This window comes from Mirounga leonina, unplaced genomic scaffold (genome assembly GCF_011800145.1).
Source record: "Mirounga leonina isolate KUSES-001 unplaced genomic scaffold, KU_Mleo_1.0 Mir_101664, whole genome shotgun sequence".
In the NCBI taxonomy this organism is placed as follows: Eukaryota; Metazoa; Chordata; class Mammalia; order Carnivora; family Phocidae; genus Mirounga; species Mirounga leonina.
The window spans coordinates 20,335,373-20,407,088 of NW_023270175.1; the positions used below are offsets into that span (position 1 = coordinate 20,335,373).

A 71,716-nucleotide genomic window follows, 5' to 3' on the forward strand; every position below is an offset into this window, starting at 1 on the left:
ATCAGTCAATCATTAAGTATGTACTAAGCAGCCAGTTTGCCCAGCCTGTACTAAGCACTATAAGAAATACCAAAGAAGTATATGACATGATCCCAGCCTCTAAGGAACTTGAAATATTCAAAGACAGAAAAGACCAGCTCATGTGAAGTCATTAAATATAAATAAAAAACAGTACAGAGTCCAGTTCTCAACTATGCACAGCAGAGTCTCCAACCTTTTAAGGAGAGTTTGCCTCAGAAGTTTGTACCTTCTCAAATACTGTTAATAGGAAAGTAAATTGGCAAATTTTTTTCAGCAGGACTATTCAGTAGTATCTCTTAATGTTTATACATTTCATAGCCATTGACCCAACAGATCTACTTCTATCAAGAAATAGTAACACAAAAGTTCCAAGATATATGTTCCAAGATGTTTACTATAGCATTGCTTATAATTGCAAAAGTTAGCAAACAAAAAATTCTTTATTGCATAGGAGTACTATGCAACTATTAAAAATAAGGAGATATAGCATATATACAGAAAGAGCAGACCATTGCCTTTCTATATGTGTATATATTTCAATAAAAATTTTACATTAAAATTTAAGTTTTGGGGCACCTGTGTGCTCAGTCAGTTGAGCCTCTAACTCTTGATTTCAGCCCATGTCATGATCTCAGGGCTGTGGGATCAAGCCCCATGTAGGAGTCCATGCTGAGCGTGGAGTCTGCTTGAGATTCTCTCTCTCTCTGCCCCTCCCCCATCTCAAAAAAAATTAAGTATCTATGTGCTGATATGCAAGTATGCCCAATATGTTAAGTTTAAAAACCCAGTATCTAAATGTTTATAAAATCCAACTATCCAATCTATCAAGCAAAAAACCTTATTTTGTGTATGTGTATATGTATATGATTTTGTATATGCATATTTTAGAAGTCTGGAAGGATATTTACCAAACAGTGTCACCTCTGGGGAGTGAGGGTGGTGAACAAACTTTTAAGTTTTATTTTATACACAATTCTTTAATGTCTGAATTAATTACAAGAAACATTAATTTTAGAACTTAAAAAATTAAAATTTAAAAAAGTATTGTAAGGCTCTATATTTGTTCAATATGGCAGAATGACCACATGCATTAATTTGCTCTCCCTCCTAAGACACTATTAGAATTATAGTAGAGGGATTTATTTTTTTTTTAAGATTTTATTTATTTATTTGTGAGAGAGAGAATGAGAGAGAGCACATGAGAGGGGGGAGGGTCAGAGGGAGAAGCAGACTCCCTGCCGAGCAGTGAGCCCGATGTGGGACTCGATCCCGGGACTCGATCCCGGGACTCCAGGATCACGACCTGAGCCGAAGGCAGTCGCTTAACCAACTGAGCCACCCAGGCGCCCTATAGTAGAGGGATTTAAAAGGTATAAGCCCACAACAAAGAAAAGGGACATCAGATGACAGACAATATATGTCATCTGGAAGATAAAAAATGGAGGGACAGGTGTTGACAGAATACACAGAACTAAAGCCGATTTTTGGAGCCGACCAGTCCAGAAAAAAGCCATACAGAACATAGGAGAACTCCAGGAAAAAGGGAAATCAGCAAAAGAGATGATATGGTTAAGAGCTAGGAAAACTGGGGCACCTGGCTGGCTCAGTCAGTAGAGGGTGCAACGCTTGATCTCAGGGTCATCAGTTCGAGCCCCACGTTGGGTGTAGAGATTACTTAAAAAAATAAAAATTAAAAAAAAGAGCTAGGAAAATTAAGGATACAGTAAAGGCACAGAATGCAAGAAATAAACCAAAAAGGTACAATAAAGAAATCCCAGGGTGGGGCGCCTGGGTGGCTCAGTTGGTGAAGCATCTGCCTTCAGCTCAGGTTGTGATCCCAGGGTCCTGGGATCAAGCCCCACATCCGGCTCCCTGCTCAGCTGGGAGCCTGTTTCTCTCTCTGCCCCTCCCCCACCCAGCTCATGCTCTGTCTCTCTCTTTCTCTCTCTCTGTCTGAAATAAATAAATAAAATCTTTAAAAAAAAAAAAAAGAAATCCCAGGAAAAACAAAAGCTATACAAGAAATCTATGGATCAAACTTGAAGAAATGGTTTGAATTAACATAGGAAGTAGGCCTAAGGAAGAATAGAATTTATTTTGAGCAATGAACAAAATGAAAAAGAAACTGGAAAATAGCAGAGATATGATAAAGAAGGCGTATGTTTAGTCTACCCACAGCATAAATACATATATACATACATACACACACTCATACATAAATGAATGAATGGCAATCAGAAATTCAAGGAAAATACAAAACTGTTTAAAAATGCTATTTTCCAATAATTAAGGCAATCAGGACATGGAATGATATAGAGCAACCAATGGAGGTTGTAACATTGGAACTACGAAGAAGAAAATGTAATCAAGGCCCATCCCTTGGCTTTATACAGATATATATTTATATAGTCATAATAATGTAAATACTATCCTTATTGGTTTTCAACTTTTGAAATCCAAACTAGAGACAAATCGCCTAAAACTTAATTATGATTACAAAGTATAAAGTAAATGTTAACAAACTTAATGTAAAAGCATAGCATACAGAAATTAGAAAGTAGACAAAATTAGAGGAGGCGGAAAATTGTGTAGAGGCACTAATATTCCAATTTTAGAAAGTGCAGAATCGAGAGATACTATCTGTAGATGATGGAACCAAAAAAAAAAAAAAAGAGATTTATGTGTCTTATAGAAAGGCACAAAACCAAGAAGACATACAAACAAAAAGATACATCACATTAGAATGGTTGTCTCTGGAGAGGTGTACTAAGTAGAGGAACTACAGAGAGTGGTAAGAGTGATGTATTTGGAGGAAGAGAGTGGTGGTGCTGCTGTGTGAGTGAGTTAAATCCCACCTATTAGAGCAGCAAGTCACTAGATGATGCTTAGAGCTGGTAAACCAACGACCGGCAGTATACACATACCATTTAGAGAAAAGGGATAATTGCAATACTCCCCTTACTGGTCTCCCTACATCCACCCTTGCTCCCTTTTGGTCTATTATTAACACAGCAGCTAGAGAGATTCTGGTGGGTTGTTTTTGGTTTGTTTTTTTTTTAAGATTTATTTATTTATTTTAGAGAGAGAGAGCATTGGGGGGCGGGGGCAGAGGGAGAGAGAGAGTCTCAAGCAGACTCTGTGCTGTGTGTGGAGCTCAATGTGGGGCTGGATCCCATGACCCTGAGATCAAACCTGAGCGGAAACCAAGAGTCAGATGTTTAACTGACTGAGCCATCCAGGCGCCCCTAGAGAGATTCTTTTAAACGTTAACTCAGATCCTGCATAATAGAAAAAATATATATATTGGTCTCTGCCCCCCCCCCCCCCGCCCCCAGGTCATGGCACAGAACTAAAACCCTTGTAAATTCCTAAGTGGTAAGAGCACTATGAGCATCTTTTGTTCTAATATTTGGTCTTTGACCCTGGTTCCTGACACAGGGCTCCTGAAACCCTTATAATTTCCTGGGTGATAGAAGCATCCTTTGTTCTAATGAGGTGACTCTAGGTGGGCTCTTGGATGGTTCCTGGATGGGGGCTGGTCACCAGAAAGAAAGATCAAGCCATGATTAGAAGCCTGGAATTTTCAGCCCCACCTCCATCAAGAGAAGGGAGAAGAGCTGGAAATGGAGTTAATGATTGATCTTGCCTACGCAATGAAGCCTCCATAAAAATCCCAAAAGTATGGGATTAGGAGAGCTTCCTGGTTGGTGAACACATCCATATCCCGGGAGGGTGACATACCCAAACTCCAGGGACAGGAGCTCCTACTCTTGGGACCCTCCCAGCCCTTGCCCTATGTAGATACATCATCTCCTTCTGGCTGTCCATCGGTATCCTTTAGCATGTCTTTAATAACCTGGTAAACTTAAGTAAGTGTTTCCCTGAGTTCTGTGAGCTGCTGTAGCAAACTAACCAAACCCCAGGAGGGGACCATGGGAACCTCAGATTTATAAGTAGTCAGAAGCACAGGTGACAACCTGGACTTGCCAATGGTATCTGCAGGGGGCTGGGGGGAACAGTCTGGTGGGACTGGGCCCTTAACCTGTGGGATCTGACACTATCTCCAGGTAAACAGTGTCAGAATGGAATTAAATTATAGGACACCCAGCTGCTATCACAGAGAATCCCTTGTTGTAGGGGGAAAAAACTCACACATCTGGTGTCAGAAGTGTTGAAATGTGACAGTAGTGTGAGAATAAAGGAGACACACAGGAGGGAAGAACGAGACTTTTCTAACACACCATCTCACTCAGAACAAAAGCCAAAGTCATTACAAGGGCTTACTAGACCTTACACAATCATCTGCCTCACCATCTCCCAAACCCTGCATCTCCTGCTACTCCCCCTTGTTCATTCTGCACCAGCCCCAGTGGCCTCCTTGCTGTTACTTCAACAAACTGGACATGTTCTACACAGGATTTTTGCACTGGCTATACTCTCCACCTAGAATGATCTTTCCCCAGATATCTGCATGTCTTACTCTATCACCTCCTTCAGGTCCTTACTCAAATGTCCCCTTCTCAGAGAGGTTTTCCCTGGCTACACTGCAGCACCCCCCCCAAATCTCCCTATCTCCTTTCTCTGCTTTATTTTTCTCCCATAGCACTTAGTGTCTTTTAACATACTGTATATTTTAACTATGTATTTATAGTGTATTGTTGCTTTCCCCCACTAGAATGTAAACTTAAGAAGAGCAGGGACTTTTGTGTTTTGTTCACCACTTTATCCCCAGTGCTGAGGACAGTGACTGGCACATAGTAGGTGCTTATTAAGGGCTAAATTGCAGGGGCACCTGGTGGCTCAGTCAGTTAAGCGTGTCCTTCAGCTCAGGTCATGATCCCAGCATCCTGGGATCGAGCCCCGTGTCGGGGTTCCTTGTTCAGTGGGGAGCCTCCTTCTCCCTCTCCCTCTGCCCTTCCCCCCACTCATACACTCTCTCTTGCAAATAAATAAATAAAAATTTCTTTTAAAAAGGACTAAATTACATCCCCCCCCCCCAATTCATATATTGAAGTCCCAATACCCAGTATCTCAGAATGTAACTGTATTTGGAGATAAGTTATTTTTTTAAAAAGATTTTATTTATTTATTAGAGAGAGAGTGCACACAGCAGGGGAGAGGGAGAAGCAGGCTCCCCGCGGAGCAGAGAGCCAGATGTGGGGCTCTACCCCAAGACCCCAGGATCACTACAATGAGATAAAGGCAGACACTTAACCCACTGAGCCACCCAGGCACCCCTGGAGATAAGTTCTATAAAGAGGTGATTGAGGGCGCCTAGGTGGCTCAGTTAAGCGTCTGCTTTCAGCTGGGGTCATGATCCCAGAGTCCTGAAATCGAGTCCCATATCCGGCTCCCTGCTCAGCGGGGAGTCTGCTTCTCCCTCTCCCCTCACTCCACTCTCGTGTTCTCTCTCTCTCTCTCTCTCTCTCAAATAAATAAATAAATAAAATCTTTTTTTAAAAAAAGAGGTGATTGAGTTGAAATGAGGCCTTTGGGATGGGGCTCTAATCCAGGATTTCTAATCCAGAAATGAGGCCATTGGGATGGGGCTGGTATAACAAGAGGAAGAGACACCAGGGGTAGGAATACACAGAGGGACAATCCCATAAAGAGGCAGCAAGAGGGTGGCCATCTGCAAGTCAAGGAGAAAAGCCTGGAACAGATCCTTCCCAGATGGCCCTCAGAGGAAACCAAGCCTGCCAGAATCTTCCTCTTGGACCTCCAGCCTCCAGAACTGTGAAAGAATAAATTTCTGCTGTTTAAGCCTCCCAAGCTGTGCTATTTTGTTATGGCAGCCCTAGCAAACAGGGTGTTCAATGAATATGTGCTTTGAATGAATGGATAAACAGGTAGATGGATATGGCAGGAACATAAGAAAAACTCAAACCAGAAACAGTATAAAAGTGGTAGACCTCAGGGATGGGAATATGGGTGAGGAGGAGTGGGGCAGGAGACAGTTGCTTTTTATTATAAGTCCTTCGGCACTATTTAATTTTTATCTACACAAATGTATTATTTTGGCAAATGTTAATTTTTAAAAAGGGGTGTTACAGAACAAAAGAATATAGGTTTGTGAGACTTTATATTACTGGTTCTCCATCCGGGGCAATTTTGCCCTAAATATCTAGACATTTTTTCGTTCTCCAATTTGGAGAGAGTGCTACAGGCATCGGGGGGGTGGTTAAGGCTGGGGATACCGCTACATATCTTACACTGTGCAGTACAGCACCCCACAAAATGTCAGTAGTGGCAAGATTGAGAAATCCTTTTACATAATTGTGTGGATGATAGTGCCATAACAAATTATTAAGGAAAGTTATGGCTGTTTAGGTAATAGAATTAACCTCCGAGAAGAACTTAATATAGGAAAACTACCATACTATGCTACAACCGATTCTTTGGTGCCTTTGTTAGAGAAAAATTCTGGACTGAACGATAGTTCTGATGGCAGTGCTAGGAACATGGGAGACACAGTATATATGGAAGGACTGACTGACTTCTGTCCATAGATTTTTTTTAAAGATTTTATTTATTTATTTGACAGAGAGAGACACAGCGAAAGAGGGAACACAGCAGGGGGAGTGGGAGAGGGAGAAGCAGGCTTCCCACTGAGCAGGGAGCCCGATGCGGGGCTCGATCCCAGGACCCTGGGATCATGACCTGAGCCGAAGGCAAACGCTTAACGACTGAACGACCCAGGCGCCCTGTCCATAGATGTTTATACAAACCTTCAATATACGCAAATGCAAATGGCCATTCATCCCACATCACCTCACTCTCACCTCACAGCCTCTTCCTGCCAGTCTAATTCACCCACTCTGCTCTCTGCAAATCAACACTCAATACTCCCTTCTTTCTTTTATCCCAAACCCCAATTCCAAGATTTCTCCCAGACCACAGCTCATGCTGGAATGCCTTTTCTGCACCTTTCAGCCAAGATTTCTTTCTCCTTTTACCTCTCTCATGAAATCTCCATTCCCTGGAAAAGAGGGAGTAATTTCTCACTGGTTCCATCTTGCTTAAAAACAGAACTCCTTCCTTGCTCAACAACCTATCAAAAGCACCTACTTTTTCACACACACCACTAAGTAAATATCTAATGTATGGATCTGTTAGGTGTTTTGATTGCTGTGTATTCATGATAAATGTATCTGTGCCAGTATTATGTCCAGTTAGAGGTGGTATAGACAAATGTCTTGTGATCGGCTTTGAGAATGTGGTTTCCCAGGAGGGGTGTGAGAAGAATCAAGGGCAGTCACTCTTCCATGCTGTTGCTCAGAACATTAGTTCTGACCTCAATGAGCAACATTTTCATGCTGCCAGGTACTGAAAGCCTGCTAGGGAAGGGGGAAGATCCTGTTCCAGAATCAACGCACTTTGGAATATCTATAGAAGGAAACACAAGAGACTGGTAACAGTGGTTTCCACCTCAGAGGTAGAAACTGGAGAACTTAGACATAAAGGTGGGAGAGAGACCTAATTTTCAGTGTATACCCTTTTATAACTTTGGAATTTTGCTCCATGTGCATACATTAGCTATACAAGAATATTAATTAATTTTTGTGTCAGTATACTGTACAAAACTACAGTATTTGTATCTCAAGCCAAACTTCTACCCAGCTACAAATGGATGTAAAAATATCATGTTTTTTTAATATTCTAAACTGAGGTATTAAATATATATCCTGGCAATCTATTAGACTCTGAATCCCACACTGAGAAAAAGACTAAAAAGAAATTGTCTGCAATGATATGTTCCTTATTGACATGATTGTCTTTATATCACGTGGAAATAGGCAGAAGAAAATTGACCTAACTATAGTGTTCATATACCTCCCTAAAGCAACACTTTTAAAAATAATTGGAGGGCTGAAAAAATGCAATGACAAAATTTTATTTACATTTTAATATAATATATAATTGATTGACCAGGAGCTTTAAGCACTCTGTTCTAGATGGCAAGAGAAGACCATTTTATCCGGGAATAAATAGTTCTCTCTGCCTTGTTTTAGTTTGGATGTAATAATGATGAATACCAAATCCCCTGGGATGAAAAAATGCTTTATTGAGAACTCCATTTCCTCAAATTTTTCTCTTTCCCCAGTGACTGTAATATCAAATGTCACAAGTTTAAAACAAAGCAAAAGCATGGAAATGTCCCTTGCTCAGACTGAGCCTCTTATATGAAGATATACTCCTTTTTTATCTGACCTGTAAGGCCCTTCCGAATTTGAGGATGTCTACCAGACCTCTGGCCATCCAAGGTAAAGGATCATCATTCTGGTATATCTTCCCCTGGCCACTCCAGGAAATTGACTTTAGTTCCCACTGATGAACTTCACCCTACTGACATCTCCCATCACATTTTGCTTCTAATCTCTGAATTAATTTGCACAGCAGGTGAGCTGGAGACTAATTTTCAAAAGGTGCCATGAATATGTTTTTCAAATGTACTCCTTAACCACTCTTCTAAATGAAGAAGGAATCGGGCAGGCGAAGCTGAATCAGCTAAACCAGGCAATCTACCTACCTGGAGATTCTTGGTATACCTCTCTGTGTGTTTCTGTTCTGGGTTGAATAGACATCCCATTGGTTATTATATTTATCTGTGGAAATTTAATCTCTGTTATTCTAAAATAAAAAAGTCATCTCTTCACCCTTACAAAGTCTGTTTCTGATAACAGCTTTATTGGTTGTGCATGCACACTGATATATTTGTCTGCTAAGGCTGCCATAACGAAATACATAGACTGAGTAGCTTAAACACAGAAATTGATTTTCTCACAGTTCTGGAGGCTAGAAGTCCCAGATCAAGGTGCCAGCCAGTTCAGTTCCTGGTGAGGGCTCTCTTCTACCCTTATGACCTCACTTAACCTTTATTATCTCCTTATAGGCTCTATCTCCAATTCAGTCACATTAGGGGTTAAAGCTTCAACATATGAATGGAGTGGGGGGAATTCAGCCCATAACAACTGAATTCACAGTAACGGACTGTTTTATATTTTAGTAAATTAGCAGGTTATCAAAGATATAAGATATATATCAAAGATATTGGGGGAGGAGGAAGAAGGGTGTTAGGAAGGAATGGAAAAAATCAGCTGGTGGGGGGCGCCTGGGTGGCTCAGTTGGTTGAGCGACTGCCTTCGGCTCAGGTCATGATCCTGGAGTCCCTGGATCGAGTCCCGCATCGGGCTCCTTGCTCGGCGGGGAGTCTGCTTCTCCCTCTGACCCTCCCCCCTCTCATGCTCTCTCTCTCTATCTCATTCTCTCTCAAATAAATAAATAAAAAAAATCTTAAAAAAAAAATCAGCTGGTGGGATAGGAAAGGAGGAACAGGAGAACTCCATATGGACAATCTCTAACCAGGAGAGTGTTAAGTTTTTAGTAAAGTCTTGCACGAAAGCAAACGAATTCCACAGAATTTTTTGAATCCCCACTCTTCCTAATATCCACTAAGGCAAAGCTCTGCCAGGCAGGCTGGAATATGAACATTGGCCTAACCTGTCCCATCCTGATTTCAAGCTCACGGGAGAATGGCAACTATGTCCCTTTAACTCATTCTCTACAGTATTGCTTGGCAAAGAAGCATTTAAATGCTTTTGGTGGTGATGATTATGAAGAAAAATGGAATATAAATGGCTACTGACAAGTTTCATTGTAACAACTTTTATAACCCCATTATTAAAGAGATGAATATCTTCATATTCCTAAATAAGAGGTAATCACATGTCTAAAGGCTCTTCGCCCCTCACTTATTTTGTTAAAATGCTATTCTCATTTATTCTCAATCTTTTCCTCCGGATGTGCATTAGTTACTATGGAAACATTGGGATACCACCGTTTGAGCATATCAACATTCCCAAATTCTATTAGAATATGAAGCCAATTTACTGTGGTATTGGGGGAGAGAGTTCTTACCTCAGAGTTATAAATGAAATGTATGGCACTGCCACACAACACAAGCCCCACTTAGCACCACAAAATGGGTAAGGCTCATCTTACCTGCCCACTCTAATCCTGACTGGAGTTATCAATGAAATTGTCTTAGTCTGTCCATGCTGCTATAACAAAATACCATAACAGGGGGAGGGGGACGGGGGGAGCCTTATAAACAACAAACATTTGTTTTTCACAGTTCAAGTTCAAACTCACAGCCCCAGCATATTTGATGTCTGGTGAGAAACTGCTTCCTAGACAGTCAATGTCTTCTCACTGTGTCCTCACATGGTGGGAGGGGCAAGGGAGCTCTCTGGGGTCTCTTATAAAAGCACTAATCTTATTCATTAGGGCTCTATCTTCATGACCTAAGAACCTCCCAAAGGCCCCACCTGCTAATATCATCATCTTGGGCGTTAAGTTTCAACATATGAATCTGTGGGGGACAAAAGCACTCAATCTATAGCAGAGGTCTACTAAGTAAAGATATCTATCCATAACAACATCAGCACGGGTTCTTTTCTCTTTTTGCTGTAATTATCATTTATTCATAAACAGTTTATTTGTGTCATTTCCACTTTAACCCAAGAGTTTTTAGGCTAGTCATTTTAAATTTCAAAGTGACCAGATATTTTCACCCCCTGTGGTTTTCTTGTTAATTTCCCATTTTTAATTTTATTGTGGTAAGAACTTTCGCCCATGTGTGGGTACCTACTATACATCTTGACCACAATGTCCTGCATACAACTAAAACTGAATGTATCATCTCTCTTGAACTAGATGCTCCTCCGTATTCTTTACCTCGGTTGTAATACCACATCTACCCAATCACTCAAGCTAGAAAATCTGCAAATCAGCTTTCCCTCCTCCCTCCCCTTATTCATTAAATTGGATCAATCACCAAGCCTTACAAATTTTACCTCCTAACAACTCCTCAAATTTCTCCCCTCCTCTATATTTCTTGACATCATCTACTAAATAATGCTATGAGAGATAAGGATTAAGCTCACTCCCACCACTCCCACCTCCCATCCATCCCTTCCAATATAGTTTCAACATTATTTTTATTTCCTCAAATGGTTGTCTTTTTTGCCTTTTTAAAAAGATTTTATGTATTTTTTTTTATTAAAGATTTTATTTATTTGACACAGAGAGAGAGACACAGCGAGAGAAGGAACACAAGCAGGGGGAGTGGGAGAGGGAGAAGCAGGCTTCCCGCTGAGCAGGGAGCCTGATGCTGGGCTCAATCCCAGGACCCTGGGATCATGACTGAACCGAAGGCAGACGCTTAACGACTGAGCCACCCAGATGCCCCTATTTATGTATTTATTTGAGAGAGAGAGGGAGAGAGGGAGCAACGGGAGGGGCAGAGGGAGAGGGAGAGAGAATCTTAAGCATACTGTGCTGAGCATGGAGTCTGATGCAGGGCTCGATCCCACAACCCTGAGATCATATCCTGAGCCGAAATCAAGAGTCGGCTGTTCAACCGACAGAGCCACCCAGGCACCACTCTTTTTCACTTTAAAAAATATGCATAAACTTACATTTCCTGTTTGATCAACCATAGGTAGTTTCTCCTAACTGCCCACTTTGTAAGATGAAGACATTAGAGTTCTATATTTCTCTCTCCCTCCTCTCACCCCTACCTCCCAACTTATGTCTGTTTCTCCACATCTCTGTTTTCACATTTATCCATGCCATCATCTTATCAAACCTCCTACTTGGTCTCCCTATTTCCATTCTCAGCCCGTCTTAACTCTTCACACAACAGCCAGAGTGATTGTTTAAATCAATTTCTGCTTTTGTCAATGACAGACTAACTTGTTTCAGACTAACCATCCCATTGAGAGCAACTCTAAAAGCTGAACACATAAAAACATTTTTAGTCACATTGAAGGGCCATCAAGGCAGCATGAAATTGAGACAGACCAAGATTCTGGAGGAGAGAGGGAGAGGGAGAGAGGAGAGATGTGAGCCAGACATCTGGCTGCATTTTTGCTTTTAAGCCATTTGGCCATTTGAAAGCTGTGGAATGAGAAGCTAAGAACCTTAGGAAAAAAACAATGCAGAAAATAGTGCCTGAGAGTATGAGAAGCTGAGAAAAGCTTTCAGAAGTCTAATGAAACTGAGAAAGGGAAAATGGAGTTGAGTGCCCGTGAAGGAGAAGCCCTGGTAAATACCACAGAATTTCAGCTGAATCCCCCCAAAGGGCCACAACCCAGGAGTAAGAGAGAATGGGAAAAAGATCAGCCCTCATAAAGATGGAAGCTCAGTCCCAATCTCTAATCAGATTAAGGTGATCTATCCCTACCCTGAGTGCTTGCCAGAGTAAAAAATAACTACCCCCTGGAGGAAGATAGCATCAGCCAGCACCTCAAATTATCTCTTCAACTTTTTATACGGTGTCCAACATTCAATCAATAATCATAAAGCATGCAAAAAAATAAACACTGACTGAAAATCAAGAAAAAATAGGGACAGGACACCTGGGTGGCTCAGTCAGCTAAGGGTCCGACTCTTGATCTCAGCTCAGGTCTTGATCTCAGGGTCGTGAGTTCAAGCCCCACACTGGGCTCCATGCTGGGCAGGGAGCCTACTGAAAAAAAAAAAGAAAGAAAGAAAGAAAGAAAAGGGGGCGCCTGGGTGGCTCAGTTGGTTAAGCGACTGCCTTCGGCTCAGGTCATGATCCTGGTGTCCCTGGATCGAGTCCCGCATCGGGCTCCCTGCTCAGCGGGGAGTCTGCTTCTCCCTCTGACCCTCCCCCATCTCATGCTCTCTCATTCTCTCGCTCTTAAATAAATAAATAAAATCTTTAAAAAAAAAGAAAGAAAGAAAAGAAAATCAGGAGAAAAATAGACAATTGATACAGAGCCACAGAAGAACCAGATATTAGAGTTCTCAGTCATAGAATATAAAATAATTTAATTAATATATTCATGAAATTAAATGACAAAATGGAGAATTACAGCTATAGAAGACTAATTGCCTATAGAGGAATTATATTAAGAAAAACTGGGAGCCAGGTTTCCCCCTTTTAATCTACTGAGAGGGCCTGGGAGCAGCACCACCCTTGTCTTCGTCAGCTCTGATTACTATAACAAAATGCCATAAACCGGGGGGCTTAAATAACAGAAATGTATCTCTCACAGTTCTGAAGGCTGGGAATCTGTGATCAGAGCACCAGCATGGTCAGGTTCTGGTGAGAAGCCTCTTCCTGGTTTAGCAGATAACCACCTTCTCATGGTACCCTCTTAATGCTGAAGAAAGCTCTGGTCTCTCCCTTTTCTTGTAAGGGCACTTATCTTCCATCCTCATTACCTTGTCTAAACCCAATTATCTCCTAAGGGCCTCATCTCCAAATACCATCACATTGGCAATTAGGGCTTCAACATATGAATTTTGTGGGGATACAAACATTCAGTCCATAACAACCCTAACCACAATGAGCACACCCAGGGCCCAGATCTTGGTTTCTAAATACCATTCTACATTAAAAGGAACCAGGGATTCTTGGAGAAAAGGTTAATCCTAGGACTGGGGGACAGAACGTATAAGAGGAGCTTTAACCTTCTTTTTGTCCCCTAAAAGTAAAGAAGTGCTCAAAGAATAATGGGGGAAATATCAAAAGGACACAGAAGCCAACCTAAAAGGGCTCCCATTGGCTAAATTTGAACATCATAGTAAATAATGATAGTAATAGCTTAAAACCCATTGAATAAAAATAGGAAGTCATAAGTCCATACTGATATGAATGAATGAATGAATGAATGAATGAAGTTTGAAGAGGAACTGGGGATAGATATACATATACAGATATATAAATATACAGTTTCAAAGTACCTGTACACAAAATACTTACTATTTGCAAAGGAAAAAAGAATCACCCTACAGTGGAGAAGCCTAGAAGACACCAACTTAGTGCATTGAAAGAATAAAGCATCACTTCTGTTGTATTCCTGCCAAAAACTTATAAACTAAATATAATCATGAGGAAACATCAGATGAACACAAGTTGTGGGACATTTTACAAAACAACTGGGCTGTAATCTTTAAGTGTCAAGGTAATGGAAGTCAAGTAAAGACAGAGTTACTATTGTAGATTGCAGGACTAAATAGACATGACAACCAAATGCAATGCTTCATTCTGAATTAGATTCTTTGGCTATAAAGGACATTATTGGCAAGTTGGCAAAGCTTGAATGGGTATCTGAGTATTGGATAATAGTGATATATCAATGTTAATTTTCTGATTTGATAGTTACGGTGCAGTTTTTTTAAGTGAATGACCTTTGTTTTTTAGGAAATACACATGGAACTATTTTGAAATGATAGAGCATCGTGTCAGTTATTTACTCATAAAAAGTTCAGGCAATTGGGACGCCTGGGTGGCTCAGTTGGTTAAGCGTCTGCCTTCGGCTCAGGTCATGATCCCAGGGTCCTGGGACTGAGTCCTGCATCGGGCTCCTTGCTCAGCAGGGAGCCTGCTTTCCCCTTTGCTTGCTCTCCCCCTGCTTGTGTTCTCTCTCTGTCTCTCTCTCTGACAAATAAATAAATAAATAAAATCTTTAAAAAAAAAGGTTTAGGCAAAAATTTCTTTGTACTGTACTTAAAACTTTTCTATAGGTTTGAGATTGTTTCAAAATATTTTTAATGTCTCATGAAATATTTTTAATGTCTCATGATGTTTAAAAAAACATGATGAATTAAAATTCATGACATTAACAGCACAGAACAACAGCTCAATTTATAAGGAAATAAACTGAGTTAAAGAATTGAAAGGTCCTTACATTAAGCAAAGGTAAAAGTAGTAATTGCAGGTAGGTTCTAGTCAAAACTACATGTTGTAATTTTTAGGTTAACAACTAAAAGAATAATAAAAGAATGTATTACTAGTAAACTAAAAGATGGAATATAGAATAATAAAAAACACATCATACTTAATGGCTCACTTCTAAAGAATGGAGTATGGGAAGGGGAAAACATAACTTTACAGTGAAGTAACCTGGCAGACACCATCTTAATCATGGTTAATATGACCAGTGATAAGTCATGTTGTTAGCATGCACCCTCTGATATGATGTGATGAGAAACGCACTTCATCTCTGTGGTACACTCTCTCAAAACCCAATAACCTAATCTAATCATGAGAAAAACCCAAATTGAAGGACATCCTACAAAATGCCTGACAAATTCTGCTCAAAACTGTAGGTCATGAAATTCAAAGACTAAGAAACTGTCACAAATCAGGGGAGACTAAAGGCACATAACAACTAAATGCAATGTGGTATTATAAATAGGATCCTGAAGCAGAGTATTTGGACTATTAAAATCCAAATAAAATCTGAAGGTTAGTTAATAATGATGTAGAAATGTTTGTTTCCTAATTACAACAAAGGAGAACATTTGGGAAAATTGAAATTAGGGGAAATTGAACCTGGGTGAGGGGTTTACAGGAACTTTCTGTATTATCTTTGCAACTTTTCTGTAAATCTAAAAGTATTCCAAAATAAAAAGTTTATCTAAAACAAACTTGGGGCTCAGTCGGTTAAGCGGCTGCCTTCAGCTCAGGTCATGATCCCTGGGTCCTGGGATCGAGCCACACGTCCGGCTCCCTGCTCAGTGGAGAGCCTGCTCCTCCCTCTCTTTCTCTGCTTGCCTCTCTGCCTACTTGTGCTTTCTCTCTCTGTGTCAAATAAATAAATAAAATCTTTAAAAAAAAATAAAACAAACTTCATAAATCCAAAAGTAGACAAGAAAGAAAAAAAAAACAGGTATAATAAATATGCAACAAACAGAAAGATGCCAGACATAAATCTAAATATGTTAATAATTACGTTAAATATTATTAGATTAATGTTCTGATTAAAGAAATGGTCCAGGGGCACCTGGCTGGCTCAGTCAGTAGAGCATGCAACTCTTGATCTCTGGGTTGTGAGTTCAAGCCCCACATTTGGCATAGAGCTTCCTTAAAAAAAGAAAGAAACAGAGACACAGTCCAACTGTATGAAAAAAATCAACCATATGCTGCTTGCAAGAGATACATTTTTTTTTTAAGATTTTATTTATTTATTTGACAAGACACAGCAAGAGAGGGAACACAAGCAGGGGGAGTGGGGGAGGGAGAAGCAGGCCTCCCGCGGAGCAGGGAGCCCAATATGGTGCTCGATCCCAGGGCCCTGGGATCACGACCCGAGCCGAAGGCAGATGCTTAACAACTGAGCCACCCAGGTGCCCCAAGAGACACATTTTATTTTATTATTTTATTTATTTTTTTTTAAAGATTTTATTTATTCATTTGACAGAGAGATAGAAGAGCATAAGCAGAGGGAGTGGCAGAGGGAGAGGGAGAAGCAGGCTCTGCACTGAGCAGGGAACCCGATGCAGGACTCGATCCCAGGACCCTGAGATCATGACCTGAGCCGAAGGCAGACGCTTAACCATCTGAGCCACCCAGGCGCCCCCAAGAGATACATTTTAAATGTAAGTGTACAAAATGGTTAAAAATTGGGGCGCCTGGGTGGCTCAGTCGATTAGGTGTCTGCCTTCAGCTCAGATCATGATCTCAGGGTCCTGGGTTTGAGTCCTATGTCAGGCTCCCTGCTCAGCATGGACCCTGCTTCTCCCTCTTCCTCTGCCCCTCCCCCTGCTCATGTGTGTGCCCTCTCTGTCATAAATACATAAAAATCTTTTAAAAATATGTCAGGACATATGAATATTAGACAGAATAGACTTTATATTCTGGAGGATCTGGAAGGCTGTATGCATACAAAGGGCTGCATATATGCTCGGGGGAGATCAGAAATGGCTGACCTTAGGCCTTATACAAGAAGAAGGTAAAAATCAGAGAAGACTTGTAAGCTGCCTGAACTTAGAATAAGTGTACTAACACATGCACAGATTCCCTAGGAAAAGGGTGGAAACCTTGCTGGCTCAAAGTGTTTAAGCAAAATCTTTGACAAATAATTGGCTGATCACTAAGCTATGATGACCCAAGGGTGAAACCTAGGTGGCTAGGCTTAAAAATAAGAACAAGAATGTTAAAAAACAAACTGAGCAAAGATTCCAGTTGTCACCACAGGGGAGATGGACACTACATAATTAGTCTAAGCATATCACTAAGCAAAAACAAAGGAACATAGTGCGATATAAAAAAATAAAAATAACTCTCCTCCAGCCACCCAAGATGCTGAAAGGAAAGAAGGTGAAGGGGAAGAAGATGGCCCTGGCCCCTGCTGTTGTGAAGAAGAAGGAGGCCAAGAAGGCGGTCAATCCCCTATTTGAGAAAAGGCCCAAGAATTTTAGCATCGGACAGGACATCCAGCCCAAAAGGGACCTCACCCACTTTGTCAAATGGCCCTACTACAACTGGCTGCAGTGGCAAAGGGCTATTCTCTATAAACATCTGAAAGTGCCTCCTGAGAGTAACCAGTTCACCCGGGCCTTGAACCTTTAAACAGCCACTCAACGGCTTAAGCTGGCCCACAAATACAGACCAGAGACAAAGCAGAAGAAGCAGAGATTGTTGGCCCCCGCTGAGAAGACAGCTGCTGGCAAAGGGGATGTCCCCACTAAGAGGCTGTCCGTCCTTCGAGCTGGGGTTAATAATGTCACCACCTTGTTGGAAAACAAGAAGGCTCAGCTGGTAGTGACTGCACATGATGTGGATCCCACTGAGCTGGTTGTCTTCTTGCCTGCCCTGTGTCGTAAGATGGGGGTTCCCAGCTGCATTATCAAGGGGAAGGCCAGGCTGGGGCGTCTGGTCCACAGGAAGACCTGCACTACTGTTGCCTTCACACAGGTTAACTCGGAAGACGAAGGAGTTCTGGTTAAGCTAGTAGAAGCCATCAGGACCAATTACAATGACAGATATGATGAGATCTACTGTCACTGGGGAGGCGATATCTTGGGTCCAAAGTTGATGACTCTTATTGCCAAGTTAGAAAAGGCAAAGGCTAAAGAACTGGCCACCAAACTGGGCTGAGTGGACACTGTCAAATTTTCTGTACATAAAAGTTACAAAGTTCTCTATAAATAGATAAATAAATAAATAAATACAAAGAAACAAGGTGTAGCCCATACACAGGGGAAAAAATCAGCTTATATAAATTATCTGCAGGAGGGCCTCCATGATAGATTTAGTACATAAAGACTTCAAATAAGCTATTATAAATATGTTCAAAGAACTGAAAGAAAATGTTTAAAGAATTAAAGGAATGAGTGATGACAATGGCTCATCACATAGGGAACATTAATAAAGAGATATGAATTATAAAAAAGAAAAGAATAAAAATTCTAGAGTTAAAAGGTACAACAACTGAAATGAAAAATTCACTCAAGGGGCTCAACAGCAGATTTGAGCTGATAGAAGAAAGAATCAGCAAACTGAAAGGTAGATCAATAGAGACTATCCAGTCTAAAGAACAACATGTAAAAAGGATGAAGAAAACTGAAGAACCTCAAAGGCCTGAGAGACACCATCAAACATACCACATATGCATAATGGCAGTTCCGGAAGAGAAGAGGAGGAAAAGGGGGCATAAGTATATGAAGAAATAATGAGTGAAAACTTCACAAATTTGATAAAAAACATTAATCACAACATCTAAGTTAACTCCATCCAATCTACATCCAATTTCAATGAATTCTGAGTAGAACAAATTCACAGATATTTATAGCTAGAGAGGTCATAATCAAACTTTTGAAAGCCAAAGAGAAAACTTGAAAATAGCAAGAGGAAAATCACATGTGAACCACAATGAGATTAACAGCTGACTTCTCATCAGAAACAATGGAGAAAAGAAGGTGGTATTATGACATATTCAAAGTGCCGGGGGAGAAAACTCAACCAAGAATTCTAGGAGTCAGGTCACCATGGCAACAGCTCATGACAACACTTTCTCCTCCCCAGCTTCTGGGTGTCCCTTAAGGCCTTCTGCTGTAAGCTGTGCTGAGGAGAAGGGTGTGGGAGGTCTCTGACCTGACACCATGGGGGACGAGAGAGGGGACGACTTTGAAGGTATGAGCATTGACCGCCTTAAACTGGAGTTATTGGAAGAAATACATATGAAAGACTTAGTACAGATCTCAATACTTGAAATAAGACACAAGATAGCGGACCTGGAAGCCAAACTCAATACTGACAATGAAGGTGGTGAATGGAAAACCCGTTATGAAGCACAACTTGAACTGAATGATCAACTACAAAAGCAAATTGTTACTCTCAAAGAGAAAATGGAAAAAATCCGTGGAAATCCTTCAGATAGACTAGCTTCTATTCGTGTCTATGAGCGAATGCCAGTGGAATCCTTAAATACATTACTTAAACAGCTAGAAAAAGAAAAAAGGAGTCTTGAAAATCAAGTGAAAAACTGTGCACTTAGACTGGAACAAGAATCAAAGGCTTACCACAAAACCAATGATGAACGCCGCGCATACCTAGCTGAAATGTCTCAAATATCTGGCTCACACCAAGTTTCTAAAAGGCAACAGATGGATCAACTTCATAGAATTAAAGAGAATCATGTGAAAGCAGGAAGACAAAATCCAGCTTATCAGAAGATAGTAAATGCCAAGAAAGGACAAGCAAAAAAGATTACAAAACCAAACCATCTTCCAAAACTCAATCCATGATGCCAGAACTGGATGGATTTCTATTTCTTCCCTTTCTTCATATGTAATTTTCAACTTGTAAAGTTAGAGTTCAGTGCATTTTTCAGGGAATGAAATAGATTTTTAAAAAGAGCTATTAAAACTTCTTTAGCTCCTCTTCCAGATGTTTGTTCCTTTATTTTCGTGAAAGTAATTTTTTTAGTAATTTAGTTTAGTTTTAAAAATTACTCTAGGAAGTCATTCTACTGACCCTAATATATCTAATAGCAGTTTGTGATTCTTAAAAAGTCCTAGAGAAACTAAAGGTTATCATCATTATACTTACTTTTTAATAATCTCTCCATGATATGCTTTGATAAGTAATATTGCTATTGTATTTGGTTTCTAGTCAGCTGTAATCTAAAAATGTGAGCTCTGGGTACCTGGGTGGCTCAGTCAGTTAGGCATCTGACTCTTGATCTCAGCTCAGGTCTTGATCTCAGGGTCATGAGTTAAAGCCTGGCATGGAGCCTACTTAAAAATAAATAAATAAATAAAATTTTTTTAAAAATCTGAATTTACCAAAACTTTTTGCTATTTTAGGCTGTGTCATGCTCTTTTTTTAGCCCAAAGCTTAAACAAGGCTGCAAATCAACTGCATTTTAAACTTTGGCTTGAAGTATCATGGTATTGAGGAAATAGCCTTCAATCAGGAATCAGCTTGGTTATAGTCCCCACTCTGCCTTGAACTTAACGAGATTTGGGGAAAGTCCCTTTACCTCATCTTTATTTCCTGCACCTGTAAAATGACTGAGGCAAACTATGCAACTTGTAAGGCTTCTTACCATTCTAGAAAACCAATACATATTCAGCTACAGGGTCCTGCCACTTAGCACATAGTGAATTAAGTCATGTTTGTGATGTTTATTAATTCATAGTAATGACCTTATTTTTTGGACCAAACTTAGCAAGTGTCCAAAATACTCAAGTCTAGAAGTGGAGACAGAATGAGGATAGGAGAGAGTTCTTTTAGAAAATTTATTAAATTCACGGGGCGCCTGGGTGGCTCAGTTGGTTGGGCGACTGCCTTTGGCTCAGGTCATGATCCTGGAGTCCCTGGATCGAGTCCCGCATCGGGCTCCCTGCTTGGCAGGGAATCTGCTTCTCCTTCTGACCCTCCCCCACTCTCATGAGCTCTCTCTCTCTCTCATTCTCTCTCTCTCAAGTAAATAAATAAAATCTTTAAAAAAAATTTATTAAATTCGGGGCGCCTGGGTGGCTCAGTCATTAAGCATCTGCCTTCGGCTCAGGTCATGATCTCTGGGTCCTGGGATCAAGCCCTGCATTGGGCTCCCTGCTCAGCGGGAAGCCTGCTTCTCCCTCTCCCACTCCCCCTGCTGTGGTCCCTCTCTCACTTTGTCTCTCTCTGTCAAATAAATAAATAAAATCTTTTTTTTAAAAAAGAAAATTTATTAAATTCTCCTATTCACACTTAGACTGTTTTTGTAATTGTCATATAGGTCTGCAATACACATATAATTTATTTTCTCAACTTCATAAGTGAATTTAAATTCCCAGAAATCACCCAATGGTCAGTAGTTTTTAGCTAATGGTGTTCTCACCTTGTATCTGGCACTAAAACCTAAATTCTATTCAGTATCACCAGTAATGAATACCAAATGCATTTCTATAACTATCTATATATTTATTCACTTTCTTTAAGGAGAATGCATAAATTCCATATAGCCAAATAATTCTTTTATATGACTGTAAAATATAATGCAGTGAAATATAAAGTCACCTCCTATAAATTACTCTACCTTGGAGCTGTTTGGAAATATTTTCTTCTACTCTTAATTAAGCTAATTACAGATATCGGATACCATGGCCCATATTATCAAACAAGTACTAGATTTTTATGTTTTACACCATCTTTCTTAGCATTAGCAACAAATTGCTAATCTTAATATTAGTAATAAATAGAATCACAGATCATCACTGAAGAATAAAAAAGTTTTTTTTCTATCATATAGAGGTAGGCCATTGTAGGGATTAAATTAAGAACATTTAAAATTATCTCCATCATTGTGATGGTCTATTAATTGAACATCTTACCACGGGGATTTATCATGTTTTAAGTGTTAGGAGCTTCTTTGGAATACTTCCCAGATAACAGAAAATGTCCGTCTTAAACACGGTGATGGAATGTTGATGGGGTAGTGTAAAGGACTGAAATGGGAGACTTTCAAAGATCTGTGTTCTGATATCAGTTTTGCCACGTCTAAGCTTCTGACTATAAGTAAATCACTTTACGTTGCCTCACTTTCATTATGTATAGAGTTGGGAATATTTACCCTAACTACCTCCTTGGGATTGCTGTGCACATCAAAGGTACTTACTAAACATTTATTTATTTACTTCTTTATACCTTATTTCCCTCTGAAAGGGTGCCACTAAATTTAGAGGTATAAAAGCAACATCCACAACATGGAAGATGAAAATAAAAGTTAAACAGTTTTGCAAGAATTTGTGACTAAGAAACACTCTAGCTTTAAGCTTTCTAACAGCCAGCACAAAGAAAGAATGAGCTACATAGCTCTCATTAGTTTTGTAGATGGAATACACAAGTAGTGAAAAAGTTTTCCCTCGTTCCCTAGTTCCAAGCTCTGAAGATAATTTGTCATGAGAGGTTTTATAAGAAGGTGCAATTATTTATTGCAATAATCAGAGCAAAAATGAGAGTTTGGGATCCTTCTTTGTTTAATACTGAAATATGTATTAATATCAGTATTTTTAAGTTTAGAATTCATAAAGCAAAAAATCAGTAAAACAATATTTAGTATATTTCAAATTTTTAAATGTCTAAATGTATTACAAAATATCAAGAAATACCATAAAACATAAACACAGATGTTGCTATAATCAAAAAGACAGATAATAACAAGTATTGGCTAGGATATGGAGAAATAGGAACCCTCATACACTGCTGGTGGGGATGTACAATGGTGCAGCCACTTTGGAAAACAGTTTGGAAGTTCCTCAAAAGGTTAAACATAGAGTTATATGACTCAGCAATTCTAGTCCTACGTATATACCCAAGAGAAATTAAAGCCTATGTCCAGGGGCGCCTAGGTGGCTCAGTCAGTTGGGCGTCTGCCTTCGGATCAGGTCATGATCTCAGGGTCCTGGGATCGAGCCCCACGTTGGGCTCTCTGCTCAGCACGGAGTCTGCTTCTCCTTCTCACTCTCCCTCTGTGCTTCCCCCCACCTCAAATAAATAAATAAAATCTTTAAAAAAATAAATCCTATGTCCACATAAAAACCTGTACATGCATGATTATAGCAACATTATTCATAATAGCCAAAAAGTGGAAGCAACCCAAATGTCCATCAACTGATAAATGGATAAACAAAGCGTAGTATAGCCAAACAATGGAATATTATTCAGCAATAAAAAGAAATGAAGTACTGATATATGCTACAATGTGGATGAATCTTGAAAATAGTAAGTGAAAGAAGGCAGTCACAAAATACCACATATGGCATAATTCCATTTATATAAAATATCCAGAACAGGCAAATCCATAGAGACATAAAGTAGATTAGTAGTTGCCTGGGGCTGGTGGGGCCAGAGGGAGGGTAGGTGATGGGGAGTGACTGCAAAGGGTACAGGGTTTCTTTTGGGGTGATGAAAACGTTCTAAAATTGATGATGGTTGCACAACTCTGTGAATATACTAAAAAACCACTGAACACTTTAAGTGAGTTAATCATATGTTATATGATTTATATTTCAATAATGCTATTATTAAAAAATAATCTTATATTTACCGAAATAACCCTTAAAAAATGAAGACCTCACAGAAAAAGACATTCCCGGGGGGAAAAAAAGCCCAAGAGAACCAATTGCTATCAGACCTGCCTTATAAGAAATTTTGGAAGTTCATCAGGCTAAAAAATAATAATAAAAAAATTTTTAAAAATTAAAAAAAAAGAAGTTTGTCAGGCTGAAGAGAAATTGTAACTTGAACCCACACAAAGAAATAGAGCACCAGTAAAGGTAATTACATAGGAAAACATAAAATACAATGTAAACATATTTTTCTTTCCTTCTCACAACTGATTTAAAAGATATCTGCATAAAACAATAATTATTAAAATATTGGTAGATTTAGAATATATAAAGATAGCACAAAGGAAGGGAGAGGAAAGGAAGCAATATTAAAGCATTTCTGTACACTACCAGAAGTAAGTTAGGATTAATGTGAAGTATATTTTTTTTGGTTAAGATGTATATTGTAATCCCCACACCTACCACTAAGAAAATAATTCAACAAAGAGAATAAATAAAGAGAATTAAGATGGCACACTAGAAAACATCTATATAGTGCAAAAGTAGGCAGTAAGGAAGAAATAGAGGAGAAAAAATACACGAGGCATAGAAAATAGCAAAATGGGGGCGCCTGGGTGGCTCAGTTGGTTAAGCGACTGCCTTCAGCTCAGGTCATGATCCTGGAGTCCCAGGATCGAGTCCCACATCGGGCTCCCTGCTCGGCGGGGAGTCTGCTTCTCCCTCTGACCCTCCTCCCTCTCATGCTCTCTGTCTCTCATTCTCTCTCTCGCAAATAAATAAAATCTTAAAAAAAAAAAGAAAATAGCAAAATGGGGGCACCTGGGTGGCTCAGTCTTTAAGCATCTGCCTTCGGCTCAGGTCATGATCCCAGGGTCCTGGGATCAAGCCCCGCATCGGGCTCCCTGCTCCACAGGAAGCCTGCTTCTCCCTCTCCCACTCCCCCTGCTGTGTTCCCTCTTTCACTGTGTCTCTCTCTGTCAAATAAATAAATAAAATCTTTAAAAAATAAAAATAAAAAAATAGCAAAATGGTAGTTATAAATAATTACATTTATATGATAATCAATACTTACATTAAATGTAAATGAAATAAGCATTAAAATAAGAATAGATGATCAGACTAGATTTTTTTTTAAGATTTTTTTAAATTTTTATTTATTTATTTGAGAGAGAGAATGAGAGAGAGAGAGCATAAGAGAGGGAGAGGCAGACTCCCCACTGAGCAGGGAGCCCGACGTGGGACTCGATCCCGGGGCTCCAGGATCATGACCTGAGCCAAAGGCAGTCGCTTAACCAACTGAGTCACCCAGGCGCCCGATGATCGGACTAGATTTAAAAATGGGATCTGGGGCACCTAGGTGGCTCAGCGTCAGTTAAGCATTCAACTCTTGATTTCAGCTCAGGTCTTGATCTTAGGGTCACGAGTTTAAGCCTCACATTGGGCTCCATGCTGGCGGGGAGGCTACTTTAAAAAAAGGGGATCTAATTGTATGTTGCCTAGAACAGATACTTTAGATTCAAGGCACAGATATGTTGAAAGGATGGAAAATGATACGCTGTGTGCAAACCGTAAGTAACCATAAGAGAGCTGGAGTAGCTATCCCAAGGCATTAGTTTTCTACTGCTGTGTAACAAAGGACCACAAATTCAGCAGCTTGAAACAATAACCATTCATTAGTTTACAGTTCTGCAGGTCATAAGACCAGGCAGGTTCTCTGCCTAGGGACTCAAAAAGCAAAAATCAAGGTGTTGGGCAGGCTGGCTTCTTATCTGGAAGCCCTAGGGAATAATCTGTTTCTAAACAAACAAACAAAGCATCTGCTCCCAAGTTCAAAGAATCTGCTTCCCAGTTCAGGTTGTTGGCAGAAATTCCGTTCCTGGCAGCCATAAAACTCAGGCCCCCATTTCCTTGACACATGGTCCCTACTATCTTTAAGCAAGCAATAGAGCTTTAAATCCTTCGTGTGCATTGAATCTTTGTCAACCTAATTTAGCACCAGCCAGGAAAAAATTTTTGCATTTAAAGGGTTCACCTGATTAGGTCAGGCCCACCTAGACAATCTTTGTATAAGATTAACTGACTTGGGGCTTTTTAAAAAAAAATTTTTTTTTAACATTTTAAGTAAGCTTTATGCCCAATATGGGGCTTTAACTCACTATCCCAAGATCAAGAGTCATATGCTCTACCGACTGAGCCAGCCAGGCGCCCTGACTTAGGGCTTTAATTACATCTGAAAAATTGATCACTTCATAGCAGTATCCAGATTAGTATCTGAATGAATAAGAAGGGAACAGGAATCTTGTGGAGCCATCTTTAGAATACTGTCTACCACAACTAACATCAGATAAAATAGACTTTAACACAGTGTTACTAGAGAAAAAAAATGACATTTTATAGTGATAAAGAGTCAATTCATCAGGAAGACATAACAATTATAATACACACCTAACAAAGAAGCCCCAATATAAATGATTCAAAAACTGAAAGAACTGAAGGGAGAATAGTCTCTAGTATCTTACTCTCAATAGAACAAGCAGCAATGTCCACAATAACCAAAATATGGAAAGAGCCCAGATGTCCATCGACAGATAAATGGATAAGGAAGATGTGATACATACACACACACACACACACACACACAATGGAATATTACTCAGCCATCAGAAATGAAATGTTACCATTTGCAATGATGTGGATGGAACTAGAGGGTATTTTGCTAAGCAGAAATAAGTCAGTCAGAGAAAGACAATTATCATATGATTCCACTCATATGTGGAATTTAAGAAATGAAACAGGATCATAGGGGAAGGGAGGGAAAAATAAAATAAGATGAAATCAGAGAGGGAGACAAACCATAAGAGACTCTTAACTATAGGAAACAAACTGAGGGTTGCTGGAGGGTTGCTGATCAGACTAGATTTAAAAATGGGATGGGGGGGTGCCTGGGTGGCTCAGTCAGTTAAGCATCCAACTCTTGATTTCAGCTCAGGTCATGATCTCAGGGTGGTGGGATTGAGCCCTGTGTCGGGCTTCTCGCTCAGCGGAGAGTCTGCTGGAGTTTCTCTCTCCCTCTTCCTCTGCCCCTTCCCCCCTCTCTGTCTGTCTAAAATAAATAAAGAAATCATATTAAGAAAACTTTGGAGTGCTGATAATAGAGGTTTTCAGTAGTAGGGCTCAAGTTGTTCCAAACAAGCATAGACATTTTATTATGGGAGTAAGAAGAAGGAGGAACACAAGTAAAGTTATTGAATCCTTGTAGGCCAGCCCATAACTAGGTTTCTTATTTATATGGCCTTAGCTAAGAAAGTGGATTTGAAACTTCAGAGGTCTCTAACGATATGTTGGTGGAGTTGTAAAGTGTGTTAGAAATATGCTCATATTAAGGTGGCGGGCCTGGCAGTTGGGTTGTTGGAGGGTATGATGTAAAGTCTATGTAAAGATTAGTGGTATTTGTGTGTAATTAAAGGGAAGGAGTGGTTGTGGTGGTCATGGTCAGAGATGCAAGGTGGGAGATTGTGGTGGATAGTGGGAGGAGAGTAGTAGAAGGCACTTGGGAGTGAATGGTCCTCTCCCCAGGAGGTCCAGGGGTTGACTGATAAGAGGCAGGTGTCTCCTGGGGAAAGCAATAATCTCCATTACTTTTTAGAATGACACAGATAGTAGTAACTGCTACCAGATTTCCCTTTAGGCATGGGAGTATAGGAGTGTACATTTTAGCAAAGAGCAAGGAGTATAGCAGGATCATGAGCTCTGCAGACAGTGAGTTCAGGAACATAATAGGATCCCTAATATCAAAGGAAGAAAAGCAAAAATGTCCTGAGTCCATTTTGGGCCTTAGGAGAGGCAGTTCATGCGCACTGTTTGTTTGGAGGTCTTAGCGCCTAGGGTGAAGTTGTCTCCAGCACAGGGAGTGAAGTCATCTCTAGTGGTGAGGTCTTGGATTGAGGCAATGTTGTCTGAAGTGATGTCATCTCCAGCAGTAAGTTCCTGGACCAGGGCAATGTCATCTAGGGACTTGGGATATACTTTTTAGGGGGATACCCACTCAGGTTGATGTGGGTCTTAACATTTGCCATGTTTGGTTGAAACAATGGCTTACTTGGAGAGTTGGGCCTCCAGATTATAAACCAATGAAAGTATCCAGACCTGTGGTAAAAGACTACAATCACCAGCATGGCGTGCAGCTACACTTAACAGGCTTTTTATTTGGGGTGGAAGTTTAGGTTCAAATGGGTCATATATCAGATGAGCAGCTGCCCTGCCTATGGAACAATCTATGGTTAACGGGTCCTAGGAGAATATGCACCCTGGATCTGGCTTCCAGCCCCTATGGGATGGAGCAAGATCAAAATTTATAAAGATTGGTTAAAGCCTGGGGTAAGATAGAGACTCATGGAGACTGAAATTTGAAAAAGAATTGTTTGAGAAGACCATTATGTCTCTTAGTTAAACAGGCTATTTGGGACCTACTAGAGTCATAGAAGTTCTATTGAGCATCTTTTCTAAGAGCGAGGAATTGTATATTTTAGGAAATGAAATGTTACCTTGGTTATTATTATTGTTTCTAACTCCAAAGGTAATGAGTGTCTTGGCAAGGCCTTATATTTAGAGGACATGGGTCCTTTTATATTTTGGGTGTCTATGAGGCAAGAGACTCCCAGAGTTCTTTAACCTGAAAGAGACCATTTTTAAGGCAATGCCCATCAGTTTACAATAAATGTAAAGATAGTACCATTCCTTGGCTGGGGCATTGGGCATCCAGTGTTAAGATGACTACCTGAAGTTTGGCTAAGTGTGTTGTTTTTTGGGTCCCACCTTTTATAAGGGATATCCTGGCTAAAGGATGGGAAGCAGCAACATTTCACTTAGCTCCATCACATATGACAGTCAGCAGTGCCATTGGGCTGGTCTGTGCTCTCTGTTGTTGTTCACTCAGTTAATCCCAGGGAGTTTCCGAGGTATCCAAGTGTCTGGGGGAGGGGTGACTTCTTCTAGCACCTCGGCATCTGGCAAGGGACTGAGGACAGGGGAAGCCTCCTGCAAGTAGAATATGTCAAAGGGCCCAGGTGTGGTTGCATCCTGTTTTAAGAAGGCCTCTATAGCTGTGCCAAGTTTGTGGGATGCTGTTTCCATGACTCAAAGTATACTGGGCAGCAGAGTATGTAGGATCACACACTCAGGTCTACGAAAGCCTCTATTTTTAGGGAGGCCTGGTAGGTAGCCAGTCATTCTGTTTGTTTGTTTTGATGGTGTATAGTATAAGATTAGAGGGGACAGTTTCTTGCACCTGAAGCCTTTGGTCAACTTATGGCCATCAGAAGCGGGGTAGACTCCAGCAGGTACAAGAAGACATTGCCAAAGTGTCTTTGGTGAAGGAGCTTGGCAGGGGGAGGGGGAGTGACTAACAAGAGTGCCTGTCGATTTTAATTTGGGAATAAAATTTGTAAATGAGGAATATGTTGTCATCAGAACCCAAGATGGACTAAAAGATGTTGGACTAGTATGTCCTTAATGAGTGTGTTTAATGAATCTCCTTGGAGGAGGGTTATCAATGTAATGTCATACCTGTGCTCCTATAGGAAGGTGGATGTAGTTAAGATCTTGTCTGTAGGGTGCCTGGGTGGCTCAGTTGGTTAAGCGACTGCCTTCGGCTCAGGTCATGATCCTGGAGTCCCAGGATCGAGTCCTGCATCAGGCTCTCTGCTCAGCAGGGAGTCTGCTTCTCCCTCTGACCCTCCTCCCTCTCATGCTCTCTATCATTCTCTCTCTCTCAAATAAATAAATAAAAATCTTTGGGTGCCTGGGTGGCTCAGTTGGTTAAGCGACTGCCTTCAGCTCAGGTCATGATCCTGGAGTCCCAGGATCGAGTCCTGCATCAGGCTCTCTGCTCAGCAGGGAGTCTGCTTCTCCCTCTGACCCTCCTCCCTCTCATGCTCTCTATCATTCTCTCTCTCTCAAATAAATAAATAAAAATCTTTGGGTGCCTGGGTGGCTCAGTTGGTTAAGCGACTGCCTTCGGCTCAGGTCATGATCCTGGAGTCCCAGGATCGAGTCCTGCATCGGGCTCCCTGCTCGGCAGGGAGTCTGCTTCTCCCTCTGACCCTCCCCTGTTCATGCTCTCTCTCTCTATCTCATTCTCTCTCTCAAATAAATAAATAAAATCTTTTAAAAATAAATAAATAAATAAATAAAAATCTTTTTTAAAAAAAAAGATCTTTTCCGTAAAGACGGTGTGTGATGGCACGTCTGTTGAGGTGCCCCATGGGTAGCCTGGAGGTGTATTGTGTCCCTTCAGAGGTAAAAGCAAACTGCAGCTGAGAGGCTGTTGAAATCAATACTGAGCAGAAAATGGTAGCCAAATCTGTAAGAGCAAAATATTTGCTAGTTGTTCACTGAACAGCATCAGTAATTTTAGTAATATTGGATGTCTGGTGTGGGGGCCTTAATGGATGGGACCACAGCATAAAGACAGTAGTGATCTACCATGAGGAATACCCACCCACACACAACTTTTTTATTTTCTTTAGATTTAAGAACAGGCAAAATTGGGCTGTCAAAGAAGAGGCAATGAAGATAATCACCCCTTTATTAATTAGGTTTTATATAGTGAGTTTTAATCCTTGATCCCCCTGTTTTAACTTATATTGGGACAGGTTAACTATTTTAACTGTGGGTCTATGGGGTTCCATTTCATTAAGCCAGTTTGTAAGTCTCAAAGACGTACTTTAATTTTAATTTACTATTTATTGTATCAGACCGTCCAAATGGAATATTTTAAGTCAATGCATATTATAATTTTGGAAACTTAGGCAAGGCTATAAGCATCTCGGAATCTGGCAAACCAATTTTTTTCTTCACTTTATATTTAGTTACCTTCTTAAGATTATAGGGGACACAATGCTTAAGTTCAGTGGGATTCCCAAATACAACTATAATTTGAGCCCCATCTTGATTAAGTCCATAAAGGTCTTATCAATTGATGTATTTCAGCAAAAGTTAAAGTTAATTTAGAACAAAGGTTGTAGAGGCACAACAGCCAATCAGCAGTCCTTTTATCATTTAGTTATATAAATTCTTTAGTACGTAAATTTTGGACTTCAAACTGGATCAAATTTGGGGCTTTGTTTTAATTTAGTTATATATATATTACATATATGGATACATATACAATTCATCTATTACATATTTATATTAAAATCTTATATAGGTGTACGTAATTTCTTTTTTTAATTTAATTTTCTTATGTTATGCTAGTCACCATAAAATACATCATTAGTTTTTGTTGTAGTGATCCACGATTCATTGTTTTCGTATAACACCCAGTGCTCCATGCAGTACGTGCCCTCCTTAATACCCATCACTGGGCTAACCCATCCCCCTACCCCCTCCCCTCTAAAACCCTCAGTTTGTTTCTCAGAGTCCATAGTCTCTCATGGTTCATCTCCCCCTCTGATTTCCCCCCCTTCATTTTTCCCTTCCTTCTCCTAATATCCTCCATGCTCTTCCTCATGTTCCACAAATAAGTGAAACCATATGAAAATTTACATCAACATGGATGGGACTGGAGGAGATTATGCTAAGTGAAATAAGTCAAGCAGAGAAAGTCAATTATCATATGGTTTCACTTATTTGTGGAACATAAGGTATACATAATTTCTTAATTACATTTTATTTTCTCCCCCTGTATCTAGAAGTTTGTTTTAAAATCATTAAGTAACCTAGGGCTGGGGCACCTGGGTGGCTCAGTTGGTTAAACATCTGACTCTCAAATTCGGCTCAGGTCATGATCTCAGGGTTGTGAGATGAAGTCCCACATCGGCTCCACGCTGGGCGTGAAGTCTGCTTGAGATTCTCTCTCTCCCTCTCCCTCTGCCCCTCCCCTACCTTTCTCTCAAATAAAGAAATATATCTTTAAAAAATGAAATAAAATCAATAAGGGTGCCTGGGTGGCTCAGTCTGTTAAGCATCCACCTTGTGCTCAGGTCATGATCCTGGGGTCCTGGGATCAAGTCCTGCGTCGGGCTCCCTGCTCAGGGGGGAGTCTGCTTCTCCCTCTCCCTCTGCCCCTCCTCCCCACTTGTGCCCTCTCTCTCTCTCTCAAATAAACAAAAATCTTAAAAAAATAAAATCAATAAGTAATCTAGGGATAGTATTATGTTTGTTAGACTAGAATTTGCTCAGTACATAAGGTTTAAAATTCCCCCTTCTTTCCCCTTGGGCTTGTATCTACCTAAAACTGCAGTCTTTTTTTCTCCTCTGTTTTAGGCTTGTAGCCACCTGAAGCCACAATCTTTAGTTTTTGTCTCCAACTGATAAGAGGGAAAGAAGGGAGAGAGAAGGGACCTCATGCCTCTAAGCAACCTCTCTCATTGGGACCATCCCTGTCCCCATTTAAGCTTTTTTTTTTTTTTCTTTCAAAATGACCTGTATTTCTAGGTAGCTAAACTCTCTCCCCTTTTTTTCTTTTGGAACCTAAGTGTGTCAAACCAGGGAAATCCGATTTGGACCAGTGGACCAAGCTGTCCAAGGTAAGTTGATAACTAGTGAATTGGCAACCACTATCCAAGACTTTAGCACCTGAGACTAAATGAGGAGTGCCATGGAAGTGCATGCCTCTGAGGTCCTCCTTGATTTAGCTGGAAGATCATGGCAGTATTCAGCAGATGTATCATGAACCAGTGGCATCCAGAGTGCCAGCATGCCAACAGCCAGCCACACCTTCTCTGGTAGCTCTCATGAATGGGATCAGTGTTTTTATAAAAGAGATCCCACAGTGCTCCCTAGCCCTTTCCGCCCTGTAAGAAAACAGAGAAAAGGCACTGGCTATGAACCAGGAAGAGGGCTTTTATCTGACCATACTGGCATCTTGATCTTGGATTTCTAGCCTCTAGAAATGTGAGAAATAAATTTTTGCTGTTTATAGGCTACCTAGTCTGTGGTATTTTGTTACAGTAGCCCAAATGGACAAAGACAGGTGGCAGCAACCCAAGTGTCCAATGACAGATGAATGGATAAACAAAATATGGTGTATATATATATACAATGGAACATTATTCAGTCTTATAAAGAAGGAAATTCTGACACATGCTACAATAGGGATAAACCTTAAAGACATTATGCTAAGTGGAAACAAGCCAGTCACAAAAGGACAAATATATGATTCCCCTTATATGAGGTACCTAGAGTAGTCAAAGTTATAGAGACAGCAACTACAATAGTGGTTGTCAGGGGCTGGGAGGAAGAAAAGCAGGGAGTTATTGCTTAATGGGTACAAGAGTTTCAGTTTGGGAAGATGATACAGTTCTGGAGGTAGATGGTGGTAATGACTGTGCAACAATGCAAATGTACATTATGCCGTTAAAAGTATACTTAAAAATGGCTAAAATGGTAAATTTTGTTATGTATATTTTACCACAATTAAAAACAAATTCTCAGCAAAGTCAGAATAGAAGGTAAATTTCTCAAACTGAAAACGGACATGAGGAAAGTCTATAGCTCACATCATAACATCATCATAGTATCAATGGTGAAAGAGTGAACACTCTCCCACTTTGACTGGAAACAAGTCAAAGATGCCCACTCTTGCCACTTGAATTAAGCACTGCACTGGAGATTACTATGCCAGTGCAATCAGGAAAGGAAAAGAAATAAAAAGCATCCAGATTAGGAAGGAAGAAGTAAAACTGGCTTTTTTGAGAGATGACAATCGCCAATATAAACTCAGATGAAATCCCCAAGAAAAGTGCTACTAGACTAATAAGTGAGTTTAGCAGGAATGTGAGATAAAAGATAAATATAAAAATAAATTGTATTTCTATATACTAGCAATGAAAAAACTGAAAATGAAATGAAGATAATTCTATTCACAATAGCATCAAAGAAAATAAAACACTTAAAAATAAATTTAACAAAAAAGCGCAAAACATACACAAAAAACTGTAAGAACATTGCTGAGGGAAATTAAAGATCTATATAAATGGAGAGAAATTCTATGTCATGAATTGACTCAGTATTGTTAAGATGACAATTCTCAACAAATTGATCTATAGGGCGCCTGGGTGGCTCAGTCGTTAAGCGTCTGCCTTCGGCTCAGGTCATGATCCCAGGGTCCTGGGATCGAGTCCCACATCAGGCTCCCTGCTCAGCAGGAAGCCTGCTTCTCCCTCTCCCACTCCCCCTGCTTGTGTTCCTGCTCTCGCTATCTCTCTCTGTCAAGTAAATAATCTTTTAAAAAAAATTGATCTATAAATTAAATGAAATCCCTATAAAAATTCCATCAGGCTTTTTTTTTCTTTTGCAGAAATTAACAAGCTGGAAAAAAAAAAAAAGAAATTATCCAGCTGATCCTAAAATGTATATGGAAATGCAAAGGATCCAGAATAACAAACATGACTTTGAAAGAGAGTCAATGGGAGAATTTTGCCTCCATATTTCAAAAGTTACTATAAAGTCAATTATCAAGACTGTGATACTAATATGAAGATAGAAATATAGATCAATGGAACAGAATGGAGAGTCCAAAATGAACCCTTATATTATGGTCAATGATTTCTGACAAGGTACCAAGGCAATTCAATGTAGGAATGACAGTCCTTTCAACAAATGCTGCTAGGACAACTGGATATCCATAGGCAAAAAGATACATTTAGACCTTTATCTCACACCACACACAATAAATGAACTCGAGGGGCACCTGGGTGGCTCAGTCGGTTGATCATCCAACTCTTGATTTCAGCTCAGGTCATGATCTCAGGGTTGTGGGATTGAGCCCCACGTCGGACTCTGTGCTCAGCACAGAGTCTGCTTGTCCCTCTCCCTCTGCTCCTCCTCCCACTCTCTCTCTCTAATAAATAAATAAAATCTTTTAAAAAATGAACTCGAAATGGATCAGAGCTAAAGTAAAAGCTAAAACTATAAAACTTCTAGAAGTAAACACAGAAAAAAGTCTTTGTGACTTTGAGGGGTTTATTTCCTTGTGGCCACATGACTGAGGGCCATACCAATTTGACCTATCAACCAACTAAATCAAATTGACTTTTTTTAAGATTTTATTTATTTATTTGACAGAGAGAGAGAGACAGAGAGAGAGGAAACACAAGCAGGGGGAGTGGGAGAGGGAGAAGCAGGCTTCCTGCTGAGCAGGGAGCCTGATGTGGGGCTCGATCCCACAAGCCCGGGATCATGACCCAAGCTGAAGGCAGACCCTTAATGACTGAGCCACCCAGGCGCCCCTCAGATTGACATTTATACAACACTCCAACCAACAATAGCAGAATACACATATATTTCAAATGCACATAGAACATTTACCTGTACATACCATATTTTGAGCCATAAAACAAATCTCAATGTATTGTAAAGGATTTACATTATAAAAAGTATGTTCTCTAATCACAATTAAACTAGAAAGCAGTAACAGAAAAAATATTTAGAAACCAAATAGCACATTGCTAAATAACCCAGGAAATGAAAGAAGAAATCAAATGGAAAATTATAAAAATTTTTTAACTGAGAGAAAATTTTTAAACAGTATATGAAAATTTGTGAGATGCTAAGGAGGCAGCACTTGAAGGGGATTTATAGCAATAAATGTCTATATGAGGAAAGAAGAAAGATTTCCAATCAATGAACTCCTATCTCCAGCCCCTCTCCCCTCCCTAGAGGTAAGGTCAGGGGCCTGAGAGTTTCAACCCATTAATCATGGTTGGTTCCCTGGCAACTAGCCCCCACAATTAGGGTACTTAGGGGCTTTCCAGAAGTCACCTCATTAATAAAAAACTCAGGTGTGATGAAAAGGGCTCCTTAAGAATGATGAAAAACACTCCTATCACTCAGAAAATTCCAAGGGTGTTGGGAGCTTTTTGCCAGGATCCAGGGACAAAGACCAAATATATTTCTTATTATATCACAGGGGGAGATGGCCAAAGAGGGTACATGGTTTGTTCTTGGGGTGATGAAACTTCTAAAATTTACTGTGGTGGTGGTAGCACAACTGTGTGAATATACTGAGAACCACTGAATTCTACACTTAAAAAACAAAAAAAGAAGAAACTACTGACATATACAATAATCTGAATGGATCTCCAGTGAGAAAATCCAATCCCAAGAAGTTGCATCCTGGATGATTCTATTTATATAACATTCTTTTTTTAAAAAAAAGATTTTATTTATTTGACAGAGAGAGACACAGCAAGAGAGGGAACACATGCAGGGGGAGTGGGAGAGGGAGAAGCAGGCCTCCCGCCGAGCAGGGAGCCCGATGTGGGGCTCGATCCCAGGACCCTGAAATCATGACCTGAGCTGAAGGCAGACGCTTAACCAACCGACTGAGCCACCCAGGCACCCTATATAATGTTCTTGAAATGACAGAATTACAGAAATGGAGAGATTAGTGGTTGCCAGGGGTTAAGGAGGCAGTGGTGGGAGGGAAGTGGGTGCACTGTAAAAGGGCAACATGACTGATCCTTGCTCTGATGGAATTTTTCTGTGTCTTGACTATATCTCAATATCAATATCCTGGTTGTAATATTGTATTAGAATTTTGCAAGATGTTACCATTAGGGTAAACTAGGTAAAAGATACACAGCATCTCTATATTTTTTTCTTACACCTTGTATGTGAATCTACAATTATCTCAAAATAAAATGTTTAATTAAAATGGCACCATGGATGTAAAAGCACTTAGTCTGTTCAGGCCGCTATAACAAAATATCCCAGATTGGATGGCTTATAAACAACAGAAATATATTTCTCACAGTTCTAGAGGCTGGTGGTCCAAGATGAAGATGCCAGCCTGGCTGGGCGAGAGCCCTCTTCCTGATTCATAGCCTTCCTTCTGTGTCCTCACACTGCAGAAAGGGCAAAGGAACTCTCTGAGGGCTCTTATAAAGTTGCTAATCTCATTCATGAAAGCTCTACCCTCAAGACCTATTTACCTCCAAACTGATCCACCTCTTAATACCATCACCTCAGGGATTAGAATTTCAACATATGAATTCACATCATAGCAAGCACCCTGCAAACTCTAAAAATTATATACAGGCAGACTTTGTTTTTATTGTGCTTCACTTTATTGCACTTGGCAGATATCATGTTTTTTACAAATTGAAAGTTTGAGGCATCCCTGTGTTGAGCAAGTCTATCAGCGCCATTTTTCCAATAGCATTTGCTCACTTGGTATCTCTGTATCACATTTTGGAAATTCATGGCAATATTTCAAACTTTTTCATTATTATTATTTGTTATGGTGATCAGTGATTGATGGTTTCTTTTTTTTTTTTTTAATTCTATTTATTTATTTGACAGAGAGAGACACAGCGAGAGAGGGAACACAAGCAGGGGGAGTGGGAGAGGGAGAAGCAGGCTCCCCGCAGAGCAGGGAGCCCCATGCGGGACTCGATCCCAGGACCCTGGGATCATGACCTGAGCTGAAGGCAGTCGCTTAACCAACTGAGCCACCCAGGCGCCCAGTGATTGATGGTTTCTTGAGATGAAAACTATTCCTGGTGAAGATGCTGTGAAGATTGTTGATGTGACAAGTGATGTAAAATATTATATCAACTTTGTTGATAAAGCAGGGGCAGGGTTTGAGAGGACTGACTCCAATTTGGAAGTTCTGCTGTGGGTAAAATGCTATCAAACAGCATCACATGCTACAGAGAAATCATTTGTGAAAGAAAGAGTCAATCGATGCAGCAAACCTCATTGTCTTATTTTGAGAAATGGGCACAGCCTCCCCAACCTTCAGCAACCACCACCCTGATCAGTCAGCAGTCATCAACATCAAGGCAATACCCTCCACCAGCAAAAAGATTATGATTCACTGAGGCTCAGATGATGGTTAGCATGTATTAGCACCAAGCATTTTTTAATTAAGGTATTTACATTTTTAGACATAATGCTATTTGTACACGTAACAGACTACAGTATAGTGTAAACATAACTTTTATATGCACTGAGGAACCAAAACATTCATTTGACTCACTTTATTGCAATATTCACCTTATTGCAGCAGGTCAAGATCCAAACCCGCAATATCTCTGCATGTACAAATAGTTATTACTATGCATCTTTTATGAGAATGAATAGCGTGGAACTATTACGGTTTTATTCAATCATTAATTAAAAAAAAACACTTATTGAGTCCCTTATTATTGTTCAAGGACTATGTTAGATGCTGCAGGGCATACAACATCATGAATTTATGGTAAAATCACAATTTTTGCCATGTTGCAAGTTTTGGCTGAGCCTGGGTCATTTTTGTGAAATATAAGTCAGTTAATATGTAAACATACTTGTAGGGAGAAAACATTATTTTATTTACTGATAATCACTAATAGCCATCGTTGAGATCAAAGGCTCTTAACTAATTATCTTTCACAACTCCTATAGCCAACTACATACTTGATATCTCCACTTAGGTACCTTGCATTCAAACCTCGAAAGTATTAAACTGAACTTGTGGTCTCACTCTCCGAATCTGTTCCATCATTAGTCTTCTACATCTTAATAGTCTACTGTACTTGTTCACGCCAGTAATGTAAGCATAATCTTTCTCTTTCCCTTACCTCCCCACATTCCTCTGGTGGGTCCATCAATGACTCCATCTCCTATTGCAAACCACCACCATCTCCTGCTGTACTACACAATAGCAGCTTCCCGACTGGTCTCCCTGCTTCCGCTTGTGTCCCCTCCCACCCCAGCCAATGCATTCTCTGCACAATAGCCAAAGTGTTTTTAGTAAAATTTACATTATGTCACTCTCCTACATAACCCCTGCATAACAAATAAATTGTGGCCCATTTTATGTAGAGTAAAATCCAAATTCTACCATAGCCCTACAAGACCTGAATCCTGCCCATCTCTCCATCCCTCTCTGTTATATTTACCTTCTTGTTCACTACCATTCAGCCACAGTGGCCTTTCTGTTGCTAAAATATAGCAAGTTCTTCACAGCCCAGAGGGCCTGAGTATACATTGTTTCATTGCCCAGAACACGCTTCCCTGTTCTCCACAGTGCTGGTTCCCTCTCTTCCTTTAGGTCTCAGCTGAAACGCTGCATTGCTGTTTCATAATTCTACATAAGAGGGAAATGGGGCAGCAATTTGGTTAGAGCTGGAGAAGGGGAGTACCTAGGGAACTTGCCTCAAAGCTGCATTTGCATAGCAAACACACTGTCTTTACTTAGATTAAGTATAGATCAATAAAAAATGTCAATGTTTTCTTAAAATGCTTTTATTCATACTTTCTGTAAGATTAAGAGAACATCATCTGTCCATAAAAATGTAATTTGGGCCCCACATCGGGCTCCTGGCTCAGCCGGGAGTCTGCTTCTCCCTCTCCCTCTGCCTCTCCCACTGCTCATGCTCTCTCTGTGTATCTCTGTGTCTCAAATGAATAAATAAAATCTTTAAAATATATATATATAATTTGGAGTGCCTTGGGGGAAGCGGCAAGCAATTCCAAAGAGGTTGGAGAGGTAGACAAAGACTAAAGAGATTTTTTTACTTTTATCTTGAAGGTGATGAGGGTCTATTTGCATCTTTTCAGTAGGGTTGTGACATGATCAGACTTACAGGATTGAGTGAGGAAAGACTAAAGACTGAAAGGTCAGTACAAAGTAATTATTATAGCTAACATTTATTGAGCATTTAATGTGACAGGTATTATTCTAAGGGCTTTCCATTTATTCGAGTGTTTTATGTATATTAATTCATTTAGTCCTTGCAACTACCCAATGTACTATCATACCCATTTTAAAGGTGAGGAAACAAAGGCATGGAGAAGTGATTTACTCGAGAATTACAAAGCTAGTAAGTGGCAGAGATAAGACTCAAACCCAGAGAGTCCAGTTCACAACTCATGCTCTTCAATATGTTATAATGCTCCCCTTCACTGTAACAGTTTTCAGCAGTACCACACACTTGAAATTGCAAGAATCTGGTGGATGATGATGGGAAGGTGGGGAGATATTGGAGAGAGATTTGGGAAGTCAAACCAACAATATGAAGATCAGGGGTTCCTGGGTGGCTCAGTCGGTTAAGCAGCCGACTCTTGGACTCTGGATTTCAGCTCAGGTCATGATCTTAGGGTCGTGAGATCGAGCCCCAGGTCCGGCTCCGCAATTAGCGGGGAGTCAGCTTGAGATTCTCTCTCCCTCTCCCACTACCCCTCCCCCTGCTTGTGTGCTCTGAAATAAATAAACAAATCTTTAAAAAAAACACACAATATGAGAAGCAACTGTGAAGTATAAGGTAGAGAGGAATCAAGGATGACTCGCAGACTTTTGACTTGACCAACTAGTAGTTGATGGTGCCAGTCACAGAGATGGAAAGTAAGGAACTCTGGTGGAAAAGATAGAAGTTATTAGACACTTCATGTTTGATGTGCCTGTGGAACAAAAAGGACTGCCAGGAAGCCATCAGAGATACTAGTCTGGAACTCAAGAAAAAGATCTGAGCTAGACATATAGATTTTGAAGTTCTCATACAAGTGTTAAAAGCTTAAGAAGAGCATGTGGAGGGGCATCTGGTTGGTTCAGTTGGTGGAGACTGCGACGCTTGATCTTGGGGTGATGAGTTCAAGCCCCACATTGCATGTAGAGATTACTAAAAAAAAAATTAAAAACTTAAAAAAAAGAAGAGCATGCGGAATAGACAAAGAGGCTGAGAACAGAGCCTGGGGAACATCATCATTTAGGGAGTAAGTACAGAAAAAGTATCCAGCAGTGAAGAAGTTGGCCATGAAGCTAAGATGCCAGGAGAGAGGGGTGTCATGCAAGCCCAGGATGGAGTTCAATAACGACAAAATTATCTGTAATCCCTCTAGAAAGTCAGTCGTATGAAGCCATGGAACATGTCTGTTTTGTGCACCAGTGTTCCCCCTGGCACATAGTAAATGGTCAAAAACATTTCCTGAATATGAATAAGAAAACAAACCAACAGTATCAAATACCACACAAAGTTCTGGGAGGACAAAGACTGAGTGAGAAGTGTCTGTTTTATTTAGCAACCTAGGGTGTCACTGAGGATCTTGTTCAGAGCAGTTTCAGTGGAATAGTGGGGCAAAAGCAAAATGGAAGTGGCTTAAAAGAGATGGCAAGAACGTTTTCGTATGTTATTTTTCTGCTTTTTAATAAAAAAAAAAAAGTCTTAACAGTTGATGGGAGGTGAGGATGTTGCAGCCACCAACACAGCCCATTCTTGGAAGAACCTCTGTTACCTACGGTAGGAGGAACCTGGAGCTGCAATTACAAGGGGACACAAGACGAAAGGGGATTTTTCCTTCCGAGGGGAGGAAACTTGCTTCGTTCACCGCCGAATCTCGGGGGCTAGCACAATGCTGGCCACTTCACTGGCGTTCGAGAAAGCCTCGAGCTGGCCGGTGCCGGACTCTCAGGACTCTGTGGAACACGGACGGGCGCGGGAGCCTTTCCTTTCAGATCAGGCAGCGACAACCAAGGCTCGGCCGGTCCCCGACAGCGCAGCGCCCTCGCCCTAAGCTCACCCACCTTGGGCCACGAGGAAACCACGAGCCGGGAGCGCGAACCAGAGATGACGGGGAGGTTGGGGGAGCGAAGCTCCGCCCGCTGACAGGCTTTAAACTCCAGTGTCCGGGACTCCTGCAGGCCCCTCCCGAAGCGTCTCCAGTTTCTTGCAAGCCTTGGGGCGGGGCGGAAGTGACGCGACACGCAGCGCGTGATTGGCGGAAGCAGAAATTGCTTTGCGGCCGGCACGGAAATTGATTTCCTTTCGGCTTCCGCTTGTGGCCCATGTGAGAGACAGGCTGCCGAGATGAACGTGGTCCGGGCTGCGGAAAGGTGAGGGATAAAGATCGGAGCGGGGGGCCTGGGTGTCATTGGGGCCGGGTCCCCCGGCTTTTGAGGAATGGAAGCCGCCTTTTAACAGACGACAGTTGTTCCGCTTCCAAGACCTCACCATTCATTACAATTTCCGCGATAACATCCTTGAAAAGTCCTTCTGATTTAATTTAATTCACTCCCTCCGCTCCCCAGCTTTTTAGCCTCATCCCTATTGGTCCTGATGCGGCCTCTCCCTCTCCAGCTAATTTGTTGCACTTTCCTCATCACGTGACTCCCTTTGCTGCTGCCGAAGCGCGTTCCGACTCTCGGTGTCGGGAGTTCCTGCGTTATAAATTCCCCTTATCTTGGATGCCTTGTAAATGTAATGGTTGTAATGGTTGCCTTGTAAAGATTGGTACATACTGTTAGGTAATAGAATCTATAACTTGGTTCAGGGTACCAGTCTCCTTAGTTAAGTACCTACTTTGCCGAGAAGGCCCCAGGAAAAACTGTTAACTCAGCTGCTTTCGTCCAATTCCCCCTTTCCCCATTCCTGGGAACAAATGATCGACATGTCACTTTTGAGTAAGCTGCACCTATAAAGGTGTCTTCCATTTGGAGGATGCTTAGAAATATTAATGGTGAAACTGCCTTGCCTCAAGGGCCAGCAACAGTGCCTTCTGTCACCTTACCTAGAGTCTTTTTTTTTTTTTTCCTTACCTAGAGTCTTAACATTTTTACAGCCTCCCGGAGGTCAGTGGAAAATTCAGTACCAGTAACTGAAGAGGGTTAGCTCTTTTTCATTCCATGCAATTCTGTAGGGGTGTTACCACCCACTGCTTACCCCATGGGGATGATGCCTGACTTCATTCTAAATTTAATGTCTTGACAAATCTCTTAAGTGTCCACATTGCTTGGTTTGTACCTCTTCCAGGGGATAGGACCATTCTGTGCTTAAATACCGAAGTTATGTTTTAGAGATTGTTGTAATAGAAGTTATTTCAATTGATAATATTTCTCTTTTATCTCCTTTAACAGCCTTCTGGCTTTAAGCCAACAGGAAGAACTAGAAGATTTGTCCAAAGACGACCCCTTGAGCCCCAGTGAAGATGAGGTGGGTGACAGCTGCTAAACTGCCTTCTCTGGTTCCCCTTCTGCCTCACAGTTACTCGACAGAAAAATGGTGGCAACATTGTTTATATTTTTTTCAGGTCTTGCAAATAAATTACAAATAGTCATTTAGTGTTTCATGTATAAGATATTGTATTAAGTGCTATGGGAATTTGAAGACTGTATAAGATACACTGTTTTCAAGTTGCCTAAGTATAGTTGAGTATATAAGACCAAAACACATGATCTTCATTATATGATTTCCCTATTACCCAAGTTTGGATTTTTGTAGAGGTATTTAATTACAAATCTTCCTCAATTTAAGATGGCATTACATCTGATAAACCCATCATAAATTGAAAATATTATAAATTGAAAATGCATTTAATGCCCCTAACTACTGAACATCATAACTTAGCCTAGCCCACCTTAAACTTGCTCTGAACACTTACATTAGCCTGCAGTTGGGCAAAATCATCTAACACAATGTCTATTTTAGAATAAAGTGGTGAATATCTCATGTAATATATTGACTACTGTACTGAAAATAAAAACCAGAATGGTTGTGTGGGTGTAGAATGGTTCTAAGTGTATCAGTTATTTACCCTGATGATTGTGTGGTTGACAGGAGCTGCAGCTCACTGCCACTGCCCAGCATCACAAGAATCATATCCCATGTTGCCAGCCTGGGAAAAGATCAAAATTCACATTTGAAATACAGTTTGTACTAAACACCTGTCACTTTCTCACCATCATAAAGTCAAAAAATTGTAAGTCAAACCATCATAAGTAATGGACTGTCTGTGTCTGACTGAAATACACATATACGTAATTAAGCTGGCTCGCCATCAAATGCTATAGGAATTCCAACTCTTTATTCTCTTGACAAAACTACTGAAAGTTTGTGTTTTTTTAATGTGAATGTTTCTGTGTCAGATCATGCTATATATTCTATACAGAGACATTCTCATAGCACTTTTCTTCTCAAGACTGATTAAGAGAGAGGCATGACATTAGCTACGGATCACTAGGCACTATGGTCTTTATGAGGAAGTTTGGCTCTTGAAGCTGTTCTTTGTTTGAGCTTGAATGCCTGCACACTAGACCTCATCTGATTCCCCAATCCTCCACTGACCAAAAGAACAAGAGATTTCCATGCTGTCTCTTCCTTTCCCTTATTCTGATGGTTTTTCCTTTTCTGTGTCTAGGGGGACATTGATGGAGAGAGAAAGCATCAAAAGCTTCTGGAAGCAATCAGTTCCCTTGATGGAAAGAATAGGTAACACTCCCGTCCATTTGAACAGGTTATAATTATAGCTGATTCCATGAGACAGATCTGCAACTAACATTGAGTGCTGGGGCTCCTGGCTTGCTCAGTCATTTGAGCATCTGACTCCTAGTTTCAGCTCAGGTCATGATCTCAGGGTCCTGGGATCAAGCATGAGTTGGGCTCTGCACTCAGCGCAGAGTCTGCTTGTCCCTCTCCCTCTACTCCTCCCCTGCTTGCTGTGCTCCTGCCGCATGCTCTCTCTATCTCTCAAGTAAATAAATAAAAATCTTTAAATAAATAAAATCTAAAAAAAAAAAACATTTATTGAGTGCCTAAGACAATGAAAACACAAGTGTCAGCATCATTATTAAGAGCACATACTTTAGAGACACACTGTGTAGGCAAATTTTTATCCTCTCTGCACCTAAATTTCTTCAACTAGAAAATAAGATTAATAACATTACCTACCTCAGAGGGTCATCATGACATTTAAATGAGTTAATAAGCATAAAGATCTTAAACCAATGCCCAGCATATAATAAGCATTATGTAATTGTTTAGCAGTTATTGTGTTAGGCCTTTGTGCATTTGAATTCTTAATCCATAATTATAGTCTTTTGAAGCATTGACTAGGAACTACTTATCTCCGTTAGAAAAGTTAATTGACTTGCTCCAAAGTCATTCTGCTCATAAGTGGCAGATCCAGGATTCAGATCTAGGTATGTTTGAATCCAAGTCCAGTACCTTTTCTGCTATGCCTACCTCATATTGCCTTGTGTTTTTGAGTGGCTGAGTCTACATTAAGAGATGGTTAGACAACCAAGTCCAGGTTAGGAACAGATTTCCTGGTTTCTTTGTGACAAAACCTGATTCTAGAAGAGAAATACCTGAAACCAAAGCCTTGTTTGAAAAGAGAAGTGCTTTCCCCAGCAAAACGTGGGGAAATGTACTATATTCTGCTTTGCCTAATTTCAGGAGGAAATTGGCTGAAAGATCTGAAGCTAGTCTGAAGGTGTCAGAGTTCAATGTCACTTCTGAAGGTAAGTTAACAAAGGAAGCAATCTGTTCGTGGAGCTTATGGAGTTAAAAGCATAATGGTCACTTCACCCCCACCCCCCTGGAACTGTTTTTGATATGGTTAATGGATCATACCATAAATACTTAACTGTGAGTGGGTGAAGAAAGACAGTCAGATGCCCTTGAGTTTCTTCCATTTCTAGAAGAAAGCCTTAAAGGCCACAGTCAAGGTCTCCCACCAATGAGCTACTTCTAGGGTACAGGGACATGAATGAAGGCAGCTACCTCTCACTAGCTTAATCACATTCACGATTTTATTTTTATTTCAGTTCTTACAGTGCTTTGAGTTTGGACAGGCAGATAATCTGCTGGAGCTCAAGAAGTCAAGTTACTGGGGCGCCTGGGTGGCTCAGTTGGTTAAGCGACTGCCTTCGGCTCAGGTCATGATCCTGGAGTCCCGGGATCGAGTCCCACATCAGGCTCCCTGCTCAGCAGGGAGTCTGCTTCTCCCTCTGACCCTCCCGCCTCTCATGCTCTCTGTCTCTCATTCTCTCTCTCGCAAATAAATAAAATCTTAAAAAAAAAAAAAAAAAAGTCAAGTTACTTACTCAAGGGCCTTCTCCTAGTACAATGTTTCTCAACCTCTTTTCTGTATTGTTCCCTGAGAAGCCTTTTTAGACTTTTTTTTTTTCATTGCCTCTCCCCCTCCCCACTCCCACCCCCACAGCCAGGAAATCAGATAACAAGGAATAAGATTTTTGTTGGATAGAGTTGAGCTTTGGAGGAACACCAGAAGTTGGGAATATCTTAAGATTTTTGGGGGGGGGGCGCCTGGGTGGCTCAGTCGTTAAGCGTCTGCCTTTGGCTCAGGTCATGATCCCAGGGTCCTGGAATCAAGCTCCGCATCGGGCTCCCTGCTCCGCGGGGAGCCTGCTTCTCTCTCTCCCACTCCCCCTGCTTGTGTTCCCTCTCTCACTGTGTCTCTCTTTGTCAAATAAATAAATAAAAATCTTTAAAAAAAAAATTTAAAAAAAAAAGATTTTTTTTTTCACCGCTCCCCCACCTCCAGAACCAATTTTCATCCCTTGAGTGGGTGAGTGATAATCACCCCTAATGTGAATACATGATCTAATAAATTGCAGAGTTGGGATTTTAACCTGATACGAAGTCTAGATGCCGTATCTTTTTCACCATATTCACAATTTAGGCAGCTCCAATGAGTTACAGGCTTCTAGTAACCACTAATGTAACTCCTCAGAACAAATAACAGTGTATTCTTCAAGCTTATTCATTCAACAAATACTTATGTTTCTACTATGTATCAGTTTCAGGACAGTTTAATAGATACTGGGGCTACAATGAAGAATAAGATGGGAGAAACGCTTCATGGAGTCTAACATTCTAAAGGAAGATCAAGTGGGGAGATAATAAGGATTAAAACCTGGTGGTGCAGTAAAGTGACTGAGTGGCTGCTTTAGTTTGGCTGGGCTGTGTCCTTTAGAATGATGTGATTCCAAGTATAAAGGGGAGCCACTGGAGGATTTTCAGCAGGATCCTGACATGCTGTGATTTATAGTTTCAAAATACCACTTTGGCTGCTGTGTGAAGAATGAAGTGCAGTGAGGCAAAAGTAGAAACAGAAAGACCAAGAGAAAAGCAAATGACTTTTTTTTTTAAAGATTTTATTTATTTATTCATGAGAGAGAGAGAGGCAGAGGCAGACCCGCACCCGCGGAGCAGGGAGCCCGATGCGGGACTCGATCCCAGGACCCTGGGATCATGACCTGAGCTGAAGGCAGACGCTTAACCGACTGAGCCACCCAGGCGTCCCGCAAATGACTTTTTAAAATAAATAATTTTCTCCTCTCTTCCACCCTTCAACACATTTGGGAATGTAGGAAAGCGATGGTGTCACTATGGCGGTTAAAGTAAGAGAATTATTCCTGCTTCCTCCCTACACATTGGCCTGTCTACCAGCATTTTCTACTGAGGTGTCTCCGTATGTTATATTGAGATTTTTGCCTCACTTCTCAGTCTGACCAGAAAGTTTGGCCTTTCTGCAGGATCAGGAGAAAAGCTAGTCCTTTCAGATCTACTTGGGCCTGTTAAAACTTCATCCTCACTGGCCACTGTGAAAAAGCAACTGAATAGAGTCAAATCAAAGAAGACTGTGGAGTTACCCCTTAACAAAGAAGAGGTTGAGCGGGTGAGTTGTAGAGAAAGTGGTCTATTAAGGGGAAGAAAGCGGACTGACAAGGAAAAATAGGGTACGAAGGGAAGGTGGGGGGAAGCCTGGAACATGGGGAGAGGGGGAAATTGTGATTGCCATGGAAAAGATTAAAACGCACCTCAGAGGGACTGCGTCCTGAGAAGTAAGCAAGAGCTACTCTCTAGCATACTGACTCTTGGGCTGAGAAACATTGGCCCCTGATTCCCTGCTGGTCCTTTGAGTTCAGTGCTTAATTTTGTGGCTCTTTCCTTTCGTGTACTTTGCCTGTTTCAGATTCACAGAGAAGTGGCATTCAATAAAACCTCACAAGCCCTCTCCAAATGGGATCCCATTGTCCTGAAGAACCGGCAAGCAGAGCAGCTGGTTTTTCCCCTGAAGAAAGAGCAGTCAGTCTTTGCTCCCATCGAACATGTGCTCAGTGGCTGGAAGGTGAGTGCCCCACCAGGAAACTGCACCTTGGCAGGTGAGATTGATGGGATTGGACCTGGTAAGCCAAGACCCCGGCTGCAGTCTTTAGCAGTCAAGGAAGGGAGAGAGGGGACAGCAAGACTCATGGTCAGTCATGCAATAGCCAGAATTGCTCTATAGTCACCCTTCACCCAATTGTAAGCACACAGCACATGGTTATGTCCATGTTTTTGTGTGAAAGCATCTTTGCCAGTAGAGAGGGAACAGAGTCCTGTTTTCTTTTTCATACCCCAGTTTTTAAAGCTGCATTCTGATCTGGGGAAAATCAGGAACTCAGCAGCATTACTGAGCCGTAGTAGGATGACATCTGAGCAGTAGAACCAGTTTGCTTTTAAAGGACTACCACATTAACAAATAATGTATCATGAGTCATGACTAGAAATTTAGCAAGTAGCTCATTATGACTCTGAGCTGCAGAAAATAAAAAAGTTATCTTAGAGCTGGGTTGTCCAGACACTAATCCCTGGCAAATTTTGTATTCATCTGAACTAAAAAAGATAATTGTGAGTATGGCGGATATAAAGTTAACCAGCTCTTCTTTACTATGAGGCTATGCTTTCCATTTTAATAGCATTAAAATAGCTTTTCTTTTATGAAATGATGGGACTGGGGGTGGAACGGTAGTTATGCCCTTGTTGGTAATCCTGTGTTCGTCCCCAAAGTCTCAATTTTTAGTCTGTGAACAATTTCCGAACAATTAGACTTCCTTTTCCAATACGCCATTGCTTATGGAGTTTGTAATGGGATATTCTGTCTTAAGTAGGAATGGTGAAAAACAGCAGTGCCCAAACTATGGATAGATGCCCTCTTTATGCTTCTTGTCTGCTTCCTAAGAATCCAGAAATAATAGTGTTCTATTTGTCAGGAAGTTGAGCTAATTAACGCTAATCAAAGTAAACATGGCTTGCTGCCGTAGCTAGACACTGAGCAAGCCATTGCTTATTATGGGGATAAGCTCTGTTTCAGATATTGTTGTTGAAGTCACTACCATTCTCTTTCTAGGATGCTTCCTTTTCCACAAGAAAAAGAGATCAGGTTTAAAGTGTGGCTGCAGGATGGAAGGGAGACTTTAGGAAAAAAAATTAGGAGGTAATACAATTTGTAGGATTCAAAAATAAAAAGTATAGAAGATATATTGTAAAAAGCCTGACCCCACCTCTGTCCCCCATCTGCTCATTTTTACCCCCATACTCACTCGGAAATAACCACTTTTGTAAGTTTTTTTGTTGTTGTTAACCTGAGAGTTTCATTGCTATATTTGTGTTTACCTCGTTTTTTTAATCAAAAGAGTAGTAGCACGCTACTACACATTCTTCTGCACCTTGCTTTTTCCAAATGACAGTGTCATCTTGGAAATAGCTGGAAAATGCCTAGTTGGTTATTAAACATGAGATGATGGAGGAGTAAGTTACATTAAGAATGGTACAACCTTTGCTCTCCAGAACCACTGTGCAAGACAGAGTGGAGCCCCCCCCCCCACCAAATGCTATACATGAATCTACCATTTATTCTAAGATTCATTTTTTTAAAGATTTCATTTATTTATTTTTGCGAGAGAGAGGGAGTGAGAGAGCACGTGTGCATGCACATGAGCAGGGATATGGGCAGGGGTATGGGCAGAGGGAGAAGCAGACTCCCCACTGAGCAGGGAGCCTGATGTGGGACTCGATCCCAGGACCCTGGGACGCTTAACCAGCTGAGCTACCCAGGCGCCCTCTAAGATCCATTTTTGAGAAATTAGGCCAGTATGGCACAGAGCAGTAAAGAAATGCTTAGGTCAGGGCATGCTTTCTGGTTAGCAACTGAGTTCTCTTCTTATAACCTAGAATGCAAAGTACCAAGGACTCCAGAGATTAAGAATCCAAAAAGTCTGCACTATAGTTTTGGCCCAGCTTCTGAAAATCCCATTTCACTCCAAGAAGATTTAAATGGGATAATGCATGAGAAAGCATTTGTAAACTGCAAAGTGCTAGAAATGATGTAAGGTACCTTCCCAGCCCCTAGCAGCCTACACTAGCGTTACCCAAAGTGTTCTCCTCAAAACCCTAGTTTCTCAATACGCCCTCAAAAAGGTGGGGTTCTGTTGCTAGAAAATGTTGCATGCCCTTGCTGGAAATTGGCAGTTCATAATATACACTAGCATTTAAAAGGCTATGAGAAGGGGCGCCTGGGTGGCTCAGTTGGTTAGGCGACTGCCTTCGGCTCAGGTCATGATCCTGGAGTCCCGGGATCGAGTCCCACATTGGGCTCCCTGCTCAGCAGGGGGGTCTGCTTCTCCCTCTGATCTTCTTCCCTCTCGTGCTCTCGGTCTCTCATTCTCTCTCAAATAAAAAAAAAAAAATCTTTAAAAATAAATAAATAAATAAATAAAAGGCTATGAGAAGACAGTAAAGAAACCTCTTTGACTTACTCTAACCCAGAGTGTACAAACGAAAAGCAAATAAATTTAATTTTAAACTTAAAAAAAAATAAAGTAAATCTTGTTAGTTGATGAGGAATTTGCTTTGGGAAGAGCTGTCTCCACTGCTGCCTCTGTACTCTTACCTTCTTTCCCTACTACCCTACTGAATCTTCTCTCAGAGGGTATTAGTGAGAGGCCTCTGAATCGCCAAATCCTAGGCCCTCTGAGGCTTCAGCCTATTGGACGCTACTGACACATCACATTGGTTAAAAAAAAAAAAAAAAAAAACTCTCCTCCCTTGGCTTTTGTGATGACATAGTCTGATTTTTTTTTTTAATCTATCTGACTTTTCCTTAGTTCTTTTTATTATTGCTCTGTAAATTCCATAGCTTTTGGCTATCACCCGTATATACTACAGATCACTCTAGATGCCTTCTTCTGAGCTCCAGTCCCATATTCCATATGACCAGCAGGCCTCGCCTGGATCTCCCATATGCAACTTAAACTTCACACACAACAAAGTAAACTTGGCATTTTCCTTCATTCTGTAACTCAGTCAACAGTATAACTCCCTACCCTGGTCCCTTAGGTTGGAAACCTCAGCCATCTGATTCTTCTTCCCCCTTCTCCCGCTCCTCCCCCCTTAACTGCTACCCCTCCCCAGCCCACATGGTGGGCTACTCCTGTAAATTTTCTCTGTAATAGCTCTCAGATCCCTGGTTCGTCTTCTCATTTTCACCTGTCATTTGGCACTTTACATATAAACCCTTACATGAGCGCCAGGATTTTTTTTCCAAAACACAAAACTGAGTGTCTCCTGCTTAAAATCCTTCAAAAGGCTCTTTACTTATAGAACAAGACAGAAGTGCCTCGTGTTTTAGCTACGCTGGACAAAACATTTTCCCTTACATATCTCTCCATATATGTGTTTTTATTTACACTCATCTCCATCCCCCCCGCCCTTACAGAATTGTACTTAATGCCTCAAAGCCTAATTCAAAAAGTCCTTCCCCAAGCATAACCCACCTCCTAATCAAAATTATTGTTCACTTCCTTTGTGATCGCTCCGATGGATTAATATGTGACCCATTATGTTGCCAGTGGTACCTGTGTCTCTTCCCTCTGAAAGGCTCTGAGCTCTATGAGGACAGGAACAATCTTAATCAATTGTGTATTCCTAGCACCCTGCACAAGTACCTGGAATGTAGCTGCAATCAATAAATGTTTGTAAATTGAATTGGAGGTAGATTACAACATTGTAATATAAATCATTTTGTAGCCTGTGATTGATCACTACTGCAAATACTAAAAATGGAAGAACATGCACCTTTACCATTCAGTAGAATAGGTTTATGGTTAAATCAATAGCGCCGTGTAACTTGTGGTGATCTGTGTTTATGCATTTGTCCAGATATTTGTTAATACCCACCATGATGTATATGGCTGTTGAAGAAAACCTCATATAATACATGTGTGAGGTTTGAAACTGGCTCTGTTGCCTAGGGCTATCTTTGTGCCTTGCCAAAGTGGACCATGGCATGATCAGCCTGATTATTTTAACCATCTACACAGTATCAGTCAAGGAGTAAACAGCGTCTTTTGTTGACATGTGAAGTAACTGGTTCAGTCCATTCATTTCATATATATAGACTACGTAGCATGCAAAGTTAAATGGAAACTAAGGGATAGGAACCAAAATTAGAAAATGACTAGAGTTGGGATGCCTGGGTGGCTCAGTCGTTAAGCATCTGCCTTCAGCTCAGGTCACAATCCCAGGGTCCTGGGATCAAGTCCCACATCGGGCTCCTTATTCAGCAGGGAGCCTGCTTTTCCCTCTGCCTGCCGCTCCCTCTGCTTGCGCTCTCTCACTCTCTCTCTGACAGATAAATAAAATAAAATAAATCTTTAAAAAAAAGGATTGAGAAAAAAACTTTTAAAAAATGACTAGAGGGGCGCCTGGGTGGCTCAGTCGTTAAGCGTCTGCCTTCGGCTCAGGTCATGATCCCAGGGTCCTGGGATCGAGCCCCGCATCGGGCTCCCTGCTCCGCGGGAGGCCTGCTTCTCCCTCTCCCTCTCCCCCTGCTTGTGTTCCCTCTCTCGCTGTATCTCTGTCAAATAAATAAATAAAATCTTTAAAAAAAAAAAAAAGGCTTGTAAGAATCTTAAATTCCTTTTTTTAAAAAATATTTATTTGAGAGCAAGAGATAGCGAGAGTGAGCATGAGCAGGGTTAGGGCAGAGGGAGAAGCAGACTCCCCGCAGAGCAGGGAGCCTGATGTGGGGCTCCATCCCAGAACCCTGAGATCATGACCTGAGCCGAAGGCAGAAGCTTAACCTACTGAGCCAGCCAGGCGCCCCCAAGTCTTCAATTCCTAACTTAACAATAATACACATACGTACTTCAAATATACGTAATACAGGGACCATTTTGTTTTGCCACTATCAGAACTGACAGTTTGGTACTGCTGTCCCTCCGTCCTGCCAGCATTTACCTTAAGGGCATCCTGCTTTGATATTTAAGAGAATGGTATTCTGTTTTACATATTTTGGTAATCTGAACAGAGTGATCCCCTCAGTAATATTAGAGAGTAGTTTTAGAATCCCCTTGCTGAAGTTGTCTTAAATCGGAAGAAAATGAGGTTTTATCTACACCGCTGAACAGCGAGACTGAAACCCTTTCTCTTACTGTAACAGCCAATCCTTTCCAGTTTGTGATTCCCATTATAGTATTATAAAGTAGATGGTCATAGGATTGTAAACAGGGACGCCAGGAGCATGGCTTACGACTTAGAATGTTCTCTTCCCTCCTTAAGGCAAGAACTCCCCTGGAGCAGGAAGTTTTTAACCTCCTCCATAAGAACAAGCAGCCAGTGACGGACCCTTTACTGACTCCAGTGGAAAAGGCCTCTCTCAAAGCAATGAGCCTGGAAGACGTAAGTGTAACAGGCCCTTTGATATATCCAGACATGTTCTGTTCCTCCCAGTATTTGCCCTCAAGCCCAGGAGTCACTGTGAATGTCATTCATTGTAGGCTAAGGTGCGCCGAGCAGAGCTTCAGAGGGCCCGGGCCCTGCAGTCCTACTATGAAGCCAGGGCTCGAAGAGAAAAGAAAATCAAGAGCAAAAAGTAAGGAGGCCCCTATTGAAGTGGCCATGGGTGCCCTGGAAGAAAGTGATGTGGCTAATCATGAGTCCATAGGAAAGAGCCTTTGACGTAGCAGCTGGGGTCATGTGGAAGAGGTCCCAAATAGGAGTGACTAGCATTTTTTTTTTCTCAGTCCAACCTCATAGTTTTGCCTGCTTCGGTAGTGCCCTCTCCTCTGGCTTTGGCTTTCAATCTTGGTTTTGCTAAAAAGAGGACTGTTCAATTACTTTCTCTCCCTTCCAGGACATCACGGAGTGGTTCTGCAGAATGAGCTCTGAATTCTACAGCTGTTGAGGCCAGTAGGGCTTCCTTCCTGCCTTTTTGCCTCTTTGGAACTTCTACTCTTGCCTTGCGCTCTAGAAGCAGAGGGGACTCTTTGCCCTGCAGAGGTGTGCCCCTGGGGGCTGCAGGGACGGAGAGGCTTGCCAGACCTCTCAGGTCCCAAACTGGTTCCCTGTAGTCAGCCAGCTCTGTGATGTCCTTTCTAGCCCCTGCATAGGGAAACCCCTTGGGGAGCGGGGACACTTTTGTGTGTGGCATCAGTGTTTCAGCTAAATCTCTGCCCTCTCACTCTATAGGTATCACAAGGTTCTGAAGAAAGGAAAGGCCAGGAAAGCCCTCAAAGAGTTTGAGAAGCTGCGGAAGGTTAATCCTACCGCAGCATTGGAAGAACTGGAAAAAATTGAAAAGGCCAGAATGATGGTGAGGCTGCCTCTTGCCCCCCAACCCCTTGAACCGGCTTTCCCCCAGAAAGTGGTAAGAATCTCACTCTGCCCTTTCTTTCCAGGAGCGAATGAGCCTTAAGCACCAGAACAGTGGGAAATGGGCCAAGTCAAAGGCAATTATGGCCAAATATGACCTGGAGGTAAGAGATCATCGGGGTGAGAGAAGAGATGGAATTGGAGGACAGAAAGGAAAATCAGTCCATAAGGATGCTAGCAGAAGCAGAGTTGGGGAAGAGCCCTGAGGAAGAATGGAAAACCAGGATTCTAAAAAGGCATCAGAAAATCTCTAAGGCAGAGAGGAAAAGAACCAGGAACAAGGTGGAAAAGGAGAGATGAAAGGGAAACAGCATTGAAGGCAAGTCCAGTTAAAGGGGAGAGGAGCTTTTTTTTTTTTTTTTTTTTTTTTTTTTTTTTAACCTTGTTTCACGTGTTGATTTCCTTGAGGACAAAGAATTTGTCTCCCATATTATTCCATAGCCGTTAACACAGTGGTATATGTGCAGTTTAAACAGTAGGTACTGGTAAGAAATACTTAAGTCAAATTGAGAGGAGGCAGCTTTACGAAATGAACCAGGCAAGGTGTCGTTGCAGTCACTAATGACAAGGCACTCGTGCTGTGACTCCTTCCTCCAGGCTCGCCAGGCTATGCAGGAACAATTGGCCAGGAACAAAGAACTGACGCAGAAGCTCCAGGTGGCCTCCGACAGTGAGGAAGAGGAGGAAGGTGTGGAGGAAGAGGGTGAACTTGTCCCTGATGCAGTGAATGAGATCCAGATGGATGCCAATGGACCGAACCCGTGGATGCTCAGGAATCACTCCAGAGGCACAAAAGAGATCAAAGTCCAGGACCCTGAGCAACTTCCGGAGCCTGTGGCCCACGAGGCTTCTGAGAATGAGGAAGAAGAAAGACCAGGGGCAGAGGAAGAAATTTTGTTGAATGAATTCGAGGAAAGGCGATCACTTCGGAAAAAGTCTGGGCTCAACCAGGACGCCGAGCTGGTGAGCAGACAAGAGCCAAAAGGTGAGTTGTGGTGGACTGGACTGAAGAGCTGCCCAGTGCTAGTGCTGTGGACGGACCGAGAGAGGCAAACTGTCCACGCACACGGCTGCTGAGTGATTCGGCTCTCGGGACTTTCCAGAGAATGCCGTGGGTCCCTGAAGAGAAGACAGATTCATAATAACCGTTTTTCTTCAAAGGCATTTAATACACAGTCATCTGCATGGCTGTACAAGGTGTATTCGGATATGTTTTCTGCTCTTGAGGGCCTATGGTCATCAGAGACAGAACCTCTCCATCCTTGAGGTAAGGGCAGGAGCTAACATGACTGGTGCCCACAAACCAGACCCAACTGCATGTGGTAGCACGGCAAGTCCGAAAGGCCGTTCGTACCCACAGACACAGGCAGATTTTGAGGCATTATGAAATTTCTTCGAATTACTGCTGCCGTTTCCGGTTTTGTTTGTAAAGTAGGAGTGGCATTTTTAGCACTTCACGATGTCGGTTGATATGTGCGAATGTGGGATAAGACTTTCTTGACAGGAATGAAGGACTCCACAGGCTACGTGGCAAATTAGAATTGTCACCCCATGCTCACACTCGATTTGTGTATTATATTTTCTGTTATTTTCAAGAGATTTCATATTAACAACCTTAGCACCCTTGAGACAGGTCAGAAAGCTCCCATTCTGGGGAGAAAGTCTGCTCAGGAAACTACATTTAGAAATCACTTGGCTATCTGGGCAGATTCTTGGGTCTGATTTTATTTCCTATAAAAATAATGCATTCAGATGATGGCAAGAATCTGTTTTTCCATGTAAAACAGTATTTTGAAAGAGCTGTCGTTTAGAATGTATCATAGGACCTTTACTTAGGGTTCTCAGCTGGAGAGTTCTGGGATTAATAGTTACAAGCAGTCACTTCCAAGAGGCCTTTGGAAAGCACCACCGCAGGCCAAGATCATGGGGGCAGTCTTTATACGACCCCAGGACACCAGCCATATGGTCCTGAGCTTCCTCAAAAGCTGATCCTCTTGCTAAAAGTATAGAGCAGTTGGTTGTGTGGTATGAAAGGTGGATTTGGATTTCCTTGGATGAAAAATTAATAGAATGTTTCCAAGTCTTCAGGCAAATAGCATCCTAAAATAGTGGGAAGTTGTGGGCCCCAAATAAAATGAGCCAAGGACCTTGATCCTTATGGAAAAAATATACATGTGTCCAAAGGGCAGATTTAAGTAGCTTCTCAGAGGCTTCAGGCCAAAGCTAGGGAATAGAATGGATAAACTTGGGAATGGAGGCAACTCGAGTCAAACAAAGAAGAGTTTAGACGTATGTCCCTGCCATATTTCCCTCAGGGCTCTCAGAGCCTAGTGGTATTTGCTCAGATGTTGCCGGTGACTAGAAAATGCCAAGCAACCTGACTTGGCCACAGCAGATTATGAAATGCTGCTTTCAGATAAAACAGTGCTGGATTTGGTTGGGACAAAGAGGAAATGACAGCGTAAATTACAAATGGTAAATCACATTTTTATAAATTACAAATAATAAATTACAGTGACGTTGCATTCAGAGGCTACCTGTTAAAACGGCTTTTTTTTTTTTTTTTAAATTTGGGACTTGGGGCCAACTCTCCAAGCGGGGTTTACTGCAGGGGGAAATTAAGCCACAGTTCCAGTTAGGCAGTGAGTCACTGACATAGCTGGGACTAGGACCCGGGACATCTGCTTCCCAACATGCTGCTTTTAACTACTAACCTCTATTGCATGCTACTTGATAGGCAATGATAGTGAACTCTCCAAAAGATCTAGCGAAGGGAATCCTCTCTTCCCTGTGGTGCCGAGCCCCATGAATGGGAGCACCTAAATGCTCGTCGAGTGTGCTCAGTAAATGCTCCTTGGCAAGGCAACTTCCAGCCTCCTTTTCTGACCGCTTTCCTTTCTTTCCCCAGGTTCTAGCAGCCAGGAGGTGCTGTCTGAACTGAGGGCACTGTCTCAGAAACTCAACAAGGAAAGCCAGCAGTCTGGAAAGCAGAACGTGAGTTCCGTGAGGACAGTTCTGGCAGTCCAGAGAGAGGAACCTACCGAGGCAGAAGAGGAGCCCCTGTTGTTGCAGAGGCCAGAGAGAGCACACACTCTGGAGGAGCTAGAAGAGCTGGGCAAAGAAGGATGTTTTCAAAATAAAGAGGTCCCCAGGCCTGTGGGGGAAGGGCAGCAGTCGGAGAGGAACCCAGATAATCAGCCTGATGCTCCCAAGGAAAAGAAAAGGAAGGAGCAAATGATTGATCTACAGAACCTCCTGACCACAAAATCTCCTTCTGTGAAGTCTTTGGCAGTTCCCATGACAGTAGAGGAGTTGGTGAGCAGAGCCAGGGGCGTGGGCCATTGTGGGGGATCCGAGCTGGTGCAGAAAGTGTCCTTCTTGCAAGGAGAGTAGAATCAGGGAAGTTTTGTTGTGCTGGGGGCACATATCAGTAGTTGAAAGGCCCAGAACAGTAAGGGGCCAGGCTGGTCCCGGTGACCGTTCAGTAGACACCACTATGTGAGTGCTGCCCAGACTCCCACATCTTAAATCCTGAGCCACCAAACATTCCCTGGGGCGATTCTAAAACTGCTCTCAGAGGAAAGGAGGCACTCAAAGCTCTGAGCAGATCCCAGGCAGGACAACTCAAAGGTGAGTCATTGAGCTATTGCCAAGGTTGGACTCTATTCACTGGGATCTGAAATGGTCCGAGACTGCCTAAGTAATTGAAACTGCTCGAGTGAGGAGCCCTATAGGGCCTGTCTTTTCAGGGATGTAAGTCGGAGGACATGCATGCTCTGGCCAGGCCACTTAGAGCTCCTCCTCCTAACACAGGCCATCCCTTTCTCCACGCTGCAGCTTCCTTACTGAAAGTTTAAAGTCGTGTCATATGATAAGGAGTTAGGGATATTTACCCTAGAGAGAAGAAAATTAGAGCAGGATTGCCTACCGATCCCTTAAGATTGCAAGACCATAATTGTTCAGCGCTTTCCCCCTAGGGGGCGCTAAAATGTCACAACCCAAAATTCAAGCGTTCTTGCCCCGAACCACCACGGCTCTCCCACCACGGCTCTCCCACGGCTCTTAAGGCAAGCTGTAGCTCTCACTCTTGTTTTTTCCCAGGAAGATGAAGAGGAGAGAGATCAAAAGCAGATGATAAAGGAAGCTTTTGCCGGGGATGATGTCATCAGAGACTTCTTGAAAGAGAAGAGGGAAGCTGTGGAGGCGAGTAAGCCAAAGGACGTGGACCTGACTCTGCCTGGCTGGGGCGAGTGGGGTGGTATGGGCCTAAAGCCCAGTGCCAAGAAGAGACGCCGGTAAGAACAGGGAAGAAAGCCTGTCAGAAGTGCACCAGGTTCTCCCACTTCACCCTCATGCCTCCTCCCTGCCCTTTTGACTGAGTCCTTAATGCTCTTAGTCAGGCGTCCTGCTGTTCTGCTTTCCAGGTTTCTCATTAAAACCCCTGAGGGTCCTCCAAGAAAAGACAAGAATTTGCCAAATGTGATTATCAATGAGAAGCGAAATGTCCATGCAGCAGCTCATCAGGTGAGGAAGAGAGAAACCCTTTGCTGCCTAGCTCTCTTGCTTGAAAGGAATATTCTAGTGCTCTGTGGTCAAGAGGGATGTGTGATCTTGACCACAGAATCAAAGCTGTTCTCTTTATCACTGACTGGCTCTGAGATGAATAATTCCAGATCAATTCTGGTGTTTTAATTTCTGACTAGGAAGAGGTTGAGGCTTAAAGGAAAATCTTGGCAACAATGGTGAAGCCCCCGAATTTGCGTTTTCAGCTAGCACCCCAGATAATTCCAATGCAGACAGGTCTCACCAAGCTAAGAATTACCATTCCTCAGGCTTGTATTTGTAGTCAAGGTAATGTTGAGAGGCCATAGGTTTGAGCTGCATCTTAAGAAAAATGAAGACAAACTGGTACTCGTTCAGGACAGCCAGTGGAATTAAAATTGTGTCCAATGACAAGCCAGGGATATTTACCCAAGAGAGAAGCAAACTGGAGCATGATCATGGTCTTCAAGTATATTGAAGGTTGTCATGTGGAGTGCAGTCACATAAAGTAGCAGTTAAGGGAAAAGCAGGGAGGGAGTTCAGTTAGAGGAGAAACTCTGGGGCTGGCTCAGTCGATAGAACAGGTGGCTCTTGATCTCAGGGTCATGAATTCAAGCCCCACATTGGGCGTGGAGCCCACTTTTAAAAAAAAAAAAAAGGAAGAAAGAAAAACTTTCCCCTGTTCCACAGGGAGAATGGGTTGCCCTGGGGATATGAGTGTGTGTAGAGGGGACTCAGGAATGAGACTGGACTCGATGACTTTTATGTTCCCTTCAATTCTAAAAGTCTGTGACCCTGAGACCTGTCCCCAGCCAGTATAATATTGAAATGAGTTGTAGTTTTTCTTCTGAAAAAGAGGGGGAACTATTTAATAGCTACAAAAGAGAAGTAAGAAATGATCATTTCAGTAATACTCTACTGCTCTTATTTTGTGAACCAATCCCTGCGGAAATTGAATTGTAATCCCAGTTGCAGATCTATAACCACAAAAGAGGCAATGATCAGGCAGTTATAGGATAAAAGAGAGAGAAAAAAGGGTTAAAAGGCTGCTTCACCAGGACAGGAAGAGCAGTGTGGACCTCAGTAAAATCAGGAGTCTTGCCTTTAAAAAAAAAAAAAATACCGGGGCGCCTGGGTGGCTCAGTCGTTAAGCGTCTGCCTTCAGCTCAGGTCATGATCCCGGGGTCCTGGGATCGAGCCCTGCATCGGGCTCCCCGCTCGACGGGAGACCTGCTTCTCCCTCTCCCCCTGCTTGTGTTCCCTCTCTCGCTGTCTCTGTCAAATAAATAAATAAAAAGTCTTAAAAAAAAAATAGTCACAGTAAACTGACAGTTTTCCAAGAATCTCCCTGATTTTCCTCATCTTTTTAATAAGCTGTAGCCTGCAGGTCCCAGCATGCAGTAGAATAAAGTGTGCTTCAAGCTGAAGGAAGAAAGAAAAGCCTCCCAAGGCTGAACATTTTGCCCAGGTGTTTTTTTCTCTTTATGTGACATGCACAGATCTAGGCAGCAACCCCACTAAGACAACACATTCCCTTAACCTAAAGAAAATCTGTGTCCTTCACTACCACCAGGACCACCCAGCAGTATCAGCTTCTCAGGTGTTCCACTGAACATCTCCAAAGACTACTGATTATAACTTCCTGATTTTTCTGCTTACATTCCCCCCCCGCCCTCTTCTTTGGCCTTCAGGGGAAGTGTTTAAAGATTGTTGTTTAAATGTCTGAAGGTAGCGCTGTTTGGAGTGGAGAAGAGTACTAGACAAGGAAAGGAACCCTAGGTTCCGTTCTCCCTCACTGCTCATAATTTACTTGGGTAAATCCTTTCCCCTCTCTACGCCAGATTCTGAAGCCAAGGGAGATGACCTTTGCCATTATCTAGGGCCTTCCAGCTCTGACATTCTGTGATGCCAAAAAGGATGAAGCTAACTAAGCATCACAGCCTGGTGTAGTTCAGGATTCATGGTCAACCTCTGGGTTCTTTAAAACGTCAAACCTGTGTCTCAAGGAGAAGAAAGCAAGGGATTAAGAGTTCAAAGAGGGTAGGAGGGTCACAGCATTCACAGGGACCCACAAATGCCCAGACGTGTCTTGTGGTCACAGTATCGTATATTTCAATTCCGGTTGTTGGGTAAGCCAGCAGGGTGTCTAATCCCAATTAGTCCCTTCCACTCCCAGATGTCCTCAAGCAGATTGGAACTTTTAAGGTTAGACAGGGGCATTTGGGATTCCTTGATGTCTCAGTAGCTTCACTCACTGCAGCCACATAGAACTGTGGCCTGGCACTAAACTACCAACCAGTTGCCATTCGAGTTTACCAACTACACCCCAGGCCGGCTCGTAACCAGTCACTCTACTTTCCTTTCCAGGTGCGGGTGCTTCCATATCCATTCACACACCATCGGCAATTTGAAAGGACCATCCAGACCCCTATAGGATCTACGTGGAACACGCAGAGGGCCTTCCAAAAGCTGACTACACCGAAGGTTGTCACCAAGCCAGGTCACATCATTAAGCCTATAAAAGCAGAGGATGTGGGCTACCGGTCTTCTTCCAGGTCGGACCTCTCTGTCGTACAGAGGAATCCAAAACAACTCTCCATACGTCACAAAAAACACCTGAAGAAAAACTCTGTAGATTGAGTTGCTGCAGGAGTGACATCTTGGTGCCCAGAACTAGGAGCCCCAACTGCTCCTCCATTGGCCGGGTTTGACTCTGAGCTGCAGGATCCATTCCCAGACTGGCTTAGCACACTGTGAGTGTAGTTAAGCCACATTTTAGAAATAAATGCATTTTTATCTATTTAACTGGAATGTACTTTATGTTGTCACAAGTCAGGACACCTTTGGGTGCTCCCCATGGCATTTCTCTAGTCACACTTGTCAGAGAAACCTCACTTTCTCACCAAGGATTATGTAGTTAGTCCTAAATTAAAGTAGAAATTACCAGAGCCTATGATCTTAAATACATATCAGACATGATCCCCTAGAACACACTCAAAGAGTCAGTGATAATGACTAAATACTGTATACTCTTAACCTCTGAACCTAAAAACAGCATGCACGAACCATGCACTCGTGCCCTCGGCTGGTTTTGGGGCGGTGCTGAAGCTGGTGGTAGCTTTAGTCCAGCTGCTACTGTTGTTCTCGCCTGTGAGCCGCCGAGCTCGCAGGGCTTGCTGCCTAGAGTAGTTGGCACTTCTTTTCTCGCTTTTTTTTTTTTTTTTTTTTTAGATTTTATTTATTTATTTGACAGAGAGCAGGAGAGCACAAGCAGTGGGAGTGGCAGAGGGAGAGGGAGAAGCAGGCCCCCTGCCCAGCAGGGAGCCCGATGTGGGGCTCGATCCCAGGACCCTGGGATCATGACCTGAGCCGAAGGCAGACACTTAACGACTGAGCCACCCAGATGCCCCTTCTTTTCTCATTCTTTTTTTTTTTTTTTAAAGATTTTATTTATTTATTTGAGACAGAGAGAATGAGACAGAGCACACGAGAGGGGGGAGGGTCAGAGGGAGAAGCAGGCTCCCCGCCGAGCAGGGAGCCCGATGCGGGACTCGATCCCGGGACTCCAGGATCATGACCTGAGCCGAAGGCAGTCGCTTAACCAACTGAGCCACCCAGGCGCCCCTTCTTTTCTCATTCTTAAGACAGTTTTTACCTTTACCTTACAGATGAGGTAGAGGAGCTTCCAAAAGTAAAGCTCTGTTCCCTTTCCTTCCTAACTCAGGACCAGCCTCTCACTCCAACTGCTATATGGCAGTTCACCGGGGCTTCTCAGCTCTGGAGAACCTGCTTGTCTTTGGTTGACTATATTATATATACAATATGGAAAGAGCCCCTACACCTGAGATTTCTAACAAGGAATTGGAGAAACTTCTTAAGATTCCAAAAGGACATAACCACTACTGTGCTCCACTCCCTGGCCCTTTTAGTCCAAGATGTGGGTTCATTTTTGTGTGTATACAGAGCCCTCTGAGAATTTGGTGGGAGTTATGAACCCTCCCCAGAAAAATGTACAAACATGTACACTATTTTACATATAGTTTGAGGAACTTTACAGACATTTGGAATTCCTGGGCCAAAAGCTCTGCAAACTCCACGGAATTTTCTTTTGCAATCCTCCCCCAAATCGATATGGCCCTGGTTTTCAAGCACACCACTCTCCAGATCCATTCCAAAATGTTTAGACCTCAAAGGTAACTAGTCCCGATACCCTTATTTTATAGGTGAAAGAATGCAGAGTAGAGTGATATATCCAGTGCTACACATTAATGACTGAGTAGGCACTAGGAACCGAGGCTAACTCTAAAGCCAAAAGCCACACCATAAATTTCTATGAAACTCCCGATGGTAGCTGCGAGCCCTTAATACCATTGCTTATCCTCTCAAGAGCTAGCCCAGGGCTGGGAAGGGAAATGAGTACGTTGATCGTGTTTAGAGCCCAGTTTGTATTTTTAAGTTTTCCACTGGTTTGAGATTATCCTCGATCTACTTGCTGGTTGACACTTAAGTAGCCAGTGGGGGGATGGGGGACCTGTGCCCACTCCTGCCTGTTAGAGAGACCATAACCTTATCTTCTCTCTTTTGCGCACAAAGCTGCCACCTCTGTCCCACCCACCCCCCAAATTGAAGTGCCCAATCAAGTGCCCCCAGTAAACGGCCAATCCTCATCTACTTTCCCGGGACCCTCCTCAGCTCCGGGTGCTCCCCGCGGCACAGGAGTGATGCAAGCGACCCCATCCTTCAAAGGCGAGGGCAGGCGCTGGAACGTGCTATAAACGACGCCCACTCCCAGGCTTTCAAGCCCCCAAACGGATTCGATTGTTGTTTCGTGGAGCTTTTTTTTTTTCTTTTCTTCCTCCGAACCTCCGAAGTGTTCTCCCTTCCCATTGGCCAAAGCTGCCCCTTGACGCCACCCTGGCCTTGCTCGCTGATTGGTCCATTCTGGATGTGCCCAAGCCTTTTTCCCAGGGTGTGGCGCCCCCCCCGCCCCCAACAGGGTTCTGACCCCTGGCTCCTCCCTTCCCCCCCCAAGCCCCCCTCTCTGTTCCGAATGGTACCGCCCTGGCTCGGCTCCCCCACGGCCCAGGCCACTGCCCTTAGGGCCCCCGGACGGGGCGGGGCACGCTGGGGACGGGCAGAGGGCGGTGGTGGCGCCTTCCTGCCGAGCCCGAGGCCGCCCCCGCCACCCTTCTCCAGCCCTCGTAGGTCCCACTTTCCCCTGGGCAGTTTTCGTCCTGCCCTGGGAGCCCCGTCCCGTCTGTGCGGATCCCCACCGTGGTCTTTTGGTCATCCCGACCAGCAGTGTTAAATCACTGCCCTCGGCGCTCCACGCACGCCCATCCGCCTCCACCCTCGGGTTCTCGCAGCACTCCCTTTCCCCGTGTCTGCTCACCCTTCCCCTCCCGAGCCTGCCGAAGCCCCGGCCCCCCTTCCTCGAGGACTGTCCATCCCCAGGATCCCCCTCCCTGCGTGTGGCCGTTCCTCCCAACGGCCTCCCCTTCGTGGCCTTCCCTCCCCTTCGTGGCCAGCGTGGTGGAGCACTCCCGGCCCACCCACCCCCCTTTCTCCGTACCCCCGCACTCCCTTCTTATGTTGTCCCTTCACGTCCCTCTCTAAGTCCCTCCCACACCATGCTCCCCCCTACACTCATACCCCTCCCTCCGAGGCGTCCCCCGGCGCCCCTCCCCTATCCCCGCTTGTCTATGCCCCTCCCACCCACCCCGTCCTTTTGTCTCCTCTTTGGTCTCTAAGTCCCCCGCCCCTCCCTCACTCCCGCCCTCGCTCCCCGCGAGCACGCTCTTATCTTCCCCAGGTCCCAGCGCCCCGCCCCCTGGCCGCGCCCCGCCGGCCCCCTCCCTCCCGCGGCCCCATCTCCGCCCTCCGCGCTCCGCCCTCCCCCCCGCGGCTCCGGCCCGGCAGGCCGGCCGACCTCCCGGGTTCCCGGCTCGCTCCTCCCGCCGCCGCCGCCGCCGCCGCCGCCGCTCCCCGACCCATCCTTCCCGGGCCGGCGGCTCGCGCTCCCGCGCGCTCCCCCCGCACACGCGCTCTCTCCGCCCCGCCTCGCTCGCTCGCTTGCTCGCTCGCCCAGGCCCTGCGGCGGCCCGGCCCGGAGCTGCACGCAGCCCGCCCTCGGGGGAGCCTCGGCGCCCCGGGGCCACGGGCACCTCACGCGCGGGTGCACGACCCGGGAGCGCGAACCCGGGCCGGGTCGCCCCTGCCCAGCCCGGCCCGGCCCGCGGAAGCCGCCTGGAACGCAGGCGCCCGTCGGAAGTGTTTGGGCGACCCGGCGGCCGCGGCGCCTCCCGCAGCCTAGGCCTGGCTGGAACGCCCGTGGCGACGCCGCGACCGGACCGCCCGCGATGGTTTTACACGAACCTCCTCCCGGCTCCCTCCCCAAACCTGTGTCACCTAGGCGCACCGCGCGTACCTGGGACGCGAGGCTGGAGGGACGGGGTTGGGGGGAGGGCTGTCCCGAAAATTCCGCAAGGGACCTCAGCTGCGGACCGTGAGGCCCGGCGGGGCGAGGGCCGGTGACACGCCCGGCCACCCAGGCAGAAAAGGCGAGCCCACTCCGAGCGCCCGGGCCCTCGGCACCTGGCCCGGGTCTCCCCACCACTCCGCACAGAGCGATGTTGCCTCTGGCCCTTTGTACTGACCCGCGTGGAGGACCAGCATAAACCTTCAATCCGGGGTTGGGGACGCCGCTCAGGTGGACAGAAAACCCAGCCATGTGCCAATAGGCACTTTAATGTCTGTTCGTTGATGCTCAAGTTGACCATGTTTCCTCTGCTGAACCTCTTCTGGGCCCTCATTTAGTCTTACGTATTTACCCACCAGACTGGAAGCTCTTTGAAGGGGGCCCTGTTAGTCGCTGTGGTTCAATCAATGGATCCCTTGTGACTGGCGGACGAGTGTGTGTGTTTATTAACCGCCGGCCTTTGGGATCTGTGTCATTATTGTGTGCCTTAAGGTTGTAAACTTGGGAGGGCCAGGACCGGGTAGGGATTATTAGCTCGTGCCAGGCACAGCATGATGCCCAAAGAGATGGGCCATGAATGTTTTTTGACTGATGGAGCTAATTATGGAGGAGGCAGATGCTTACCTTCTCCTGGTCCCCAGAACTCCCAGTTCCAGAGCTGGTTGTCCTGAGTGAGGAAGAAACTAAGGGAGCTGCCTGAGCTCACTCCCAATCTGAGACTGGGTTGCTGGGGCCAGATGCCCGTCGCACTCTCTATCAGAACCCACGGTGTGATGTGACTTTCTAGTACTGGGAATGGGTTTGCAGGGAGCCATAAACTCTACACTTTCACTCCCATCAGTTGCAACTGGATCGGGGAGGAAGGAAGTAGCCGGTTTTTTCTGTGTGAAGCAGGCTGTCCCATATAAGGATCAAACCTGTAGTTCTCTCATCCATGTCCCCCAAGGCCAAGCTAAACCCCAATCTGTCAGAGGCAGGAGGCTGCAAAGAACTGGACACCCACCGTCAACAGCAGTTAACTCCAGGGAAGGAGGGACAGTGGGAAGTGCTCCTTCCTCCCACTTATGGATGCAAGATTCACCCTGTACTTTGCAGCGGCTCATTTGTAACCTGGTCACTTTGAGAGTCATTACAGCTTCCTGCCCACCTCACAGCCTGTCCCCCAGGTAGACAGGTCCTCTCTGTCTTTACTCAGCCCTACACTGCCTTCACCCAAGCCTGCCTGCTCTAAGCGGACATGGTCAGTGATCCAAGCAGAAACTGAAACAGTAACAATTGGACAGTGTCAAGAGACTCGGGCAGAGATGCCTCGGAGCGCCCGGCCTCCTCCTCTGCCTTGGCACAGATGTTCTTATTGTCCTGGAAAGAAATAGGAAATTCCCTCCCCAAGCGTGGAAGGGGGGGTTGCTCCAGGGCTTAGCCCCCAAGAACAGAGTTGCTGGCCCAGCCCAGCCTCTCTGCTTCATTATTCAAAATAGGACTGTCACCATTCCTCTTCCTCATCCTAGCCAAGGCTGGCTCCCTGGGCCATTTGTCCCCCTCACCAAGGAGATTAAGGGGAGTGGGACTAGAGCTGCCTGAGAAGATTACTAAAATCTGGGTGGTTCTCTTTAGGGACTGTTAGCCCATCAAAATACATATTTGGAAAATGCTCACAATTAACACTGGGAGAAAAACAGTAAACACAGTGTCGCTCAACAGTTTTGTTTTGTTTTGTTTTGTTTAAATGCTAATGGCCTCAAATGGGGAGCAGCATCCATCAGTTAAATAAACAAGCCATTAGACTGAGACTAGAAGTGTCAACACATGACTAATCTACTAATTGTGAGCTAGTGAGGAGCAAGGCTGCAAAGCATGCTGGAGACTGGGGAGTACGCAGCTGCAACGCCCAGTATGTGGGCTTGGGAGCCAGTAAGACCTGAGTTTGAATCCTGCCTCTACCAGCTGTTAGCTGTGTGGCCTTCTGTTTCTTATTCTGTCCAGTGGGGACACTAGCAGCATCTACATTGCAGGGCTGTTGTGGGGATGAACTGAGATGCTACAGGTTCTGGCTGCTGAGCCGGCCACCTCATAAGCGTTCAAGGTCTGTTAGCTGTCATGGGTAACAGTAAAGTACTAGGAAATGGGAGACATTCAAAAAACGTCAGCAATGGGGCGCCTGGGTGGCTCAGTCGTTAAGCATCTGCCTTCGGCTCAGGTCATGATCCCGGGCCTGCTCAGCAGGAGGCCTGCTTCTCCCTCTCCCACTCCCCCTGCTTGTGTTCCCCCTCTCTCTGTGTCTCTAATCTGTCAAATAAATAAATAAATAAAATCTTTAAAAAAAAAAAAGTCAGCAATAAAGATGAAAAAGAAATGACTTGTGGTTGCTAGATATGAGCCATTAAAGGTGAACGTGGACCCCTAGTGGGACCCCTGGTGTCCCCACATCCTCCCAAACACAACTGGCAAAGGGATGCTTTTGGTTGGTTGATTCCAACTTCTTAGGGCCATCCCTTTAATCAGCCCTTAAGGATCACTGTCGTGTGCCAAGGTTGCTGCATTCCGGGGGCCTTCTCTCCTGACACTTACCTAAGAAGCTTGGGTTAAGCTGGTCCTTGCAGGGGAAGAGCAGCCCAGCAGCATCCTGGGCATCCTTCCCCAGCCTGCCAGATCTGTCCTGTAAAGAATATTCTGGACCGTTCTTGACTGCCTCTTTCCTGTTGTGTGTAGAGACAGGTGGGAATCACAGTATTGAGAGGGGCCAGGGTGAGGAGGAAGGAGGGCAGAGAGGGGTACACGGGACCCCCAAGAGAGAGAACTGTGACCTGGACAGAGTGGTTGGTCTTTGCTTCCTTGCCCCACCCTCTCCTTTTGAAGCTCACTGCCTTCCCTGTCACCTGCCAAGAAGGTCGGTCCTCAGCCAGAGGGAGTCTCCCTCTTCACTTGCCAGCCCTGTTCTCCTTCACTGACTCTCTGCTCTCCCCTCATCCCTTCCAGTTCGGAGAGTCTTGCTCTCCACCTGGAAGATCGGTAAGTCCTAGTGTAGATAAGCCTCCCTGCACAGGTAAAGTGTTAACAGTGGCTAAACATACCACCTCCTCCCCGGGGCTTGTAGTGCAGAGTGGCCTCTTTAACTTGAAAAAAAAAAATCCTCAAGGTGCCTAGAAAAGAATGAAAACAGAGCATGGCGCTTTCTGGGCCTTCCACAGGCTGAGGTGGCTTGGGCGGGAGAAAACTTCCACTCTCCATTGTCCATCACGCTCTGTTTTGCCTGCTTGTATGTTCTGCCTTGAACTCAGGCCCCTGAGCAGACTACCCAGACCCCACCAGGCCCTCTCCTCGGCCGTACTGCACCTGGAGTGCACCCCCACCCCAGCAAGGAGGTTAAGGAGCTTCTCCACCATCCACATCTCCCAGCTGAGCCCTGAAACAGGCCCCTTCCTGGCTCTGCACTTAACCAGCAAAGAGCAGGTTAACTTGATCAATGAAGCCCTCTCCACACTGCTTACTGAGTGCTAAGGGGTTAAAATGTGTTCTCCCTCCTGCCACGCCCAACTGGACTGCAGTTCTCAAAGCACACCAGTCACGTTCTGTTCCAAAGTCTGGGTGGCTGGCACCAGTTTGTTCTCTGAGCCTGGACCACTATAACCAGCAGCCCCCCACCCCGTTCTCTGCAAATCAAATTCTCTTTCTCAAAGGATGGGCTGAACCGCGCCCCTGCCTCCAGGAAGTGGCCCACCCACTGCAGGTGAGGTCACCTTTCCCTCCAGCAGGGGTGCACTGCACCTCCTAGTCCTCTTCGAGGGCATCCTTGCATGTTCTGCCAGACATAAAAATTAGTTGCTGGCTGGCTTCTCTCCTATGAGATAAATGTAACCTTCTCCAGGACAAGAAGTGCTTCTGCTTTCTTTTATAGTTTGTTTCGATTTCCAAGCTACACAAACAAAGGGACCGTGCAGTGAACCCCACACCTGGATTCCACAACCGTCAAGATTTTGCCACATTTGTTTCTGCTTCATGTTTGTGGCCCCCTCCCACACCCACCGTGCCTAGCACTGCCTTGAACCGTGCTTTCAACAAAGGAGCTGGGACTTGTTGGGAAATGGGAATTCAGGCTCGCAGGGCAGGCTCCTGGGGATGACATGGGCTGGGGGAGCGGGCAACCCCTGTCAAAAGTTGTCCCTGCTCAAGTACCTCTTAGGAGCCGGGTGCTTTACAGTTTATCTCATTTCACCCTTGGCACAACCTTATGGGGTAGGTACTGTGATCTCCACCATATAGATGAGGAAACGAGGCTCAGAGAGGTGAAGGGTCCCCCAGATGGGCAGTGACAGAGCTGGGATTTGAATCCAAGTCCTGTGCCATTCTCGCTGGGCCATGCAGCCTCCCTCAAAGGGTGCCAAACGGGCTGCCACCTGCTCTGCTTCAGATTTACAGAGTACAAGACATGCTTTGTGTGTGCCCTTACAGAGTAGTATGCGTGCACACACGCACGCACACCCACGCAGGGAGCCGCGTGCTCACAGTAGGATTGTAAAATAATACACTGAGTTTTATCTGTGGGAATCAGTCTGCTCATTTTAGAAGTCACCCTTTAGCCCTGCAAGCATGGAGGGAAGTGCAGGGGGGCAGCGGGTTGAGCCGTGGGGGGGGGGGGGCACGGGGTTGAGGGAATTGGGGGAGCCTCCCTCACAGTCTCAGTCTCCTACCCCCCCTTCTCAAAAGGGAAACAAAGTCTCTTTCCTCGCTCCCAGCAGTACAGTACATTCTCTTCCGATCTCCACAATGACCTTGTAACCAGCACCCTCCTCTACAGCCAGGCTGCCTCCCTCAACAAACATTGCTCTTGGCAGCCTTTGTTCTTTTGCACAACCCCCCACCCCACATAGATGCTTCATGGTGTTCCTCCAGCCTGGGCTACCCTCCCCACCATCCTCCAAACCGAAATTCTCCAAGTCCAGGTTCAATACTCACCTCCTCCCAGAAGTCTTCCCTGATTCTGAACACTTCTCATCAACTTTTTCATCCGGTCTGATTTTTTTTTTTTCTTTACCTGAATCTCGATTCTCTGCTCTCCTGCCTTGTTCTCTAGTTGTTTCTTGTAAGCTGTCTCCTTGACCACACTTTAAGCCCTCTGAGCTCACAGTTTCAGCTGCAGAGAAATAAAAGAAAGTCTTTCAAGAAAGACATGTGGTCAGCTTCCTTTTTCTTCCCATGGTCCTCTTGCTTCCTCCATGTTGTCGCTGGCGTTTCCAGCTCTGCTGCCACTGGCATCTTCTCTACAAAGATCAGGAGGTAAAAAGGAGATTCACGTGTTTACCTTGATCTCTCCTTTTTATTTTTTTTCCTTCTTGTCTTTCATGTGCTCAGGTGGGTAGAGGGCTAACTGGGGTCTGAAAAGCCTTAAACCACAGAAAATTCACCCTGAAGCTACTCTCCAGCTTTGCAGGTCTTTTTGCCTGAGCATCTGTGGGAAAGAAAGCCAAATCTATTGGGCATGTTAATGCTTGCAACACTACCTCGCATTTCCCTCCCCTGTATCTCTTTCACCTCCCCCAGCTCCATTTCCTTACCCCCTTCCTGCAAACTGCAACAACAGCAACAACCCACAAACAAAACAAAACAAAAACAATCTCTGCCACACACAATTACAGCTAGAAAGACAGAGTCCACTTTCCAGATTTCAGGAGGAGCAGGGCAGTGTTGGAAGACAATGTCCTACAGACCCTGAGATTGGGCCACCTCATGCCACCAAAGGAATTCTTTCCACTTTAGCAAATTGCTGGGCATTGAGGGCTCACCTTAATCTTTGAGCAGTGACAGTTGGGATAGGTCTCCCCTGCCAGGCCAGGGAGGATTGAGAAGCAAAGGTTGAGCTCCCTTCCCCCCAACTTAAGCTGGGGTGGTGGTGAGCAGTGTCCTGGCCCTTAAAAAGGTCTAGGCTAAATGCCCAGCCTTCCAGTGGCTGTCAGTAAAGGCACCAAAATTGGTTGTAACTCTTATAGTTACCTCTGCTTCCCTCCCAGCTGAGCCTGGAACTAGAGACGCTGCAAGAACATTGTACCCGGGGCGCCTGGGTGGCTCAGTTGGTTAAGCGACTGCCTTCGGCTCAGGTCATGATCCTGGAGTCCCTGGATGGAGTCCTGCATCGGGCTCCCTGCTCAGCAGGGAGTCTGCTTCTCCCTCTGACTCTCCCCCCTCTCATGTGCTCTCTCTCTCTCAAATAAATAAAATCTTTAAAAAAAAAAAAAAAAAGAAGAACATTGTACCCAATTCTGTCTTGTGCGTTCTCATATATCCCAAGGTTATGCTGCCCCATTGTACAGATGGGTGGGGGTGGGGGATTGAGGCATTGAGGGAAACAGACTGGTCCAGTTATCTCGCACGCAGGAAGGGAAATTCCTCTCTAGCTTTGGCGACCTCTTTATCCCTGGGGGAGTCCCTGTCACCTCCGCTAGGGCTCCCAGCTTTGAGGAGTTTTGACAGAGCTTCTGGAAATGGAGGTGAAGAGGGGATGGTCCATTCCTTTCTGTCACTCCAGTTCCTTTAACCAGGCGTCACGGGTCGCATCTTCTTTTCCCTGGATCTTTTCTGGAGCTCCTCCCGCAGCTCTCAACACTCCCCGCCCCTGCGCGCCGCCCGTTTCCCAAAGGCCTTTCAAGAAGGGCCCAGTGCAGGGCCACTCCCTCCCCTGAGCTAACTTGGTGACCCAGGGAAAGGCTCTGGGCCTTGCCGTTTTGATCCAACCGGTTGAGAGCCCCAGATAGCCTCATGGACTAGTGAGAGAGCTGTTCTCAAGAGAAGCCAGACTCTCCCCAAGTCAGAAGGCTAGCTCTGAGCATCCTCCATTGGAGCCATGGACTTGCCCTTACCCTTCTACTTAAAAGGTGTCTGCACCTTCCTGCCTATAAGAAAGTGCCTCCCTTGACCCTTCAGGCGAGGAGGTTGCACTGATTCACATATATTCTGCCCGTCCCCCTTTGGAACATACAGATTTGTATGATGGAGGATGGAGAGATGGGGTGGAAAAAAGGCTCATTGTACAGCACAGATCGGAATTCAGGCTCTGGCCAGGGTTGGGGTGATTGGTCTGTGTGTGGAGTTAGGGCATCCATGGGGG

The 71,716-nt window shown here is 43.6% G+C and overlaps 2 protein-coding genes and 1 pseudogene across 2 annotated transcripts; all 3 read left to right on the forward strand.

Annotated features, from left to right (window-relative positions):
• Nucleotides 1-17,134: 17,134 nt before the first annotated feature.
• On the forward strand, nt 17,135-17,938 carry LOC118011547 (annotated as a pseudogene).
• Nucleotides 17,939-18,942: 1,004 nt separating this feature from the next.
• Nucleotides 18,943-19,717, forward strand: LOC118011554 (coiled-coil domain-containing protein 169-like). The gene has a single exon (XM_035006454.1). It carries the CDS (start codon nt 18,943-18,945, stop codon nt 19,585-19,587), a length of 645 nt encoding a protein of 214 aa, XP_034862345.1. The 3' UTR covers nt 19,588-19,717.
• A 21,406-nt stretch (nt 19,718-41,123) lies between these two features.
• UTP14A (UTP14A small subunit processome component) lies at nt 41,124-60,944 on the forward strand. The gene is made up of 15 exons (XM_035008470.1): nt 41,124-41,215; nt 42,236-42,311; nt 43,516-43,586; nt 44,553-44,617; nt 46,658-46,800; nt 47,098-47,253; nt 52,506-52,625; nt 52,724-52,818; nt 53,415-53,538; nt 53,624-53,701; nt 54,195-54,582; nt 56,506-56,912; nt 57,699-57,892; nt 58,022-58,121; nt 60,507-60,944. Exons 1-15 carry the CDS (start codon nt 41,190-41,192, stop codon nt 60,777-60,779), a joined length of 2,316 nt encoding a protein of 771 aa, XP_034864361.1. The 5' UTR covers nt 41,124-41,189; the 3' UTR covers nt 60,780-60,944.
• The last annotated feature ends 10,772 nt before the right edge of the window (nt 60,945-71,716 follow it).

Bases quoted from the DNA above. Each gene is read 5' to 3' on its own strand.
- LOC118011554 (XM_035006454.1), top strand. From the start codon at position 18,943: ATGGGGGACGAGAGAGGGGACGACTTTGAAGGTATGAGCATTGACCGC.
- UTP14A (XM_035008470.1), top strand. From the start codon at position 41,190: ATGAACGTGGTCCGGGCTGCGGAAAG. The intron at 42,312-43,515 runs GTGGGTGACAGC...TTCTGTGTCTAG, and splicing joins TGAGCCCCAGTGAAGATGAG to GGGGACATTGATGGAGAGAG. The intron at 58,122-60,506 runs GTGAGGAAGAGA...TTTCCTTTCCAG, and splicing joins TCCATGCAGCAGCTCATCAG to GTGCGGGTGCTTCCATATCC.